Source organism: Paroedura picta, chromosome 1 (genome assembly GCF_049243985.1).
Source record: "Paroedura picta isolate Pp20150507F chromosome 1, Ppicta_v3.0, whole genome shotgun sequence".
In the NCBI taxonomy this organism is placed as follows: Eukaryota; Metazoa; Chordata; class Lepidosauria; order Squamata; family Gekkonidae; genus Paroedura; species Paroedura picta.
In genome coordinates this window covers 37,994,213-38,066,301 of record NC_135369.1, presented here as the reverse complement: position 1 = coordinate 38,066,301, position 72,089 = coordinate 37,994,213, and the positions used below count along the sequence as shown (strand labels likewise).

The 72,089-nt window shown below is 43.3% G+C and overlaps 1 long non-coding RNA gene across 1 annotated transcript; it reads right to left on the bottom strand.

Moving 5' to 3' along the window:
• Window positions 1-60,254: 60,254 nt before the first annotated feature.
• LOC143835595 (uncharacterized) lies at window positions 60,255-71,774 on the bottom strand. Its single transcript, XR_013230262.1, has 3 exons — window positions 71,253-71,774; window positions 62,611-62,854; window positions 60,255-61,681 (listed from the first exon to the last, which is right to left on the bottom strand). It is a non-coding gene; the product is annotated as an uncharacterized LOC143835595 (long non-coding RNA).
• Between the last annotated feature and the right edge of the window lie 315 nt (window positions 71,775-72,089).

Below are 72,089 nucleotides of genomic sequence, written 5' to 3'. Positions count from 1 at the left end.
GATTTGATTGATTTATTGGACTTATTGCCTGCCACTCCCAGCAAGCCAGCCTGTGGTGGGTTACAAGACAATTCCAGTACATAAAATCCCATCAAAGCCCCATTAAAGCCCCATTAAAAAGCACAAGCAGCACAAACAAACATGGCAGTAAAAATAAAACCCCATCCTATAGAGGTATGCCTGCCAGATGGACATATGTAACTCATCAGCTGGCCGCCACCGATGATATACAAATTGTGGTGAGTGTCTTCCATGGGGGGGGGGGCATCTGATCTATACCTTGCACTGATCTCATCCAGAGACCTGGCAGAAGATGTCCATCCTATTCTCGGCAGATGTTTTACTGAAATTCACGGCTGGGCATTGATTTCAAGGCAGGTGGTATTGGAATTTTACAATATTCTTACAATATTCCATTTTACTGACTTTGCAATTGATTTTTTTTCTTCTTTTGTTTATTGCTCATTGATATGGCCACTGTGTGAACCTTGTGGGTAAGAGTGTGGAGTATAAATTAATTAAAGAAGTGGATGCATGAATTCACTTTCACCTTTTATGACATTGCCACCCTTCTTCTATGTGTATAAATTGGCCTGATGGATTTTTATTCCACTTCAACTAATTAAGTGAATGCTGACACATGAAATTGTATGCTGGTATTTGGGTTGCCAGATCCAGACTGAGTAATGCCTGGAGAGTTGACAATGGAGCCTAGTGAGTACAGGGATCTCAGTGGGGTAGAATGCTACAGAGTCCACCCATTTCCTCCAGAGGAATTGATCTCTGTAGTCTGAAGGTGAGTTGTCATTCCAGGTGACAAGGAAGAGGAGGAGGAAAAGGAAGAGGAAGTAGAGTTGGTTCATATATGCCACTTTTTTCTACCTGAAGGAGTCTCAAAGCAGCTTACATTCTCCTTCCCTTTCTTCTCCCCACAACAGACACCTGAGGCTGAGAGAGCCCTGATATTCCTGCTCGGTCAGAACAGTTTTCTCAGTGCTGTAGGTGACCCAGCTGGTTGCATGTGTGGGAGTGCAGAATCAAACCCAGCTCACCAGATTAGAAGTCCGCACTCCTAACCACTATGCCAAGCTGTCTCCTAACCACTACACCAGGTCCAACCTGGATGCTGTCATCCCTAGCTGCAATAAATTTTGTTGGTCTTTAAGGTGCTACTAAACTTTACTGTTATTCCACTTAGAATATCTGCATGATATGTAAAGGAATCTAGAAGAGCTAAATGAATCCCACCACCACCAATTCTCAATTTTTTATATTGATAGCAGAAAAGCATGGCATATCATATACGGTGGCGTTCCACTAGCTGTTCAAGAATATTGGGCCACTCAAATGCAGTAGCACTTAACAATGAACAGAAACTGATGACCGAGAGTCAACCGTCAACAGCATCTGACAGCTAATCTACAGCAGGACTTGCTGTTTGACAATATCTGACAAAATAGATTTTCAGGTTATATTTATCACATGCCAACCTGCATCAGTCATTATGTGTCTGAACCTTTGACATATAATAAGTCCATTTTGACAATATCTGACAGGTAATTTGCAAAAGAGTTCATTAAATTCCATATTAAATCCATTAATTTAACAAATCACAAAATATCTCCTGGAATATGCAATGAAGTACAAAGCAAAAGTCAAATTTCAGGTTCAAACCCCAAATGTCAGCTAAACAAATCTGTCTTTGTTTTTTTTTTAATCTGTATTACAAAATTTGATATTTTGCTGAATTTCAATTTTTCAAAATTTTATTCCCACTCTGGATTTTAGAGAAAACATGTGCCACCTCTCCATAGACCTATAGCCAGAGTGGTATAGTGGTTAAGAGCAGCAGCATCAAATCTGGCAAGCCAGTTTGAAGCCACTGCTCTTACACATGCAGCCAGATGGGTGGCTCATTGCAGCCCTGATAGTGCTGTTGTGTCAGAGCTCTCTCAGCCTCACCTACCACACAGTGTTGCCTATGGTACCAGACTCCTGGATTGTTACCCCTGACAACAGACCTCATTGGACTGGAAATGCACCCCGTTTGAGCCAGTTTGGGAGAGCCAGTTTGGTGTAGTGGTTAGGAGTCCAGACTTCAAATCTGGCATGCCGGGTTCGATTCTGCGCTCCCCCAGCTGGGTGACCTTGGGCTCGCTGCGGTACTGATAAAACTGTTCGGACTGGCAAGTGATATCAGGGCTCTCTCAGCCTCACCCACCTCCCAGGGAGTCTGTTGTGGGGAGAGGAAAGGGAAGGCGACTGTAAGCCACTTTGAGACTCCTTCGGGAAGAGAAAAGCGGTATATAAGAACCAACTCTTCTTCTTCTTCTGTGTCTCTGCAATCAAGATTTTGAACATTCGCTTTGGCCTAGGCAAAGCAAAGTCAGGCCACGCAAAGAGAGCAACAGTGGATGTGACATGATGAACTGGCCTCTCTCTCATGAAAGCTGCATCCTTACATCTACTAGGAAGTATTGCCTTCATCTTCAAAGAAGCATCCTCCTTCCTGGCATTCCCATAAAGCAACCTTTGTATTGTTAACATGGGACCCAGCACATTTTCAGATGTTGCTTTCTCACCCCAGAAATCCGCTTCCTGTCCCCAATATCATGCCAGCCCGCTAAAAGCTTATTGCTCTGTTTGCCCAGATATTAGTCTATCAAACCAGGTCCAAAGTTTCCCAGAGCCCCTTCTTTGATCACTTTGATCCTTGCCACTTTAGAGCAATCAAATCTTTTGGTCATCACATCAAAAGGGCATCCGCACCTTTTGTTTACAGCCCACCTCAGCCTACGTGACATTTTACCACGCACATGGCAACAAATAGGGTATAAAAACCCTTCATTTGGGCTCCCCAATCTCCTTTCTGGTGACCAGCCTCCCTGATACAGATCCCCACCAGAAGTCCAACTCAGATACCTGCTTGTTCATGTTGCTCTGACTCTCCTTCATCTATGCATAACCCTTGCTGCCTTGCCTTTTCCCTGAAACGTAGCTATTGCCTGCCTTATTTCCCTATGCTGCATGTGTTAGGGTGATTGCATAGTGTTTGTCTTGTGTCTTAATCCTTAAGAAAGCAACATTACTAAATTTTAAAATACCAGTTGACTGTCTTGGATTCCTAAAAGTGCTTAATCACCTTGTAAACACTGAGCTTCTTGTGGCGCAGAGTGGTAAGGCAGCCGTCTGAAAGCTTTGCCCATGAGGCTGGGAGTTCGATCCCAGCAGCCGGCTCAAGGTTGACTCAGCCTTCCATCCTTCCGAGGTCGGTAAAATGAGTACCCAGCTTGCTGGGGGGTAAATGGTAATGACTGGGGAAGGCACTGGCAAACCACCCCGTATTGAGTCTGCCATGAAAACGCTGGAGGGCGTCACCCCAAGGGTCAGATATGACTCGGTGCTTGCACAGGGGATACCTTTACCTTTTTAAACACTGCAAAAGATCTTTACTAGTTACCACCCTGTTGCATAGTCAATTCTCCATACTTGTATCGAACAATTGGGGTAACACGAAGATGCCTGTTGTGGGAAGAGGAAGGGAAGGTGATTGTAAGCTGCTTTGCAATTCCTTCAGACAGTGAAAAGCAGGGTATAAAAACTGACTCTTCTGCATCTAAATGATTTTGTTACTGTACATGCAATGTCCTCCTTAACTGCAAGTTCTCTATCAATTTCTCCACAACCACATTATATTACAGAATGTGCAATTACATTAAACAACCACAAACCCCAAAGTGTAACCAGGACAAGAAATTGATCAGGTATTTTCCCATATCTCTCTAGAAATGTATGGAGGGGATTTACACTTGGGCATGTCATCAGCTGTAAATTGCTTTAATGACTTGTTTGTTAAACTGACAGCATACTTCATTAATTTGCACATTTATTAGCATATAAACATCAAAGCTATTAGAAAGCTTGGGAGAATGTTGTGCACTATGGCACTTAAAAAGAAGATACTATAATGGTGTCTACATTCTGCTGAACAGAAAGCTGGTAGATTATTCAGTTTGGATAGAAAGGGATATAATTTTGTTCCTTATTGCTGCATGAGATTGGCATGTGATAGGATTGCAAAATCAGCACCCCAGACTTTCGGCTTTGCTTTCAAAGCTTGGTGTGCCAGTGAATTTGTAAAGTGTTGTGATTACTGACTCACAACCAAAGGGGGGTAGAATTTGTCTGTTATCAGTAGGCATTTAGAGAAGCAGGGTAAAGTCTGGGACACCACTGTGCCCAGTGAGGGTATCTACCTCAATATTACCTTGAATGCTGTTAAATAACATAAAGGTGAGATATAATTTCTTTAAAATGGGAACTACTTGGGGAACTACCTATGTGAGGCAGATGGAAGGAGAAGCTGGGGGCAAATTATCCCTTAAGAGTCATTCAGAGCAAGTTTGGAGCTAATTCAAGTTGACTGGAAGGATGGCCTTACTTCATGTATATGAGGTTCAGCTCACACCACACACCCAGGAAAGTAAAATACGAAAACATGAATCCACCTTATATCAACCTACATCATGGGTCCATGTACCCATTGTTGTCCATTCTGATTGGCATTAGATCTCCTAGATAGAAAGAGGTCTATCTTGGCCCTGACATCCATTAGCTAGAGATGCTGGACAGTGAATTTGGGACCTACTGTTCCTTATTTCAGTTTATTGTCCTTGATTGCTCTGTGAATAGTTCATGTTAAAAGATGCTGACTTGTTCAAATGAGCTCCACAGCTGAGCTGTCATGGAATGTGGATCTCTCACAAAAGTACTGCAGATATATTGATACAGAGGATGAGGTTTGGAACTGACCAAAGGCCATCTTGAGGTTTACTCTTTTCCCCCTCAGGCTTGCACTAAACTCTTTAGCACCTGTTGACTGATTGCTACTGTACATAAGTTCTCTAGTCCAAAATTGTGTTGTGACCCTCCTACATCCCAACAATGTGATATATTATCTACAATAGTCAGCACAAAAGGAATCAGAATTTATTTTTCTTCATCTCTTCTTTTTGTTAGGTATTAGCCCAGAAGCCAGGACAACAGATTGTTACCAAAATCAAAAAAGAAACGGAGAGTTAAACTTGCTAAAACATTGGGAGATCCGTCAAAAACTCTCCCCTGTATTTTCTAAATGAAACCATGAGGGAAAGAAATTATGAACAGGGCTTTGGCATGGAGGGGAATATTTGTCTGTACATAACAGTAGACAACAAAAAATTGACTCCTAACTAGCATGGTTTCTCTGATCATAAAACAATAATTGGGGGCTTGTTATTTACTCTGTAGGGAGAAAGAGAGACAGACAAAGAGAGGTGCCTGGGTTTTTTACCCCTTCTAGGGATTATAACAGCATGAAAGAAAGAATTTGGGTTGTATCCTTGCACAGCTGATGCCATCACCAAAATTAACACCACATCATTTATTTGTTATTAGATGAAAACCAGCCCAGGATGGGCTAAAGTTACACTAGTCATGCTGAATATCATGCCACAATTCTTAATAGTTTTTCTGTTATTTATAGTAACTCAAGTCTTGGTGTGGTATGTGTGCACAACTCATCAACGTAATTCCTTTAAATTGTAATGCCCCAGTTATCACATTATAACTGCAGCAAGTTTGCTAATGAAAAACTGCTATTTTAATATTTGACAGAACTGAATATCCAGCACTTACATTATTTCATTTTTGACTGGTGGCTCTAGCATGCAACAGAATTTAACATTTGACTGTACATTACACTTGACAACAATATTGTTTAAAATCTGACAATCTTTGATAGCTGGCATGCCATGGAATATGTTGAATTTGATGACCGAAAGCTGAAAAGATTTCATATTTGACTACTGCTCAAATGAAAATAATCAAGAGATGTCAAAAAAACCATCGTTCACAAATTTCAATCGGCATGGATGAATTTTCACATCTAAAATTCAAAAACTGATAAAACTTGAAATGTTTACAAAGCATAAGCATATTGGAAAATACTCAGGTAACCCTTTCAGCTTGGCTCAATGGTGGAACAGGTCAAGGAAAGGAGGTTTTGTCCCTGAGGAGAAGGAGAAAAATGAGGAAAAGAACAGAGATTTCTAGAAAGAAGGGGAAAAGAAAACCATTTAAGAAAAATAAGTGTTTCCTATCAGGGAGCAGAGCTATAGCCTCTGGAGAGTTCCAGCACCACAGAGAGACAGACAAATTGCAGAAAGAATCTAAGGTCATAGTTAAAAAAAAACAATCATTTTTCTAGATTGCTCACCAGTTATGTTGCCAACATTTGAGCATTTATACATGTTTTCCTGCTTTGATGTTCCACTTCTTTTGGCTGAAGGATAACAGATGATCTGAGGATCTGTGGGTGTCTTTTGAAATGGTGTTTTCCTTTTGTTTCTCTAGTGATATTTCACCCCTTGTTAGGAGCAGGGGGAGCTGATGGGCTGGAGGCTTTGCTGCTTTCTCCTTCTCAACCCATAACTGGCCCAGGCCCCATCATTTTGTCCCTCAGCTGGTTAAGAAACTGGAGGTAGACTTATAGCAGCTCAACATCATAGTGTCAGCCCATTGATCAGTCTTATATCCAGACATTTTGATTTAAATAGATTGTTAACAGAACTATTTGAAATGTACTCATTCGTTGGTTGGTAACTGGTGTAGCTCAGCGTTTAAGAGTAAATGGTGACTGGTGTGAACAGTGAGATTGCCCATATTATCTCAGCCATAGAATTCATTGTGAAGAAGAAGAGTTGGTTTTTATACTCTGCTCTTCACCACCCAGAGGAGCCTCAAAGTGGCTTACAATTGCCTTCCCTTCCTCTCCCCACAACAGGCACCCTGTGAGGTAGCTTGGGCTGAGAGACCTCTAAGAGAACTATTCTGCAAGAACTGCTCTAGTAGGACTGTGACTAGCCCAGGGTCACCCAGATGGCTGCATATGGAGGAGGAACAGGGAATCAAACACAGCTCTCTAGATTACAGGCTGCCACTCTTAACCATTCTACCACACTAGCAGGCCACTTTCTCCAGAAGAGTCAATATAGTATAGAGTGTTGAACTGGGAAGTCTGTGCCAAATCTCACCTCAGTCAGAAAAATCACTGAGTGTTCTGGGGCCACTCATTCTGTCTCAGCTAAACTTATTTCACAGAGTTGTTGTAAGCATAGACCAAGGAAGTAAGAACAATGTAAGATATCCTGAGATCCTTGGACAAAGAATAGGCTAAAAATATACAAAATCAATCAGCAGTTCTTTGGCTCTCAGTTCCACCATCTGCAATTTGGGGTAAGAATGCTGCATTAATTACATTGTTTCAAGAATGACAATGATAATTACATGCAGTGCTTTGAATACTTTGAACACTGAAAGCACTAGCAAATGTTAAGTATTCCTAGTTGTAAGTATCTGTTCCACGTAATATATTTCTGGTAAGGGCTTGGAGGAGTAGTGTATCTCATGGCTTAAGTGTCATTCAGCACTTACCACCCACTCAAGGCCTTACCACCCCTGAGTGCCTCCTCCTCCAAACTGCTTGCCTGTCAGACCAGCAGCCAGCCAATCACCTTCCGTCCCCGACCCCTGACCAGACCCTCCTCCTTCCACTTTCCTCTGAGGATTGGAGGCTGCAGAACTCTGCTGCATGAAAGCTGCCCCTGCCGATGAGTTCCCTAATGCCTTCCTGCAGCCTTTCCAGGTCCTGGGGGGAGGGGGAGGACATCCACAGAGTTCTTCCACCCCATCCCACCCACAATCTAGCTCCTGTTGTATTCCTGAATGCAACAGGCTTGGCCTGTAGTCAAGGGATTGTACCTGGGACTTCTTCAGTTCAGGAACTTTTTCTCAACTTGAACTGGGCCAGAATGACCTCTACAATGAAAACTGAATGTGAATAACATGATACGGTCTTTATTCATATTTCCTTTGTAAAAGAAATTTTTCTGTTAAAGCACATTCTCAGGGCTGATGGTTTTCACAAGTGGAATTTTTCTTTCTTTGAATCCTTAGTTGCTCTTATATGTAACACTCTCCAGACTTAACTCTGTTCCGTTCATCAATCTCTTGGTATTATGTACAAAACAAAAAGGCTAAATGAAGAAATTGTCAGCAGAGACAAAACTGTAATCTTCCCTTTCCTCTCCCCACTACAGACACCCTGTGAGGTAGGTGAGGCTGAGAGAACCCTGATATTACTATTCGGTCAGAACAGCTTTACCAGTGCTGTGGTGAGCCAAAGGTCACCTAGCTGTTTGCATATGGGAGAGCATGGAATCAAACACAGCTCGCCAGATTAGAAGTCTGTGCTCGTAACCACTACATTTCCAAGCTGCATGGAAATACAATAATCCAAGGGGCCACGTATTTTGCCCCCACATTACTAAACTGCTGGTCCATGAAAATGATGGCTCTGCATTGCAAACTCTGTCCATTCCTAAAATGTTGATTTCAGCTAACACATGAAACAGCTAACACATTAAACTGCCTCATGACAAATCTGGAAACGTCAGAGTTGGAACTTTGGGCTTTCTGCATGCAACATGGATGCTCTACTGCAGTGGTCCCCCACCTTTTTATCACCGGGGACTGGTCAACGCTTGACAATTTTACTGAGGCCTGGGGGGGGGGATAGTCTTTTGCCGAGGGACATTTTGCCGCCACCTGAGCCCCTATTCCACTTGCTTTCCTGCTGCCACCCCTGCCTTCCCTACTGGGGGGCACTGCCAGCAGCAGGTGTGCAATGCCACACCGAGGGGGAGCCCCAGCCATGGCAGCCACCAGAGATCACCAAAGGTGAGCCGGTGGCAGAGTGGCAGGGCAGCCCCGAGGCAGCAGCAGGGAGGAGGACAAGGAGGAGCCGCAGCCCGGTACCGACTGATTCATGGACCGGTACAGGTCCCCGGACCAGGGGTTGGGGACAACTGCTCTACTGCACAGCCACTGGCTCCTGGTGCCACTTCGTTTTGCAAAAGCAGCAAAGGAGACTGTGATTAGATGCTCAACAAATGCCTTGTATTTTATTTTGGGTGCAATGAATGATGTCTCTTCTCTTTCTCTTTCTTTCCTGCTGAAGAGTGTCTGGTCAGTCACATGTTTAATAATGTCCCTGTCATGATCCTTTACCCATTTCATGGTCTCTGGCCACTCCCAAGCTTAGTAACATCTGCAGTTACCTGTTGCCATGCTTCTCGTGCATTTGGTCTCTGTTCCACATTTTTAAGACAATGAATAAAATTAATATGACAAACATAAGATGGCAGTCCACATTTAAACAATACATGGCAACATAATTATATGCCTAGCAATTAAATGACAATCACATCAATTTTATTTAACATTCTTTGCAGATAAGGTCAACATCCATCGATGGATTTTGTGCTTCTAATTGGAGGATTGTGTTTTTATTTTTAGAAATACAGCAATTATCTTTTTTTTATAAAGAGATTTGTGCGGCTATTTCTTGCAATCTATCAAAATAAATATGTAAATAGTTCTAGAGCTGGTAGGAGGATGTTCACTTTTCTCTCTCCCCGCCCTTGCTGTATAGCTAGGTGAAATGGGATCAGGGCTGTCCGTCAGTTTACTGATAGAGAATTTATTTTCTTAACGGGAATTGAATATGAACGTATTTGCTAGCCACACTCATAAAAATCTATAGGAATGGGAATGAAGAAAAAAAACATGGTTTAGTTCACTTTGTGGTTCATGGTGTGACTGGTATGTGACTGCCATGAACTTTTAAGGGCTAGGCAAACTTTCAGCTTGTGGGGTTTCTGATGTGGTAGAATGACACCCAGCATACTAAAAACACCAAACTCACAGAGGACTTCTGGATGACTCTCCTCTACCTGTCTTCCAAGTTTGGTGAGGATTGAATTTGCAGGGTTCAAGTTGCAGCCACCACAAAAAAAGAAGGGTCCCCCAGGAAATGGCAGTTTCAGGTCCAGGAGTGTATAGAATGGACTTTGTGGAAGCTAGAGGTGTCAAAGTCTTAGGGGACATTCCTCTGATGCGTTTCTACATACCTCTCAATTTATGTGCAGATTGGATTTAGGGAGTCTGAGCTATGCCCCATCCCCACCCCCCGGATATGCCCCCAGGAAAAAATGTCAAGCACAGGCTCAAAGGTGTATAGAATGCAAACCACACACAACAAATGTGCAAGAAAACTTAGTCTGCCACCCGCACCTCTACAATTTCTCCCAGTTGGAACCAGATTACATTTCTGGGATCCCAATTATGGGCTGCCGCCCCCCTCCCCCCAAAAAAGGTCTCCCTAGTGTAGTTACAGGAGACTATGGAATGGCTCAGGAACAAGCCAGTGACACCAAACTATCAGGGAAACTTCACATGGGCAGACCCCTGCCCTGACACAGGAAGTAAGGCAAGCATCCATATATGCTAGCAGCACCTCCCCCCAAGTCTCCAAAGACAAGTTCTGAATGCCAGAAAGGCATCCATCTCCCAGAGTTGTGACAGGGTCTCCCCATAGTAACCCTACGACAGCCTGGCAGCTTGGCAGGCACTCTAAGACCACATGAGTAAGGGAAGCCGAGGACTGGCTTTGGAAACAAGCTCTCAGGATTGCTCCCTATACTACAAAATATAGTTCATGCATTATGAACAACACCTCTGTGTAACATGTGGATGAAAATGACTGCAAAGGGTGCTTTGCATGAGGGGAAGAAATCTTCCACCCCTTGCTTATCTCAGACCCCCATCCCTGGGCACCAGAGGATGAGGGGAGCTCACAGTTTGGAAACATTTCCTCACCCTCCCCAGTGGCCCCTGTATGGCAGAGTGGAGGTGCACAAACCCACCCCAATACTTTTTCTCCTTTGTCCTCTGCAGGCATTTCAACAGGGTACATCAGACTATGTTGTTGTTGTTGTTGGGGGGGGGGGGGAATGGAGGCCAGTAGAAGTAAGGCGAGGCTGATTCTCTCTCAGCCAAGTAGGAGCAGGAGGACCCACCCCAAAAGGCTCCCTGCATTTGGGTTTTCATGGGTGGGACATCAAGGTAGGCCATACTCCAAGATGTTTATAGTCTACATTCATCAGAGAAATAGGTCTTTAAGACTATAGTAGCTTTGTGTATTAGTGTTATATATGCCTCTTGCCATGTCCAAGGTATTTATTTTTTCCTTTTATCTCATTCATAGCTTTTTGTAATGGTATTATTAATACTTCTTCAAGATGTTTATAAAACATTGTTGTCAACCTGCCTGATCCTGATGCTGTATCCTTCTCCATGTTCTTTACTCCTTAAGATATTTCTTGAATTCTTACTGTTTAATTAAATGTTTTTCTGTGTTCTGATGTAAACTTTGCAATGAGGATGTCTGTTAAATATTATCTTATTCTTTCTTCTGAAACAAACTTCTTTTTATATAATCCTGACAGAATACTGATAAATCGTATCTATATTTCTTTTTTCTGTATATGTAATTTGAGCTCCTTTCTTTACACCTGCTAAGACTCTTTTTTCTCTTTCCTTCCTGACACATTTTGCCAGATATCTGCTGGGTTTATTCACATGTTCAAAATACCTTTGATTTAGAAATTTTAAGTTTTTCTGTACTTCTAATGACAGCATATCTAATCATTTTTTGTGTAATCTCTGCTAACGCTTTTATGTTTTTGTTCCAATCTGATTTTTAATCATCTTAGTTTGTTCTAATCTTCCTCCCTTTTTTGCAGCAGCTGCTAGTAGAGTTCTTCTGATAAATGCTTTACTTGTTTCCCACACTGTAGCCAAAGACATCCTTTCTATGTTGTTTATCTTTAAAAACTCTACCAGATCTGTTTTACACTTATTTACTACATCATGTACACTAGCATTTAATTTCCATCTTCTTCATTCTCTATTCCATTGCAAGACTACTTCCATGGGATTATGGTTTACAAATACCTTTGGTGGAATCTCTGCTTTTTTCAAAATTCATTGACAAACTTTTTAATATCCAGAAGATGCCTATTTTTGAATATATTTGATATCTGTCCAAAAAGAAGGTAACATCTCTGCTCTTTGGATATTTGATCCTCCAGGAATCTTCTAATTCAGCATTCCCATGAACAAAAATATATATTTTAGGTAATTTCCCACCTTTAATATTCCTTGATCTGTCTTTTGGGGGATCAAGGGGCTTTTCGCACACCTTCAAAATCGCACAATGGTTGCCAATTAAAAACGCTACTGATTTGCCATTATGCACAATGTCGTTGACAATCTGCCACACACCTGAATCCGATCCGCAAAAAGCGCTTCCTTGTAGCGCTTTCAGGGAAATCCCCAAAAGTGGATTCACCCTCCGGAAAGCGCTACACTCCTGCAACCAATCTGCAACACTAGCGGGAAAGTTCTGTGCGTTACCATTGTTGTGGTTTCTACAAAGTCCCTCCCCCTGGCTCTCTCCTCTGATCTTCCGGCGAAGCGATCGCCATTTTTTTTTCTCCGAGCGAGCGAAGTTCAACCCACCAGCAAGCCTGTTTAGAGGCTTCCCCGGCTTCAGTCCCTCCCCAGAGCTGTTTAGTCACTAAGCACAAACAATAGACAAGCCCGTTTGCTGATGTATTTTCCCTTTATTTTTTATACTGTTTTTGGCCGAAAATCGGGCCCGTGAGGGGGGGGATTTTTTTTTTCACTTGGGGGGAGCGTGGCGACGATGAAACGACAGCTCAAACACACCTGCCAGCTGGATGGGTCTCTCCGTTGCAACGAATCAACACAGATTCGTTGCAATGGGTGTTTTTTTTTTTAAACCTTTCTTAAAGGGAAAGGGGCTGTTTGGGAGCATGCTAACGGCTGCCCATTGGCTGCTTGACGGCCAGGGGCGGGACGAGCTTGGCAATAGCGCTTCCTGTCTAGCGATTTTTGCTGAGACCGGAAGCTTGTGGGAAATGATAGAAACGCAACTGGATTCCACTACAAAGTCAGGTATGCATAATGACGAATTGCACTATTTTAAATGGTGATTTTTCGTTCAGCAAACAATTTGCTACAAGGATCCCAGTGCGGAAAGCCCCCAAGTATTTCATTCATATCTCCAAGAATCATTATTTCCTCATACTGGAAGTCTAGCATAATTGAGAAGAAGGGAAAATCTCAAAAAACATATATTTTAGCCTCATTTGGTATACATATTGTTTCTTTCATGGATATTTTACCTTCTGGGGCACTCATTTTTAAAATTAAGATTTAAAATCTTCCATCTATGTCTCTTAATTCTTCTAATATTTCTAATTGTGGGTTGTTTATATAAATGGCTACTCCACATTTTTTTGTTTTGGGCTGAAACAAGATCTGTTCTGCCTAATTTTTTACTGTTTAAAATTCATTTGTATTTCTTCTTGTAGACATAATATTTCATTATTTTGGGTTTGTTTGGGGTTTTTTTTGATAGGTTGAAGGGTTTCGTTCATTTTGAAGTATTTAGTCCATTGATATTTAATATATCCATTTTGCCCTAATATTGTTGCCATAGCCAACTTATCCATTTCTATGCTTGTTTTTTCTTTGGAGCTTTTCATCTGTGAACTTTACTTTGGGCTACTAGTAAATTGTTTTGAGTTACTAGGAGATTCTCCTTCTGTTCCTCTGTGTAAGTCAAACAACATAAAAGAAGGGAAACCAAAAACACAACCTGAAAAACAGGTGAGAACAGACCTTCCCTGGGTGGAGGTAGATTGAACTGTGTACAAGAGAAGTAACTAGAGGTGATATACTTCTATTACAGGTGTTATATAGTTATAGAGTGAGAGCAGATGATGGAATCATCTGTGGGAAGCTGCATTCTTCAGACTGCCAAGTCATGCTGAGAAAGAGAGGGGGAAGGGGCAAGGCCACCAAAATTACTATTTTAACACTACAGGATACATACAGGGAAAAACAGTTTCTATATAGAGAAAAAGACTTTCTTCAGGTAGTCCTTATAGACACATCCAATCTATTTCTGAGTTCAAACCATCCAGTGTTAAAGTTCTCAGTTTGAAAATCTAAAAGGCTTCTCCCTTAATTGTCTCAGGAGTTGTCCCTCTGGGGCATGGATATTTTCGGTAACCCAGAACTGATGGTCTTTCTTTGTATGGCTGGAAGACAGCCAATGCTCCAGGCCAGTCTGCTTCTGGATCAAGTTCAAGGTTTGGATTTTAACCTTTAAGACTATATGTGGCCTGGGTCCTACCTGTCTGAGGGACTGCTTATCTGCCTATGCAGGGCTCTCTGTTCTACGGGTAGGAATCTGTTGGTTGTCCCTCGCCCCCACAGTATCCACCTGACCTTGACCAGGGCCCCAACCTGGTGGAATGAGCTCCCAGAAGTGCTAAGGACCCTGATGGAAGTGACTAGGTTTCACAGGGTCTGCGAGATGGAGCTCTTCCACCAGGTGTTTGGTTGAGGCCGAGGGTGGTTGACTGGAGTTTTGACCGGACCCTATCAAAGAATCCCAGGATTTTTAATTAAGATAATAAATAATATGGTTTGGCAGGGATCAGCAGAGTTGGGTTGGGGAGATTATTATTACCACCATTTTATGACTGTGGGATATGGGGTTTATGCTGTTGCTGTTTTAAATGGGATCTTATGGGATATATTGTTTTTATGATTTTATTCTGTAAGCTGCCTTGAGGCTACATTCTTGTGAGAGGCGCGGTATAAATTCATAAATAAATAAATAAAGGAGTTCTGTATATTATTTTTTTTTCTTTTTTTGTTTTGTTTTGTTTTTTTTATCTCAGGTAAAAAATGTCTGCCAATTGTAGGGGAGGAGTCAGCTATAAAATGGTTGCCATGTGTCAGCTACAAAATGTCTGCCATAGAAAGGGGAGGAGCCAGCTACAAAATGGCTGGCTAGGGAAGGGGAGGAGTCAGCTACAAAATGGCTGCCTAGGGAAGGGGAGGAGTCAGCTACAAAATGGCTGCCTAGGGATGGGGAGGAGTCACCTACAAAATGGTTGCCATGTGTGAGCTACAAAATGTCTGCCATAGAAAGGGGAGGAGTCAGCTACAAAATGGCTGCCTTGGGAAGGGGAGGTGTCTGCCAATTGTAGGGGAGGAGTCAGCTACAAAATGGTTGCCATGTGTCAGCTACAAAATGTCTGCCATAGAAAGGGGAGGAGTCAGCTACAAAATGGCTGCCTAGGGAAGGGGAAGTGTCAGCTACAAAATGGCTGCCTAGGGAAGGGGAGGAGTCAGCTACAAAATGGCTGCCTAGGGAAGGGGAGGTGTCATCTGCAAAATGGCTGCCATACAAAGGGGAGTAGTCTGCTACAAAATGGCTGCCATGAGAAGGGGAGGATTCAGCTACAAAATGTCTGACATAGAAAGGGGAGGAGTCAACTAAGTCAGCTACAAAATGGCTGCCATGAGTCATCTGCAAAATGGTTGGTATGAGAAGAGGAGTCAGCTATAAAATGGTTGCCATGTGTCAGCTACAAAATGTCTGCCATAGAAAGGGGAGGAGTCAGCTACAAAATGGCTGGCTAGGGAAGGGGAGGAGTTAGCTACAAAATGGCTGCCTAGAGAAGGGGAGGTCAGCTACAAAATGGCTGATACAAAATGGCTGCCATGAGAAGGAATCTGATACAAAATGGCTGCCATGAGAAGGGGAAGAGTAATTTACAAAATGTCTGCCATAGAAAGGGGAGGAGTCAACTGTCAGCTACAAAATGGATGCCATGATAAAGGGAGGAGTCAGCTACAAAATGGCTGCCATAGGAAAGGGAGTAGTCAGCTCCAAAATGGCTGCCATAGAAAGGGGAGGAGTCAGCTACAAAATGGCTGCCTAGGGAAGGGGAGGAATCAGCTACAATATGGCTGCCTAGGGAAGGGGAGGAGTCAGCTACAAAATGGCTGCCTAGGGAAGGGGAGGAGTCATCTACAAAATGGCTGCCATACAAAGGGGAGGAGTCTGCTACAAAATGGCTGCCATGAGGTCGGGAGGATTTAGCTACAAAATGTCTGCCATAGAAAGGGGAGGAGTCAACTAAGTCAGCTACAAAATGGCTGCCATGAGTCATCTGCAAAATGGCTGCTATGAGAAGAGGAGGAGTCAGCTACAAAATGGCTGCCATGAGAAGGGGAGGAGTCAGCTACAAAATGGCTGCCATGAGAAGGGGAGGAGTCATTTACAAAATGTCTGCCATAGAAAGGGGAGGAGTCAACTAAGACAGTTACAAAATGGCTGCCATGAGAAAGGGAGGAGTCAGCTACATAATGGCTGCCAAAGGAAAGGGAGGAGTCAGCTCCAAAATGGCTTCCTAGAGAAGGAGAGGAGTCAGCAACAAAATGGTTGCCTAGGGAAGGGGAGGCGTCAGCTACAAAATGGCTGGCTAAGGAAGGGGAGGAGTCAGCTACAAAATGGCTGCTATGAGAAGAGGAGGGGTCAGCTACAAAATGGCTGCCATGAGAAGGGTGAGCTACAAAATGGCTGCCATAGGAAAATGAGGAGTGAGCTTCAAAATGGCTGACATAGAAAGGGGAGGAGTCAGCTACAAAATGGCTGCCTAGGGAAGGGGAGGAGTCATCTACAAAATCTGTATATTATTATTAAATCTATAAAAGGGGAGGTTGTACATTTAGAAGGTATTAGATTAGATTCCAGACAGATGCCTGTTAAATAATAGTCCTGGCATACAACAACCCATAATAACAAATTGCAGACCCAGGAAATGCCATGGCATTCTAATTAAGTAAGGAGTTACCTAATAGATTTTTAATAGAATTGTGGGTAAATTATTGTACTGATTTTGTAATATTTTTGTTACCCATAGGGTTGTTTGTTTTAATCTATGGTTGAAGAAAGATTTTTTAGAATCATTGTATTTATAATTGTGTGCTACTATATTGACCTCTGATTAAGATCTTTTTGATCAAAATGCATTAGGTCAAAGTTTTATTGACATATGTGATCAATGTTTTTAAAATACCTTCAGCTCTGTTAATTTAATATAGATTTTGATACGTTTCTATCCTTCGACCTCTTTGGTTCTCTTCTGTGTAAGTCCTCTGCTTGCAGTTCTTCAGCCAATAGCTGTTTCTCCACTGCAATTATTCTTCTTCCCTTTAGTAAATATACCTCTATTGCAAATGGTATTTTCCAATAATATTTTTTTTATTTTGTAAAATCTGTCTGAAAAAAATGAAGTATTTTCTTTTCTTTAACATACCATACTTGTTAGTAAATCATGAAAGATCTGCACTTCTTTTGCAACCCTGAGGGGTGATTCCCTTTGGTTCTTTAGTATTACATCTCATGTTTTCTTATAGGTGAATCAAATCAGTATATCTTGAATGAAAATCTTGAATTCACTCTCAAAATCTGGTCAATGTCTGGAAAGTCTTCTACTTTCAAACAATTCTGAAGTATTTCACAAAAGGTTTTTCCCCCAAATTTGGCCTCCCAAAGTCCTCTGGAATTCCTCTAAATTGCAGGTTATTAATGCTTCACTGAGTTTCCAGGATTTCAGTTCTTTATTCTGCCTTCTCAGTCTGAAGATCCCATCTTTCCAAAATGATTTTCATTTGGTGACCAAATCTTAAAAGACCAGGTAAGTTTCAAGGTGGGCATTTCATAATCAGGACACTTCCAGAAGTAGAAGGTAGACAGACAGGTTACATAGGGACAAGATGGCCCTTCTCCCATATCAACATGCCTACCATCTGAAGCTATCTTATAATGCTGCCACATGTCGATCCAGTCCAGTACTATATACTTGGATTAGGATTCCAAATTCTAAGGCTAAGATCTTTCTTAAACAAAATGCCAAGTTTTTGTTTTTTATATATACCACCCTCTCCAAAGGCTGGAAACATGACTGGGATAGGTCAAGGACCAAAGCTTCTTCCAAGTATGCTGACAGTTGGTCCATGACAGCCTTTTCAAGCTTTTCCCCCAGAAATGCTAAGTGTGAGACTGGGTGGTAGCTGGAAGGCTGTTGCAGGTCCAGAGACAGGTTTTTGAGCAGTGGGCAAACCACTGCCTCTTTTAACCCCCCTGGGAATTCTCCTGTTGAAAGGGAGAGGTTCATTATCTCTCGGGAGGGGGCACTACTCTTCTATCTGTTGTTTTTAGCAGCCATGATGGGCATGGGTCTAAGGAGCAAGTGTTTGGCTTCGCTGCCTTTAACATCTTGTCCACTTCGGTCATCTGAAGTTATTCAATATACCCTCCAAAGATGGCTAAGGGAGAGATCATGAGGGAGTGTCAAGGTTTTGTCTGCAAAGCAACTCACAAATCCCACACAGCTGATATCTGATTGGTTATTATTTTGGCGCCCTTCCTCTAAGGCAGTAAGTAATTGAACTATCCTAAATAGTTCATGCTGAGTGTGAGTTAGCAGACGCTATTTCAGTCAAGTAAAATTTGTTTTACTAACTTCACTGCCATCTCATAGGATTTTAACTGCAATCTTTAAGATGTTCTCACAACTTTGTCATGATTCTTCCTCCAGCCTCGCTCTAGTCATCTCAGTTCCCATTTCTTTTCATGGAGCTCCTCAGTGTACCAAGGGGCCTGCTTGAGATGGGGTGGAGAAGATATTGGGCACTATCTTGTCAATGGCAGACATCATTCTGTCATGCCAGTCACTGACCAACCCATTTAGAGGAGTGCGAGGAGGCATTGAGTCCCACAAAGTGTTCAGGAATCCAATCGAATCCAAAAGTCTCCGTGGGCAAGCTAAAATCTGCTTGGCGCCCAACTGAGGAGGGGGCAGCAACCTTATCTGGGCCTTCAGGGTATAGTGTTCTGGCCATGGCACAGGCTCAGCCAAAACCAGATCCACATTCAAACCCACACTGAAAATGAGGTCCAGGGTATGTCCTGCCTGGAGGGTAGTACCAATAACAAATTGCAAGAGCCCTAGTGTTGCCATAGCTGACACCAGGTCCAGCCCAATTCTAGAGGGTGGCAGTTCAGCATGGACATTAAAGTTCCCCAGAATTATGAGTCTAGGACACTGTAGCATCCAGGCCACAACCTCCTCTAGTAGGGCTGGCAGGGTGTCTGGAGGTGAATTGGCTGCACGGTATACCAACCAGATGGCCACACTCTCGGTTGAGTCCCACCAAAGATCTACACATTCAATTCCTGGGATTGATAGCACGGGAAGAGCCCTGAGGAAGAAATTCTCTCAGATTAGGATTGCCTAATCTTTAAAATAGAGATCATTTTATTAATCTGGGTACTGACTGGTTGATGTTGCATGGTATTTTGCAGAGAAATGATCAAAAGACCAGGAAGTAGTTATAGGGATTTAAGAAAGATGGAGGTAAAAATAAAGAGGGAAAGAATATGCATTGAGCTTATCTGATATACCAACACTAAGTAAGGGACAAGGATGAAGAGACTTCATGGGAGGGGTGATTGTTAAAGGAGAATAATTGGGACGTATTGGCAAAAGGGGAGCACAAAATATTAGGCCAGCTCAGAATGGTAGCACAGAGATCATAGGCAGGGGCATATTGGAATATGGGGGGAAGGAACATAGGCAGAGGCAAAGCTGTACAGTATTTGGCGGTTAAGGACTATGAGGTTTAGAAAACTGAACCCAGAATGGAAGCATATGCACTGCCATTCAATTATTAGTCTTCCCTGTATCAGAAGGGTGTCTGTTCCCATCTGAAATAAAATTAAAACACAAATCAGCATTCTTAGGAATGACTTGTGTGGTGGTCAAGTTTTTAGATGGTGTAAATGCAAGCAAATAGTGAAGAGCTTCAAGAGGATTTATCCAGAGTGGGTGAGATGTGGCAAATGAAGTTGAACGTAGGTGCACACAAGGTAATGCACAATAAAGCAAAAACAAACAACTTAGCTTTATATATGTGTGGATGGAGTCTTGCTTGATTGGAAGCATAGGGTCTCTTGCCTTTCTAAAATGTTTTTACAGAATCCATGGGAAGTTTTTGGTGGGTGGGAGTTTAGAAATTTAGGACAATCATTGGTGGAACCTTCTGTACATACACAGAAGGACCTCCTGCAGCACCCTGGAGTCCATCCAGTCAAATTTTAGCATAAAACCATCAAGCTTCTTAAAGGTTTTGAATTAACTCCAGTCAGATCTGTTCTAGTGACCATTATCCAAGTATGGTCTTTCTTCCTCAAAAACATCTGCTCTTCCAGACTGACAGATGGTTTTAATAAGCAACAGTGAAAAGTATTTTTACAGTTCTGGCTGTGCAGGAAGAAATATGATGCTAACAGAAGCGGATAGAGGTCACACCTCAGTGAAGTCTGAATGTTCCTTGTGCAACATGCATATAAATAAGGAGATTAGCTTTGTTTTCTTCCCTTTCTCCTTTTGTTTACCTAATGTCTATCTGTCATGAACTATATCAACAAAGAACATTGATAATTTCCCCCTTTAGATCTTTCATATTTATGACAATTATTGTGATATCAAACATCCATTGTCACCTTTAACCATAAAAATAATGGAACTATGCCAATCATTCCAGTTAATATTAGGCACACACTTTTATGACATATATGCATGTATTACATTGTTTAAATATATTTCTAGGAACAACTTTTGCAAATAATTCAATCCTGTATAATGTTTACCATTAACAATGTAATCTTAAAAGCATTACCTTATAACACAAGGGAGAGGAGACCATCTAGGATGCAGAAGGCTTCAGTCCTCAGTATCTCCATGTTAAAGTTATTGGAATATGCAAGATCTGTAGTGTGCATGATTCAAAAGCATCTGAAGAATACCCTACATTGGGCATTGGAGGAGACATGCCTTTAGCATAGTTGGAACAGAAACTGCCTTTTTTTCAAACAATCCTCTCCAGCATCCTGATTGGCTCAGTTGGAGACTTCCTGCTGCTTTGAGCATACTTCCTCCCTGCTTGCCTCCAGAACAGACAGAATGAATGCAAAACAACAGTTAGACAGACAATTACGTTTCTCACTCTCCCTCTCCCTCTCTCCTTTCTATACAAAGTTTGTTTCTGTTCTTAATAAAACTATTTTATTCTTTTAAACAACCTGGTCTTTGCATAATTGAACAGTACCAACAAAAGGTTCAGGTAGTAGGTGATGAGAAAGAGGTCCCAGAGAACAGCTGTTGTCTGAGCCAATGGTCTGAAAAAGTATTAGGTAATTTCATGTATTCACAGTTTGAGTCTTACTGAAACAAATGAAAGGTCCATCCAACATTCTCTCTCAAACTGACTAGCCAGATTTCTGGGAAATTCACAATCAGGGAACCCATTTGATTACCATCCAGAATTTAATCACCAGAACTAGGACATAGCCACAGGGAAGCCTGTGGAGGCTTATGTCTCCATGAGCGATAGTTTATGTCCCTTTTACCCACCCCACAGGGTGTCTGTTGTGGGGGGAGGAATGGGAAGGCGACTGTAAGCCGCTTTGAGCCTCCTTCGGGTAGGGAAAAGCGGCATATAAGAACCAACTCTTCTTCTTCTTCTTCTTCTTCTTTTCTGAATAGTCAGCTTTCATTTTTGACAAATTAGTACTGCTGGAGATTCAAAGAAAGGAAGCATGCAGGGAGCACTCTGCACAAGGGCTCAGGAAGAAACCAATTTATTCCAGTTTTCCAACATCCTGATCAGTTAGTGCAAAGGCACTAAGATAATTTAGTGCTCTAGATCAGTGGTCCCCAACCTGTTTATCACCGGGGACTGGTCAATGCCTGAAAATTTTACTGAGGCCTTGGGGGGGGGGTAGTCTTTTGCCGAGGGACACCTCTGCCGCCTGAGCCCCTGCTCCACTTGCTTTCCCGCCAGCGCCCCTGACTTCCCACCACCCGCTGGGGGGCGCTGCCAGCAGCAGCTGCACAGTGCCATGCCAAAGGGGAGCCCCAGCTATAGCAGCTGCCAGACAGCACCAAGGGTGTGCCGGCAGCAGAGTGGCAGGGCAGCCCCCAAGACAGCAGCCGGGGAGGAGGACGAGGAGGAGCTACGGCCCGGTACCAACTGATCTACGGACCAGTACAGGTCCCTGGACCGGGGGTTGGGGACCGCTGCTCTAGATATTTACATTTAATCCTTACTGTTCTTCACGAAATACAATCTGCCTGGATGAGACAAAAGGTCCATTTAATCCAGCATACTGTGTCCGCTAATAACAAACCAAATGCTGGTGGACTTGCCAGAAGGAAGGGATAAGGCTTTTAGAACAGGAGTCCACAGGTTGGTGGTGAATCACAGGGGGACTTCCAACTATCAGCCACTCCCTTAATTGCCACCCCATACTCCATGTCCCTTCCTTCCCTCACATTCCACCCTGTCTGCTATTCTCCTGTAGGACAGTGGGGGCACAAGGCTCTCCAACTACCCTACTAATTGTCCACCAAAACTGCAGAACCACCTAATTATTATATATTTATTTATTTTTTAAATTTATTATATTTATATACCGCCCTCCCCGGGGGCTCAGGGCTACTTTACACACACATATACACATACACACAGGGAGTGAAAGAGGCACTGGAAGGTTTGGGTAGGAAGAAATGGAGGAAGGCTGGGAGCAGAGTGTAGAATTAGGGTGGCACCATCATCCGTCAGCATCAGCAACCAGAAAGGTGAGAAAAATAAAATAGTGGCATGCAGTGCAAGTAGCTGGGAAGGCAATGGAGTATGCAGGAGCAGTAGGGTAATCAGAGAGCGAAGGACAGAGACAGAAGTACACTGCCTAGTATCATTCCTCACAACCTGGGCAGGGGGGGAGAAATGGCAGTGCTACCCTGCCCAGCAAAGACCCTTGCTGCACAGACAGGGAAATGGCACTTTCCATGAAGTCCCATGTGGATCATTGGTCAAGCAGGCTGGGGGCCAGGGCAGTAATCTCCAGAATGATTCTAAGGTCCCATCCTTGGCTTCTGCCTAGGCCTCAGAATCACTAAGACTGCCCCTACAACCTACCTCCAGTAATATCTTGATGGTGGGAAGTGCTGTCAAGATTGGGTCCCTCCCCTTTGTACTCCTTGTACCCCTTTTTGTTGTAGTTCCTCCAGGCCAAACATCACCTGCGGTCATCTAACAGTGCACCAGCGACTGCTACTCAGAAGGGCTGAGGGTTCGAATGGGAAAGTAGACTGTGAATTATTGCCACCATCGATTGTATTGCAATTATATCTGGGGTTTTATGCTGTTTTTATGTAAACCGCTACAAGCCGGTTGTGCCAGGAGTGGCAGTCTATAAATATAAATAAAATAAATAATAAACCTGCAGCCAACTTAAGGTGACCCCACAGGGTTTTCAAGGCCAGAGATGAACAGAGGTGGATAGCCATTGCCTGCCTCTACATAGTGACCCTGTACTTCCTTGGTGGTCTCCCATCCAAGTACCACCCATCACCAACCCTGCTTAGTTTCTAAGATTTGACAAGATCAAGCCAGTGTGGACCATCCAGGTCAGGGCAGTGATATTGAAGGAGATGACAGTCAGAGATCCCTGTTCCTGAACATGTAGGTTCCATTTAATCATCATTGTTGATACCTATCAACAGACCTACCTTACAAGAATTTATCTAGTCTCCTTTTAAATCCATCTAAACTGCTGGCCATATCTGCATCTTACGGCAGTAAGTCCCACACAGATTGGTTCCTCCAGTTAGTTCAGTGTTTCTTATACTCATTCACCACAATGTGTGTATGAAGCAGATTCTTATACAGAATCATAGGCCCATCTCACTCAGTACTGCCTATCGTGACTGGCAATAGCTATCCAGGTCTCAGGCGGAGGAAAGCCTTTCCCAAAATCTGAGACTAGAAATGCCTGAAACTAGAAAGGACTTTTTAATATGCAGAGCATGATGTGTGCTGTGTCTGAACCATGACCCCTTCTAGAGAGTCTCTGCCATGGAGCATGCTCCCTCTTGCGCTAGCAATTCCATCGGTGCAAGATTACGTAGTGGTTTCCACTTACACAAACAGAAGTGCTAGAACCCAGGAAGCATGTTCTATGGAAGAGGCTTTCTAGCATTCTCAGAACATGTTGAAAGGCTCTGAACTATACTTTTAGGTTTCAAATCAAGTATCATGTTGAGGTCAAGAAACAAACCCAAGAAAAAAAAGGCTCTGGAGTCTTGAACATTTCACTGACACTAGACTGTTACTTTGGAATGCCTGCTATTGTACATAGTTTCCGAGATAAAAATCACAGACATATTAATCTTCAGGGGGAAACAAAGTGGATCCCCACAAACTATATTTTTAATGTGCCAATACATACACAAAGTGAACCCATTTTCCTGAGCTGCGTATCTACTGTTTAAGTATCACTTTGGTGACAAATGCTTCAGATATAGCTCTATTTCTTTTGATCACAATCTAATCCAGAATTTGAACATTTTTCCTACGAAAGCCGCATGCTTACAGATTTTATCCAGTGCTATAAATTTGCCAGGATGGATAGGGCTTTTTAGATGCAACAAAGCTCAATGGCACTTTGCAAAATTCATGGCACGCCATCCTGAAAGGATATTGCTAGCTGCTGGTTAACAACTGTGCTATAAGATGACCTCATTTATAATAACTCTCCATTGGAATGGTGGCATCGATATATGCTGATCTCGGGGAGACATAATGGACAAAATAGAAAACAAAGGTTACCCTAAAGGGCAGATTTAGTGGAGGCGAGAATCAGCTAAAATCAGAAAATAATAAAGTTAAAACAATAGTAAATGGAAAGCTCTCTGTACTGCCTACTGAGGGGAAAGGGCAGTGCTAAATAAAATGTAGCTTCATACATAGTGACATTATGGTGCTGCAAAACATAGAGGACAAAGAAAATATGGGCATGCTCTCTTGGAAAAATATAAGAGAGGCCCAGATATCAATTCAATATGGATCAGATACAAACCTTGCTGTTGTCTCCTTGTTACATATATTAACTGCTTGAAAGTTATTTGTTTGAGCAAACTTTCAGCACCCTCAGGAAGGTAATTGCAGCCCTTGCTGTAGAATTCACTAAAATATTTTGACTCGATGAATGGAATTCAGGAACCTGACATATTTATTTGGATTGTTTCACAGAATTTCTACCCGTCTTTCTGCCATCACAAGGGCCAATGCAGCATCTAACAAAATAAAACATACGTAATAAAATCACATTTTAAAATCATTAAAAGCAACCACCATCCCAACAAAAAAATAAAACAAGGGCTAAAATGCATGCACATAGATAACGCAACAACAATAATAAAAACACTGGGCAAGAAGGAGGGATTACTGAGGGAATGGCAAACAAAACAATCGTCTGCACCTTTTGGCAGAAGGTGGCAACTGGAGGGGATAAGAGAGGGTCCTCAGGAAGACAGTTGCAGAGTTCTGGCACCACACTGGTCAGTAAAAGATCCATCAATAAACCTTTAATAGCATGAATTATGAAAAACAGGGTAACAGTTGGTCAAAATAAAATAGCATATTGAAAAAATGAAATTAGATAATCATCATACTAATAAGATATATACACATTTAAAAAGATATACGGGAATCATCCAGTTTGGTGGTGGACGAGGGCTTTACATAGAAAACCAGCTACAGCTTCTGAAATCAATGAGTCTTTGTCTTCTATGAGAAAGTGCACCTGAACTTTGTCACCATGGACCAATCTTCTGCTCAAGCATGGTGTAAGGTAATATACCCAGTGGAATATTGTTCTCAGTAACCAAAGATTTTTCAACACTGGAGACATCCAATATCTTTAACATACCCCAGAAGTGTGTGTTCAACCCAAGGAAGTTGCTATTTCATTAACCATCTCCAGGTTCTTTTTCCTTTTATTAGCTACTCAAAACCCTGGAGGTCCCTTCCAACTCTGTATGATTCTAAGTGCACTCAAATCATTAATTTGCATTCTATCCCATTTAAAGAGCTATCTTGCCACACCTCAACTTTTGTGTCTATGCAGTTATTGCTCACTTCAACCTATTTGAAGTGTGCTAATCACGTTGCCTCACTTTGTGCCCATGAAGATCTTGCTCACAATAGCCTAATCAGGGTATCTTCCCCACTTTTTGTTCCAAAGTCTGGCAGCATGTAAACCAGAAAGTGAGATTCAAAAATTTTATTGTGACCCATCTCAAAGCCAGGATGGCCAAATTCTACCTACCCTGGTCTTCTGTCCATAAATGAGGGACTCGATGTCATAGTAAATGGTTCCTCGGATCCCTGGTCCAGATCTTTGCTGGTCAGAACTCTAATTTCTTCCTGAGAACACTGCTGCACTTTGCAAGCTTTTTCTCCTTGCATAGCTGGCTCGTTGCTACACTCCTTGGACCTCTGCTGAATTTGCCCTGAAACTCTCCATACCTTTATCTTTCCTCCCTTCTAGCTTTCATAAGTGTGCCTTCTAGATGGGGTGGGCATGCATGTTTGAGGAATTAGTTCTCAGAATTATTATTTTTTTTATTTTATTTCATATACAATCAAGCTATTTGTGTCTACCGTCACTCTCTCACTCTTATTATGGGGTACCCCTACCAAGATCCACCCTGGTATACACAGACTAACAAGGTCCTGCATTATTCCTTTCTAGAACTCTTTTTAAAGTTAATTTCCACTTCTCTGTGTCCAGTTTGGGTAACACATCTAGTTTGACCCTGAGACCATTTCTAGTAGAACTCTGTTCTGTATGAAGATCAGCCTGTGACAGCAGTTCAGAGAAAGGCTGCATCACACCAAACAGCTCCCTGTCTTAGGCCATTCTTGCAGTCTGCTTCCTCATTCTGAGGGAAGTCTCAGCAACCCACACAGGGATCTGCTCAACAATGCAGGATGAGAAATTGTGCTTTGTCCATTGACTGACTATTGAGAAAAGAGAAAGGCCCAAAGAGAAACTTATAAATTGAGTTATTATTGGGGGGGGGCACAGTGACACCAACCCTCAAAGTGCCCAGTTGCTCTTTAAAGAATAGTCTATATTATGTCAGGTATGAAACACATAATACAATATCATGCATCAAGCTGCTGGTGATAACAGGCATTCCCCCAGGCAACTCCTGACACCCTCTAATAGTTATTAACAAGTATTATGATCTCTCCTTCTAGGAACCAGTAATAAGGTTGGGGACAAGGCTCAGTAGTATAAATGCTGTAGGTCTTCAGGCCAGATTAAAATAGCATTTAAAAATCTACTTCTTAATTAAAAGCCTGGGTGATCAGAAATGTTTTGAGCTAACACATAAAACAAAGTAACAAGGGCTCCAGGTAACTCTCCGGGGGAAGGACATTCCACAACTGAGTAGTCACTGTCTCTGGTTGCCACCTGCACCACTTCTGGAGATGGGAGCAAAGGGCTTGTGAGGCAGATCTGAATTGGTAGGCTGGACAATGTGGGAGGAGCCAGTCTTTCAAGTACCTTGGTCCCAAGGCATTTAGGGCTTGAAAGTTGTACAAACCAGTACTTTAAACTGTGTCCCAAAACAAATGGACAGTCAGGGCCAACCTATCACTATTGGGGTGATACAACCTCTGTATTCCAACCCTGACCATGGCCTGGTTGCTTGCTGCATTAGGGACAAGAGACAACACTTGTATCCATGTGGTTCAACAGTGCCGATCAAATAAAACAAAGCTCCAGGAAGGTTCTGCCTGGTCCTATAAAGCTGCTGACACAGCTCTCTCTCCTTAGTTGTAGAAACTTATTCCTCAGACACAGTGTCGTTCTTGAACCAGGGTTGCCAACTTCCAAATAGAGCCTGGAGCTCTCCAGGAATTATTATTGATTCCTAGACAAGGAGGATAGAATCATAAAATCATAGAATCATAGAGTTGTTCCCCTGGAGAAAGTGACTACTTCCCCAGGTTCCACATGCAAATCTCAAGCCATTTCCCAACCTGGAACTGGCAGCCATATTGTGAACATTGCCCACCTTGTTCATGCCAAACCATCAGCACTGACATCCATACAGCACTCTCAAAAACCTCTGCAGTGACCACAATGCCCAGTGCTCATGCCAGCAGAGGCCACTCTGCCCCAGATAGACATCACATTTGGCCTTCCATTTTAGACAACGCTGAAAGGTGGCTTTCTAAGCCGGAAGCAAAAATCAACCATCTGCAGGACTCCTGTGAAGTCGTTTCCTTCTTCTGAAATACAGTTTTTTCACGTAAGGCACCCTGGTGCTGTTGCACACATCCCAAATTCATCACGCTGATATAGGAGACCTCCCCCAAGACGGTTGTCTCAATTATTGCTTAGAAGATTTTACTGTCATTTGTTTTGTTGCTTTTATTATAAACGGCATCCATCCTTGCTGACACATCACACCAAGCATGAATTACAAGGAAGCTGTCGGTGAAAAAAACGGTCTCAGCCTCAAGTGGGGGAAAAAAAAGAAGCAGCCAACGTTCAAAATAAGTCTGCCGCCAGAGAGAGGCTGTCTGGTGCTAAATATAAATGTACCAGCATTCACCGCACGACGTTGCTTGGCTGAGAACTGAAGCATCCTCCTGTTTGCCATTTTCCTTGCTAATAGATGCAGAGCATAATTCTTATGCACAGTGACAGCTTGGGCTGTCTAATAAAGGAATTCCCCATGGAACGTGCTATTGATCCAATCGGAGGTGCGCAAATTAATATATTGTTTTGTTGGAGGGTGATGAAGGGGAGGGGGAGTCACTGAAAGGATCTGGCTAATTTAAAAGCAAAAGGCATCGCCGGCATCTCTCGTTTTTAATTATTCAGAAGCTATTTCAGGGGGAAAAATCAAAAGTTGTAGCCTGCAAAACCAAATCAGCTTGGGTTAATGCACAGGACACCTTTTAAAATGCTGTGAGAGAGCGCATGCAGTCTTGAGGACGCTGGAAGAATATAGAAAGGGGGCTGGGTAAGATTTTATAACTGGATTAACTATTGCATGAAGAATACCACCAATTGAGACCAAATGCATATGGAAGTGATGCTGCTAAAATTGGCAAGTAGGTGCAAAGCTTGTGATGGTGAAGCCAAGAGGTGTCCCCTACCCCACCGATCTGCTCCTGATGAGCTCATACCCATGAAATGGGCATGAAGGCACCAGAGGCTGCAAATCCCCAGAATCCCAGCAAGGAAAACAGGTCTCAAGGAGGAGACATACTTATTTTTTTATTTTTATAAAAAGGATTTTTACCCCATCCTTCTCCAGTAGGCTTGAGGCAGCTTACAACAAGATTAAAAATATAATAATTAAATATATCAGTTTTAGTGTTCAATTATTTAAAAACTCATGGCCTCCTCTTCTTGTATAAGCAATTAAACTGGATTATTGACTGGGGCCATGTGGAGTGCTTAGAGAAGTGCCTTTGAACAAGGTGTCATTATGGTGTCATCTTGATGTTCTATCTGGCCTCAACCACAGGCCTGGCAGAACAGCTCTGTATTGCAGGCCCTGTAGAACTGATTAAGCTCCTGCAGGCCCCTGATCTCATTAGGCAAAGCATTCCACCAAGCTGAGGCCAGGATTGAGGCCCTGCCCCTGATTAGGCCAGTTTCACCTCTTTGGACAAATGTTGCTCATTAGCACTCAATTACCAGTCTTTGTTCAATTAGTGCTCTTTGCAGGGGGTGTAACTTAAGTCCAGAAGATACAAGGGTCCCAGGAACCTTTAGGATGCTAGGGCTTGCTTTAGGATGCTAGGGCTTGCTTTAGGATGCTAGGGCTAATCCTGCGTTGAGCAGGGAGTTGGACTAGATGGCCTGTATGGCCCATTCCAACTCTATGATTCTATGATTCTATGATTCTAACCTGATCCAGTCTCCAATCTGGAGACTGGAGGTCCATACCAGGCCCATGACCTCATTGTCATGAGCCTCAATTCATGCCTGCTTAGTTTCGCTTTCTGAAGCCTGGCAAGGTCGAGGGTTGTAAACCTGTAAATCTGTCCTCAGGCTCCAAGACTCCCATACTTTCCCAGCGGGAGTTTTCTTCCGTTGCTTTATCAATCTCCTCCAGCAACCTTGCACAGACAGTCTAGTCTCAACAGAGATTAGATTCCGGCCATCTGGCAAGCCTGTGAACCTTAGCAACTTTGGTGCTCCCTGCTCTCCCGCCGAAATGCCTTTTTACCCCTCCCTTATTGAGAGAACCCTATATCCGTTCTGAACTGACTATCAAGTTCTTTGCTTAGGAGATCTTGACCTGCTTTAGCTGTATGTAGACTCTGTTTAATAAAGTTCTTCCTTGGATTTTCAACTACCTGTTGGATCTCGGATGTGTCTTTATCACGGACTCTGCTAGCTGGGTTCAGCTTGATTCCTGACACTCATGAGCCCACACCTCTGGAAAGTTTATTTTGTTTGAGAACAGAGGACTCACCGGGAGAGCTTCCTGAGGAACACCAATATTCCAAGCTTTCTTTGACATTTGCTCTGAGGAAAACATTAATGACTACTAAGTCCCAGGAAGGCGTGAGGAACTAAACTATCCCCTTACCCCTGCAAAAAAGGAACCAAGGAAAACGCCATTACACTTATAATGATATCAATGGGAGCACAAAGGGATTCAATTATGGTTGCCAACTCTGCCGTGGAAAAAGTCCTGGATATCAGGGAACTGGAAATGTCTCTTAGCTTTTATGTTGTGTAAGGTTTTCAATCCCAACTTGTAGAAATTCCTGAAGATGTAGAGGCAGAAGCTGGATAAGGTAGAGTTGGGGGGGGGGGAGGGAGCTCAGCAGGGATGTGATGCCATACAGTTGGCCATTTTTTTCTGGTGGAACTGATCAATCTAGACTAAGGTGACCAGATATAATTCTGGGAGAACTCTAGACCCCTCCCTAAATTCAATCCCTCCCCCAAGCCACCTGGTACTCCTCCTGCTGCTCTGTCAGCTACAACAGAAGAAGAAGGACCTGTCGCTCTCTGCTCCTCCTTCCATCCTCTCCAGATCCAGCCCATTTCCGCACAAGAGCAAACACATACACACATACCCGCATCGGCATTCTTGAAGTATCAAATAATGCAAAACTTTCCATGCACACAATGTTTTGCCTCATCATGAATAAATCCAAATTTCACACCCCCTTACCTCACATTTTCCAAATCCTCCCTTAGACCGTTTATGCACTGGGAACTTCACTGCTGCAGCTCCCGTGCAGGTGCACAAATCGGGGATGGATGAGGCACACCGGGCCAAATGCTCCCCCATGTGGGTACAGGAAGAGGTGGGGCAACCTGTTGCAACTAAAATTCCAAACAGAGAGAAACAGACCTATCCACTGGCAATATAATAAATATATTCATAAAAGAAAGAAAATTTTTGTAGTTTTCCTTGTTTCTTTATTCTGTAGGACTTCTGTCAAAACGGAATCCAGGTAATATCCGTTTTCAGTGAGATTCAGGGAGCCAAGCCATAGGATTAAAGCTTTCAAGCCACCTCTTCAAGGCCAACCAGGAGGTGGGGTATGACATCAGGTAGTTGTGAATTTCCTGCATTCTGCAGGGGGTTGGACTAGATGACACAAGATCTCCCTTCCAACTCTATGATTCTATGTGCATTATTACTGAGGGATAGCAGTTATCCTCAATCAATCAATAGCTCACTGTGCATCTTCAACAAATTCTACACACACATAAAGAAATCTTTTGTACTACAATATGGTTCCTCAGGAGACCCACTGATAAAGTCAGAATTCCCTTCAGAGAGAAAGACCACTGGGTCTGCTTCAGTATAAGATTGTACAGATTTGTTTTATGATGTTATAGTAACTATGTATCTTCCTAAAGCTTTAATAATTCATAACTAATCATACAAATAGATGGCATATCCGAAAATGCTTCAAAAGAAAGGGAAACATATGTCAGCTGAATTTGCTGGTGCCGATTTTACAATGTTTTTAAAAGAATGGAAAACTTCTTGCTCTTTAATTAAACTGTCTGAAATGCTGCATTTACTCAAGAAAGAATTCTTTAAGTATTAGAAACCTTTTCCAGGAAGTACAAGTTGGTTCTGCTAATTTCCAAATCAATATTCAACAGTAGACTTAAGAAGATGCTGATGGTGATGTTTAACAGGGATGCCACATTTTACTCCATTTGAACAAAAATTCATATTATATGCTCCTCAGTTTGTAACAATATGTCCATAATACAGACAGTCTCATTGGTGAGGTGGTTTGCATGGAAATAAAAGAAAAACTAATTTTGACAACAGACAAAATCACAGGATGGTCCAAACTTGATGTATTTATGTATGTCATTTTTTGGACTCCTTGTGGAACAAATATTTGAAGAACACAAATCTCCTTGATTCTTGGCATCCATTGAGATTGCTACTGTACCAATACAATCAAAGAAAGCCAATGTACTTGAAGAAGAAGAAGAAGAAGAAGAAGAAGAAGAAGAAGAAGAAGAAGAAGAAGAAGAAGAAGAAGAAGAAGAGTTGGTTCTTATACGTTGCTTTTCCCCTATCAGGAGTCTCGAAGTGACTTACAATCACCTTCCCTTTCCTCTCTCCACAACACACACTCTGTGAGGCCGAGAGAGCCCTGATATTACTGTTCAGTCAGAACAGCTTTATCAGCGCTACGGTGAGCCCAAGGTCACGCAACTGGCTGCATGTGGAGGAGTGGGGAATCAGAAGTCTGCACTCCTAACCACTACACCAAGCTGGCTCTAAAAAAGTTACTCCCTTCTAAGTCTATGAAGTCAATCGGTTTAGAAGAACATAACTGTTTATGATTGCACTGTTTGATGAGGGAAATCTCATTGAAATCTCTGTCTAGCCATGGAACTCATTGGGTAATCTTGAGCTAAAGGCCATTTCTCAGGCAACACTACCTAATCTGTCTCTTGAGAGATCATAATGAAAAACCCTGGATACTTTGTGAGCAAATAATAAAAACCTGAGCACTTTGAAAAAAGGACAGAAAGAAATTAATAATTACACTGGTTTATTCCATAGCAATTCTATACAACTTGCACCCCACAAGTTATGATCGCCCATACCTACAAGTTGCACTCTTGGCAGGCAGTGAAAATGGAGGCTTGTCAAGTTCCTTGTGCTGCTGGTGGGCTGCATTCACCTTGGTAGATCAAACCACACAAGCCTATTCTACAACTTCAGAATAACTCTGGCCACAGTGACTATTTATTAGTAGCATTATTCTTATCTTCAAATTTTCGATTTAAGCAAACAAGACAGTGACTTGTCAAATACCACCTAGAGAGTTAATGGTGCCAACAAGATTCAGATCTGATTCTAACTAGTAGCTGAGCCATCACTCCCACACACCTAATTTGCTTGCAAGTTGCTTCACACGCAGGTGGGAAAATAGAGGAAGCAAGAGAAGTCAATGGAAAATCAGAGTGCCACCAAGGGATTACTAGCCTCATTTAATTTTCAGCAGGCTAAGTTGCAAGGCCTTCTGCTGTCTGAACAGGTCACTACAGTGGAATGTTCTTCATCCTGTACACTTTTGCATTGGAAAACAACAGTAAAATTTCATGGGAATAACCTGCTGGATCAGACCTATGGTTGATCAAGTCCACCATCTTGTTTCATACAGGAATGAACCACTTGCCCTAGAGAGCAAACAAAGCATAGAGACTGAGGACCTCCCCTGCTGCTGCCTGCTATCTCTGTTATGTAGAGTTCTGCTGTCTCTAGATATCGAGGTTCCCTCAATCACCATGCCTAGTAACTATTGATAACATTTTCTTCCATTTACTATTTTTTCTTGCAAAAGGTAGAGATTGGTGTGTATCTGTGATCTAAAAGTTAGTACAGACTTTTGGAGGTGTGTATTTGCTGTTCTTGGCTTGTAGTCCAACCACCTGATTAATGGCGGGCAGAATGTAATTCTTTTTGGATTAATTACTTGTAACAATCAGAAAAACTACCAGTGTGGTATAATGTTTGGAATGGAAAGAGAAAGATGAAGAAATGTGAAAGCTGACAAATAGTAGAAAGGAAGGGGTGTCAGAGTGAAGGAGGACAAAGGGAAGAAGGGACCTTGAAGGCCTCTGATTGGCTGGGATAGTTCAGGTGATTGGCTGGCAATCAGGAAAATGTATGAAGGGAAAAGGGAATTTATTTATAACACAGTATTCTTTTTTAAAAGATATTATGTGGAATCAGCTCTGAATATGTAAATAGGAAGAGGTTTTAAACAGATATGAGATTAATATTCTTTAGATTAATTGTTTTGGTCAACAATAGCCTTAATGGAATAAATATTCATATCTAGGGCCATTCCGCACAACTTAAATGTAGCCAAAGTCTTACCTTTTGTAAACGCTATTAATTTAACGTTCTGCATGACATCATAAACAAACCACAAAACTCCTGCCAAACTCCAGCAACAGTCAGAATTTTATAGCACTTAGGGGGAAATCCAGAAAAAAAAACACTACACTTCTGAGCACAAGCCGCAACACATCAGCGAAAGACATGTGCATTCTCAAAATAGCGGTAGAAAGAATGTCCCTCCTTAGCTCTTGCGCCCGATCTTCCAGAGACGCGATCGCCATTTTTTCCCCTTAAACCAGTGAAAGCAACGAATAAGCAAGGCTTCTTTGGCTGAAGTCCCTCCACAGAAGTGCTTAACAGTAAAACAAAGCTCCCTTCTGCCATTGTCTTTAAAGTTTCCGAGCACAATACAGCCCCCTGGTCAACACTGCCCGTAATTTTGGACAGAAATTGCACCCATGGGGGGGGTTACTTGAAGAGGGTGTAAACGATTAAGCGCCAACTCCTATGTCAGTGAAAAAGGCCTTTCTGAGAAACTGAATGAACAAATATTCGTTTCTACTGGTGCTTTCAGGTTTTTAAAAAACAGTTTTTAAAGGGAAAGGGGCTTTTCGGGAGCATGAACACAACAGTTAATTGGCTGTTCTGTTTGATTGACAGCCAGGGGCAGGAAGAAGCACGGAAAAATATCACCTCCTGTGAGACTGGAAACCTGTGGGGAATGAATAGACCGCTACTGAGACTTCAATATTCTGCTAGAATTGAAGGTGTGCAGAATGACAAAATTCCACTATTAAATATAGCATTTCTGCATACTGCAAACATTTAGCAACATTGGTCCTTGTGCGGAATGGCCCCTAGTTTTATTCATCATCATTGATTTCTTTTCCCTTCATACACTTTCCTGCTGCCTTCCACTTATACCACAAAAGGGCTCTGCCAATGCTCAGACAGGATTTGAGGGACAAACAGCAGGCTCTTAGAGAGAAGAAGGGCAGCCCAGAACCTCTACATGCCAGACCACATTGTTAGAAGTATCTGGGAATCTCTCCTGATCTGTAGCAGCTCCCAGACATTGCTATTGCCAAAGCTGAATCTGGAGCCACATCTGGATAAGCAACAGGAGGGCTACTATGGACCCGGAGCAGCTTCCTGACAACATAGCTACCATGGCTGGTAAAGTAAGGAGGGCGAAAGAAAGAAAGACAGGGGAATATTGAAAAGAAGATATAGGAAAAATAGAAATGGGGGACCCAGAGAAAGGGAGGGGTAGATTGTTGGAGAAGGGATGGAGGGAAAAGGAGAGGCGTAGCTTGACAGATAACAAACAGAAGAGAAAGAGAAAGGGGGAAGATCAAGAGAAAAAGGGAGAGGTAACTGGAGATATCTGAAGGTAACGGGAGCCATCTATTCCAACTCCAATTGTGGGCATGATGGAACAGCATGAACAAAGAGAAACCAAGCAGATAAACTGAGGAAATAATTTTAGATGATTCATGTCTGTGTGTCATATAATAACCAGGAACCAATTACTGGGTGAAAATAATAAAAATAGTCTTTGGAATGGATGGGTTTTGTTCAGAATTACTGATATATCAAATGAAAAAGAACTTTTTCTCCAACTAGCTAACAGCCAAGGTAAGTAGAGAGACAAAAGAAATGTACCTTCTTCCCTGGTTTGGTGCCAATTTGGAAGACTTCACATTTCAAAAACAATAATGTCCTGCCTCAACCTAGCTATGTGTATTCAAGAGTAAGAGCCTCTGCACCCTTCTTTCTATGCATTGGATAGTAGTTATTATATACATACAGGTTTTCACCAAAGTCAGCACACTCACCCTTTTAAATTGTCATATTTTAAACAGTCATATACTTACATGTAAATGTCAAAATCCACCAAATTTCAGACCTTTGATATAAAATATGGTCAATAAAAGACCCTGGATATATTCAAGAATTACTAGGTACATCTGAAAAATACTGGAGAGACTGGAGCACATTGCTCCCACCTCTCAGCTGTGTGCCAGTTTTAAAGAGACTGCAGAAGACCACCCAAAGATCAGCTGTGTTTCTTTTATATGCATTGCTTACATACATGTTAAAATATATATCCAAAAGATGGTTAATGTTAACATTCTTCCTAGTAATCTAGACAATCCTGTATGATTTTTCTGACTTTCTAAAAATAGCTATTTCTCCAGTGACAGTTCACCATCACCTGAATTCACTGGCATATTTTTGATTTTTCAGACATTCAGAGTATTTGCATGAAACTGACATTTTTCACATTGGGAAAATACAGCACATTTCCCCTGTAATCATGGATTGCATTGGTTACCAATGCATTTTTAACCATATGGTTTTAACTAATTTGGCTTTAATTTGGGACCAGGTATCTAAAGGACCTTGTCCCAAATGGACTCCAGGATATGGTAGAGGACAGGAAGGCTGGAGGATCATTGTCCATGGGGTCACGATGGGTCGGACACGACTTCGCACCTAACAACAACAACAATCTAAAGGACTATCTTCTCCCATACAAATGTCCCTACCACTGCTCTAGGTGTCCTTGCCTTCAGCAGACAGGTCCCAGAAGACTACAGACAAGTCCTTTTCTATGGCGATGTCCTAACTTTGGCATGCCATCCCCAGAGAAGACCCATCAATAGTGCCATTGTGGCAAGAGTCTTTGCTTGTACAGAAAAGTGGGACAAAAATGTTTTAAATACCTATATGTGAATGTCAAAATCCACCAAATTTCAGACCTTTGATATAAAATATGGTCAATAAAAGACCCCTGGCTAATATGCAGCCCACCTAATTACTGGGGGACAAAGCTATATTCTTTCCCCATTACCTCCAATGTAATTCCAACAGTGAGGGGGGGTTGTAATTATTTCTTCTACTTTCAATATGTAGCTCCATTTTTTTTTAATTAGACAAGCACCTCTGCTCAGGTGGGATTTGAAATCGAGCAGTGTTGAGATCATTATTAAAAAGCGTAGAACGATGTAGTTGCAGAAACAGGCCTTAAGTTATCGTGAAGAGAGCAAAGGGACGCATGGCCTTCATCAAAAGCTTCATTAAATAATCAGAAGTTGTTTTTGTGGTATTTCAGGTACCCTTTCCCAAATTCCCACTTCTGCTTACAACAGCAGCCTTTCAAGGCTCTGGAGCATACTAGGAAACTAGGTTAATCCACAACCTGCACGTCAAGGGCCGAACTGATATTTCAGTTCCTTGGGCGGGCAAAGAAATGTGTAATTCATGGCAAATGGAAATTAGCCAGGTGTTGGACTGAAGGGGGAACTGGAAGGGAGGAGCAGGACTTTGAAAATGGAAAGCAACAGAGACCTATTGCCAGGCAGAGAGGAGGTTCAGCCATCATACACTGCGGCTGTAAATAATTCATCTATTTGAACTCAGCAGCTCTTAGCACAACTCTCACTACCAAAGGTTGTAGCTGCAATCTCAGCTGGGGGCAATGAAGCTCATTTCATACAAATGCAGGGGGCAGTCACCCACTGGCCCTCTTCTTGCTGCAGAATCTTTTGGTAAGGATGTCATCAGGAGGGGAATAGCTGTAGGGAGTCACGAAGTGTTTCAACCTTTCCCGACCCGCAGGTTCCACACTCCCACCGTTACTGGGTGTTGTGCTATATTTGCTATTGTATCCGTCATTTCTAAGTGGATTTTCCTGTGTGAACAAGACAGGCCAGAAGGCAAAACCTCCTTCTAGCACAACAATACTACAAGATCCAAGGATGTGTGATAGCAGCAGTTCCCATTCTCCTGTGGTTTTCATATGTGCATTTCACAGGATTCAGTTTCCTCCAATGTGCATAATCAAGAGTTTATCCCTTAGATCATGAACTACAAATTATATTTAGTGTTAAAAGATGAATATGCACACTTGCTTTTTTAGTTTCATGCACACTGGAGGGCCATTGAATTCAGTGGAGTATAGTGACTGAAGTATAGGATTAAGATCTGGGAGACTCATGTTCAAATCTTTATTTGTTTCACAGGGCCAATCATTGTTCCTCAGCCAAATAGACAATTTTAGTACCTTTCAGTGAAGATATATGAGAGAAGAGGAAAATAATGTTGGGATCTGCCTTGGCTCCTCTTGGGAATAAAAATGGGATATAAATAAATGGTAATAGGCTACATTCAATTTTCTCCAAATGCACTTTTGGGGTAAAGCAGTCCCCCAAATGTTTGCCCCTAACTTTTTCATGGCTGTTTTTTGCCACTTTTTCTTCCTTTGCAGCTGATTTGACACAAACTTTTCTCAAATTCATTCTTCTTATAAAATAGGAGACCTAGGACCTTAAAGACTATCAAAGCTTATTACAGCATAAGTGCAGGGTAATAAACTTATATTTAATCCTGAAAAGACAGAAATGCTACTGATGGAAAGAAGACCTGGCCTGGGATTTAAGGTATCACATATTTTAGATGGTATTGCTCTCCCCATGAAAGAAGGGGTCCATAGTCTGGGGGATCCTCTTGAACACAAGCCTCCTGCTAGATAAGCAGGTAGCAGCTGTGACCAGGAGTGTATTTTACCAGCTTTGAATGGCTAGCCAGCTGCATCCTTTCATGGGCAGAAAAGATCTGACCACTGTGTGCATCCTCTGGTTCTTTATGGATTAGATTGTTGCAATTCACTCTCATGGGTCTCCCCTTGAAATCTGTTTGGCAACTTTAATTGGTGCAAAATGCTTCAACCAGGATGTTGACTGGAATGGGACCATATCATTCCAGTCTTAGCCCATTTGCACCATCTCAGAGTTTGTTTCTGAACATAATGCAAATTGCTGACATCAATCTTTAAAGTCTTATGTGTTTTGGGACCTGCATACCTGAATGACCACCTACTCCCTTATGAACAAACATGACTGCTATAATCATCTTCCAAAGCCTTCTTCAGATACCCTCCCCTTCTGATTTTGAGCAGGTAGCAACTCAAGAGAGGGTCTTCTTGATTTTGGCACTCTGGATTTCTCTCCCTGGTGAAACTCACCTGTCCCCATCTGTTGCTGTCTACCACCTGCAGTTTAAGACTTTTAAAAAAATTCAACTTGCATTCTCTCAGTGATCCCACTTTCCTGCCTTGTGTTTTAACTGTTTTTTATTTATGTGCATTTTATTGTACTATATGTGCATTCTAGCATGCTTCTGAATCTTGAATTCATTGGACTTGGAAGGGTACAGTTCTCATAAAGATGGTATTGTAAAAGTATTCAACCATCTTTTCCACTCAGTCTCACCCAATGGCCCACATAACTACAGCCCCTATCACGTAGGGCTTTCGCCCATACACATTGAATGATCTTTGGCATAACCTCTTTTGGAGATCAAAGGGGATCCTTCTTTTTTCACTACTGGCAGAAAAGAAGACAGGATCCAACCCATAGTCTGATTGCATAGCATTATTTACCTCCCATTTCAGGACACTTGCTATGCTTACCATTGTTCTCCTTAATATTTGTGAAATGCCCCTCTGGGTGGCACGCTGTCTGGGACCACATCCGATGACCGGACTGCACTTCTGCCCACACGGGTCACTTATGTTCAGACCGGATTGGGCCAGCCCCTGGAGCGCCCGCCTCCAGAAGCTGGCCACGAGGCACTCTGGCAGCCTCACACCCAGAGCCTGCCTAGCAGCTGAGGAGGACACTCCTGCCCTACCTCGGCTGCTGATCAACATGACCCCCGGGCAAAAACACCTCCCACCTTCAGTTTCTACTGCAAAGGTTCACTGGGACTTTGATTCTGTTCTGCACTTGCTTTTTTGGTATTTTTGTCCCTCCAGTGGAAACAATGGAGGATGGGGTCATCTTATTGGGGGTAGGCGAAGAACTCAGACCCCATAAATTCAAACCTCACCAAATTTGGAAGGCAGGTAGAGGAGCATCACCTGGAGATTGCCTCTAGCAAGCCTGGGGGAATATACTACCACATGACTAACCTCATGAGCCAAACCAGTTTGCTTAGCTCCTAAATGTTTATGACAGTTCGTGAATCAGGCATACCATGAACCGAACTGCATTTTCTTGTTTCATGTCCAGCCCCGCTGTAGACATACTGAATTCAATATTAGAGCCTTGATATGAAGGCATGTGGTACCTAATTTCATTTAAGGAACAGGAGATCTCTTGGTTCATTCAATATTTTATTTTCTAAGAGTATCATGCAACAAAAAGCAACCCTGATTTTTTTTTAAATAGCTCAGTAATTAAAAGTAAAAAATTAAAATAACACAGTAAGGATTCTCCTGTGGCAGTCACAGTATAAATATCAGGGCCATATACTTATTAAATTAGCATGTCTACTTTGAAAATGTCATTTGCTGAAGAAGGATTTAAGGGCTTCCTCCCACAATGAATCAATGTGCTAGATTTTCCAGTGGATTGTCATATTGAAACACTAGAGATCCTTGTCTCCAGAAGAAGTTTAATTACAGCTCTGTTTTATATTCATGAGGAATACTATAGTTTAGGTGGGGTGGACACAGATGTAGCCTTGGAGATCGTGCGAAGCTCATACTCAGAGAGATACTCTCATGGGAGTGTCAGACTTGGGAACAAAATTTGTTCTTAATCCAGATACCATTGAATATCTAATATTGGGAGGACAAATCTGCTAGAAGCAAATAAATATACTTTATATTGTACAGACTTCCATATGCAGCTACTGTGTGCTGGCAGCAGGACCCAAGGAGCAAGCTTGTAATCATAAGAGTTAGCACTTTCTAAAACCTTTGGCTTCAATTAATTTAGAAGGATTTAACTCCATTTAGGATTACGCTTTGAAGCAACTTTGACTACAAGGAATTCCCAGACTTTTAGAGGAATTCAAGAGGGGAAACATTTTGTATAGATACTAAAATTGAGCTGAGTAATAAAAAAAATAAGGAGGCACTTAAGGCTGATAACCTCCAGGCTGGGACCTCCTGGAATTTCCACTGATCTCTACACGACAGAGATTAGTTTCCCAGAAGAAACGGGTTGCTTTCAAGGGTAAGCTTTGCATAGGAGTGCTAGATAAACTTGGGCCCATTCCGCACCAGGATCGATGTGGCAAAATGATTACGGAAAGAAAAAATGCAATTTTAAATAGTGGAATTCGGCATAACACATACCTGCCTTTGTAGTGGAATCCAGTTGCGTTTCAGTCGTTTCCCACAGGTTTCCGGTCTCGGCAAAAATTGCTAGAAAGGAAGCGATATTTGCCGTGCTTTGTCGCGCCCCTGGCCGTCAATCAAACGAGCAGCCAATGAGTGGCTGTTACCATGCTCCATAAAAGCCGCTTTGCCTTTAAGAACATGTTTAAAAAAAAAGAAAAACACACGTTGCAACGAATATGCCTTGATTCCTTGCTTCCTCCTAACATAGAGACCCATCTAGAAGAAGAAGAGTTGGTTCTTATATGCCGCTTTTCCCTACCCGAAGGAGGCTCAAAGCAGCTTACAGTCGCCTTCCCATTCCTCTCCCACAACAGACACCCTGTGAGGTGGGTGAGGCTGAGAGAGCCCTGATATCACTGCCCGGTCAGAACAGTTTTATCAGTGCCATGGCGAGCCCAAGGTCACCCAGCTGGTTGCATGTGGGGGAGCGCAGAATCAAACCCGGCATGCCAGATTAGAAGTCCGCACTCCTAACCACTACACCAAACTGGCTCTCTAGCTGGCAGCTGGCCTGTGAACTGCCGATTCATCATTGCCACGCTCCCCCAAGTGAAAAAAAATCCCCCCCCTGTGCACGGGCGCAGTTTTCGGCCGAAAATAAAGGGAACTTGCAAACGGGGCTGTGTTGTGCTTGGTGACTTGAGGCGAGCTTTAAAGCAGCTCTGTGGAGGGACTGCAGCTGGAGAAGCCTCGCTGGGTGAATGAAGGCTTGCCGGTTCGTTGCTCTCCGCTCGCTCCAAGAAAAAAAAATGGTGATCGCTTCGCCGGAAGTTCAGAGGAGAGAGCCAGGGGGAGGGACTTTGCTGAAACCGCAACAATGGTAATGCACAGAACTTTTCGCTAGTGTTGCAGATTGGTTGCAAGAGTGTAGCGCTTTCCAAAGGGTGAATCCACTTTTTGGGATTTCCCTGGAAGCGCTACAACAAAGCGCTTCTAGTGGGACTGTTTCAGGAGTGTGGCAGATTGTGTACAATGTTGTGCATAACTGCATTTTAGTAGCGATTACAATTTGCCACACTCCTGCTACATTAAACCTGTGCAGAATGGACCTTGGAATTGACATCATGCTTCTCTAGAAATCCTATAGTGTTCCTAGCAATTCCTAGAGAAGATTGATATTGCTTCCAGATTTCCCCTGGAAGTGACATCACACCATCAACACAAATGCCATTTTTAAATTTATATTTTGGAGGAAATGGGAGCCAGGGGCTGGAATCCGCTGCCCCCACCAAAGGGCTAGAGTATGTGCATAATATCCGATTGAAATCTCTCCTCTCCCACAAAATTTGTCCTCCCTAAGGTCTTCCCCCACAGAGCTGTGATTTCTAAGACTCAGCATAGGTTTCACAAGAGCAAGTCATGTCAGACCAACCTTACTTCTTTTTTCCAGAAAGTGACTACCTTGCTGGATCAGAGGAATGCTGTGGACATAGTTTATCTGGATTTTAGTAAAGTGTTTTATAAGGCTCCACATGACATTCTTGCTGTCAAGTTGGTAAAATACAGTATGGATCCTAATTCTGTCAGGTGGATCGATAACTGATTGAAAGATTGTACCCAAAGGGTACTTGTAAATGGTTCAGCATGCTCTTGGAGAAGAGTGACAAGTGGAGTGCCCCAGGGATCTGTCCTGGGGCCTGTGTTGTTCAACATATTTATAAATGATTTGGATGAGGGATTAGAGGGGGTACTTATTAAATTTGCAGATGACACTAAACTGGGAGGGGTAGCAAACACAACAAAAGACCGAATCAGAATACAGGATGATCTTGATAGCTCAAGAAGTGGGCTGAACTTAATAAAATGAAATTCAATAGGGACAAATGTAAAGTTCTGCATTTAGGTAGGAAAAACCATTTACAGCTATATTGGATAGGGGAGACTTGTCTTAGCAGTAGCATGTACAAAAAAGGATCAAGGAGTCTTAGTAGACTATACATTGAACATGAGTCAGCAGTGTGACTCGGTGGCTAAAAAGGTAAATGGGATTTTGGACTGTATCAAACAGAATATCATGTCCAGATCACAGGAGGTGATGGTACCGCTTTACTCTGCTCAGGTTCAGCCTTACTTGGAGTACTGTGTTGTGGGCTGATCCAGTGACCCCTTGCCATGTCAGAGACTCCAGGGCTGGCCTGGGGACTTCAGTGGTTGTCCTGGAGAAAGAATGAAGGGTAGGGAATTATAACATTGGTCCGGATCATGTTTCCAGCCCCCTTAGGTAAAGGTACAGAGCCCAATGTAACCTATTGCCCCGGGCACAAGTTTTCCAGGACAATTTGTCCCCTGTGTCTGCTTTTTGACTTGCTGCAGCTAAAATAAAAGCATAAAAACGTTTTCCAGTCTGGCATGTTTTGTAATAACATCAAGCTAGGCCAAAGGGACCTTGCTTGGCTCTAGGCTCAACAACTGTAACTTCCATTTAAATATATCTGAAGCTTATATCTTGAATATTATTTTATGGAGCTTTTGTAAGAGTTACTAAAATAATATATGTGATGTGGCTTGAGATTTTTTTTCTGTTTTGATAATGTATGTTTTTTTTTTTTCCTTCTTGGTCATTCATTGGCTCAGCGTCTATGCAGGGACTCTGAGGGTCAAACGAGATATAATGGTGGAAGCCTTTTTCCTTCATCCATGTGTCTTTTTTATTCCTTTATAAAGCAAAGTTGGAATCTGAATTTACAGCAAAGGGGACAAGTGTCCTCTACTTTTCATCACCATGCTTCATTACTATACTTGGACTGCCAAAATTGGGAATGCACTGTGAGACTGTGATCAAGTGGTACCTTACATGTACCAGAACATTACCAAGATGATATTAGAATACATCATCTTCACAGTGTAGTCAGTGTAAGTTCTTATGGTGCTTTTCCCAGAGTATTTCTATAACCAAGTTCTCAGTTTGGTTCTAATACAAGTTCTCAGATTGGTTAAGTATTTATAGAGTTTATAGTGAGATCTCCGCCTCCATGCATAATTTACACTGTATATAAATCACACATTCCTACACCCAGGACATCTTATTTAATTAGTTTACATTGAATACTCAATAGCTCTTAACTATTGTTTTGATACTGGTTTTGTGGCTTCCAATTAACCTACAAGGTACATTTCCTGATTATGTTTTTACTTTGACAGGATGACCCTACAGGCATCAGAATAGCTTGCCATTTGTCCTCCTGCAAGAAATAAACCAAACCCTTAGGTCTCGCTCCCCAATCTCAATTTTGTCCTCATCCTTTTGGAAGTGAAGCTTCCAAAACTGCACATAGTACTCCAAATGCAGTCTGACCAATGCAGTATACAGTGGGACTATGACATCTTGTGGTTAGCATTTGATGCCTCTGTTGATACAGCCCAACACTACATTCACCTTTCTCAAAATCAGTTTGGTGTAGTGGTTAGGAGTGCGGACTTCTAATCTGGTGAGCCAAGTTTGATTCAGGGGAACGTGTCAATACAGACCGGTATTCCCATACCTATGTGAGCCTGTGGCCAGTATTATACTATTAATATATATAAGGACTTGTCACTGATGAAAGAATCTCACTGAAACTGGATATTACCTGGATTCCATTTTGACAGAAGTCCTACAGAATAAAGAAACAAGGAAAACTACAAAAATAGGACACTTTTCTTTCTTTTATGAATATATTTATTATATTGCCAGTGGATAGGTCTGTTTCTCTTTGTTTTGTTATAATAATCTTACAAGTTATTGCAACAGAAAAGCTTATCACTAAACATAATAAAGCTCAAGTTGACAACTCACTCCCTACCAGACTGGCCCTCCATGAGGGTGTCGAGAACAACTAGTTTGGGCAGTGTGGGGGGTCTGGAGAAGGAGCGTGTGGACAGGAGCGGAAACCTAAGAAAGGGAGATACAGAGGAAGAGATCCCGACAGACCCTCTTTGGATACATCAAGTGATGTGGGGAATCAGTTCACCAGGGGTGGGGGAAATGGTAGCATGGGGGCAGTCAGTACCAGCGGGGAGAGCAAGGGAGAAACCCAGGGCGGGGAGAGACGCGGAGTCCCGGAAGGGCGAGGTCCGCCGGAGAAGCCCGGAGGGTGGAGACAGGGGCTAGAGAGGCTACTTAAGGAAGCGTCAATGAGGAGATGGGGTTGGAGGCGTAGTGAAGGAACTACCCTGAACCCAGGAGCAGGAGAGAGAAAACCGACTCCATTCTGAGATGCTGTTTCCTAACGATAAAGCCGTCTAGTCCCGGGTCTCCCTCACCGAACAACGTGGCGGACCCGAAGCGTGGCAAAGACCTGGCGGACCCTGACAGAGGGTATGTCACCAACAGAGAGAGAAAGAGAGAGAGAGAGAGAGAGAGAGAGAGAGAGCACTCTGCCAATGAGGGCCACCTCCCCCCAAAAGATTCCCCCAATAGGAGATGGCTCTCAGCCAGGAATGGTTCACACTGGTAGTTTAGCCAATCAGGAGTCAGCTCTCTACCTCTAACTTTCTGCCACTTTTAGAGGTTTGCTGGGTGGAAGAGGAGCCAGACTGAGAGTATGCAAATCGCCCTGGCCTCCTGGCCTCTTTCAACTTGGAGGACATGGGGAGTGGGGAAAATGTGCCAAATTGTGTACAAATTGCCATTGCATTAAAGAGATGTAACTAGAGCACATACAGAAGCAGCTGTTGCAGGAGGAGGATGTAAATCTTTCTTGACTTGCTCATTGACTGTTATGAGATTATTTTCATTTACATTTGGATCTTCTGGCCAATGGCTACTCAGAGTAATCCAAGCAGGGAGACACTTAGGTATTTCTTTTATGAAGAGGTGATTATGTGGTTAATAAGGTTTGCAATTGGAGAAGGCAGGAATGCTTTTGTCTTCTGTGCTCTGCATGTGCGTGTATGTCTGTGTGTAGAATGGAGTGCTACACAGCCCTCCATCCATGTCCCAAGCAGCTCTTTACTCCAAAAGAAGAAATCTTTGTAGTCTAGAGAGGAACTTTCATTCTGGGGGTTCTCCAGGTCCCACCTGGAGGCTGGCATTCCTGCACAGTGCCACAGAGAATCCCCTCCCAAGGCACCTTTTCATCCAGGGAAACTGATCTCTGCAGTCTGGAGAGGAGCTTTCATTCTGGAGGATGGCATCCCTGAACAGTGGCAGGAATGCTAGCTTTCATATGGGAACTAAAGATTCCATCTCCAGGGTTTCTGGAAGCCTGAAGAATATTTCAGGGGTTTCTCAATGGTAAAAAAGTTGAGAAAAGCTGACATGGAGGCAATCATTGAGAAAAACTGTGTGAGTCCTTTGCCAACCAATGTTTTTTTTATTTTAACATACAACTGTTATTGATTTACTTTGATAGTGAACTGAACTGAAGAACATTTCAGTTCTTCAAGCAAATTTTGCAATCAATTAAATATTTTAATTGAAGGAAGAAACTGTGACAAATTTATGAATTACTTGATGATGGTATTGTTATTAGCAATTGCTGCCACAGCCTTTCTCTTTGTTTCCCACTTGGAGCCTGGCATCCCTGAACCTCCATGGGATCCAAAGCCAGAGAGTCCCCCCTCCCAAGTAGCACACTTTGTTCAATTAAATATTCTTTTATTTCTGGCATTGCCTACACACGTGTCCGTCTATTCATTGCTCCAGGAAGTTCACCATTTTTTTAAAGTAATTCTCGGCCCCAGGAACAAGGGAGAAGAGATGGGAGGGAGGGCAGGATGCTGCAGATAACTTTAGTGTGTTCGAGCCTCCATACCTTCCTTCTGCTGGTTGCTCTCCAGGCACTAGAGCTTTTTAGGGTAGTGAATCCACATTTTTGGATTCCCAGAAAAGTGCTTTAAAATGGAGGATGTAGCGAGCAGTCAGCAGGCCAGATGCTGGATGTGGGTGACGTCATGTAAAGGGGCCGGAATATTCTGCTTGCGTTTGACTGGCATGATGCTACATTAAATGGTGAGAAAATCTGCTCACTTTAGCTTTGGACTATGCTTTTGAGGCAATGGGGATGCTTTGGGGCTTCTAGTTGTAGTATCTACGGACTGTGCTCCTCCTGGAGCTGACACTATGTCCTCCCTCCGGAGAATATCATGGCCAATATTTGGGAGAGGAGCAAACATCCTGTATAGGGCAGAGAGTGGTGCAGGCTTCCAAAAACTCTTTCTTGATAAACTTCAGCTCATCTTCTGGCTGAGAAGAGCCTTCTGACATGCCGTTTGGGGCCTTAATGCCACAGATTGGCCGCAAGAGACTACTGCATTTCTCTTGCAATCTTTAGTTTAGAATTTCCATCACCACAAGGCTGCAGTCAGATTGAATACTTAAGTACAACACAAGATGGGAAAGAATGGAAAGTTTCCCGGCATAAAGCTCCAATTGACTCAGCATTCAAGGTTAATGGCTCAGGCAGGCAGGCATGGGACACAGTGGATGTTTGACTATCAAAACTGCAATACTTTATGTGGGGGGGAAGCAGATAACTGAGTGAATAAGAGGCAATCTTGACAAATGGTGATGAAAAAGCAGCCACTTTTATTCTTAGGGAAAGAGACCAATCTTTTAAAAAGCTAATAAATACATGACAAGGATAGCTCTCTCGGCATTGATAAATAGTGACAAGTCTGTCTGGCTACGAGAGAGAGAGAGCTGTCCAACATACAGACTTCGTCACGAGGACCACGGGCCAGGCATAACGCTCAATGGCAATGATCAAGGCAAAAGGACTCAGCGAGAAGAATCTGTTCTCCTTAAGCAGGAGGCCTTGGTCTCCCGTGGCTGCATTGTTGTTAATAGCACTGAATTGCAGCAAAAAAAAAAAAAAATAGAGATATTTTTAAAAGCAAACAATGTAAATAAGAAAGAGGTTCTATTTCATGAGCATTTGGTGTTCAAGGAGAAATCATTACTGACATTTTCTTTTTTAAAATGATGAACATCGAGGCCATTGTGAGTTTATTGATGTCTGGTTGAAAGACTGAGAGGTGGGGAACAAAGGACAGTGCCAGTCAGGAATGAGACCATATATAATGAGGGAGGGGAAAGGACATAATGCACCTAGATAGAGAAAGGTTCAGATCACTTAAAGTATAATAGATGAGAAGGACAGGTTGGTGCCGATAAATGTAAAGTGATTGTGACTTTGATGAATCCCTTTCGATCTGGCTGGTTCTCGTTGCCGCTGAGTTTATAGAAATGGAGGGGGGAGAGTTGGAAGGAGAGGTTTTAGGCTCTGTTAAGCGTGGTGTAGCAATTAAGAGCAGCAGCTTCTAATCTGGTGGGCTGGGTTTGATTCCCCACTCTTCCACATGCAGCCAGCTAGACTCTTCACAGCCCTGATAATGCTGTTCTCACACAACAGTCCTGTCAGAGGTCTCTCAGCCCCACCTACTTCACAGGGTGTCTCTTATGGGGAGAGGAAGGTAAGGGGATTATAAGCCACTTTGACACTCCTTTGGGTGCTGAAAAGGGAGGTATAAAAATGACTCTCCTTCTTCTTAATAAGAGAAGAAAAGGGAATAAATTGTACATGCTGCATAGCCAGGATAAGGAGACACGTGGTTAGGAGAGTGTTCGTGATCTCTAGATCCCCCTACCGATTTGCTATAGCAACTCTTTTCCCTTTAAATGAGCAGCTGAAAAAATAAACCACTGTGTGGAGTGTGACCTGCCCATGTCTTTTTGCCAAACCAATGTGTTAAACAAATCAAAAATGGAATAAGATGTGTAAACATAGCCCTCCTCATCTATCTACGTTGACTTCCCCCCCATGTTTCCAGATTCACAGGGTGCAAACTAACAGTGCCATCCTAAGCTATTGACAGTGGGCTTGTTGCTGTTAGGTGCGAAGTCATGTCTGACCCATCGTGACCCCATGGACCATGATCCTCCAGGTCTTCCTGTCCTCTACCATTCCTCGAAGTCCATTTAAGTTCGCACCTACTGCTTCAGTGACTCCATGCAGCCACCTCATTCTCTGTCGTCCCCGTCTTCTTTTGCCCTCAATCGCTCCCAGCATTAGGCTCTTCTCCAGGGAGTCCTTCCTTCTCATGAGGTAGCCAAAGTATTTCAGTTTCATCTTGAGGATCTGGCCTTCTAAGGAGCAGTCAGGGCTGATCTCCTCTAGGACTGACCAGTTTGTTCGCCTTGCAGTCCAAGGGATTCGCAAGAGTCTTCTCCAGCACCAGAGTTCAAAAGCCTCAATTCTTTGACGCTCGGCCTTCCTTATGGTCCAGCTTTCACAGCAACTGGGAAGACCATAGCCTTTCACATCCCTTCTCTCTTCAGCTATTTGTAAAGCTTCCTCAGTCAGCCATTTTGCTTTCTTGCATCTCTTTTTCTTTGGGATGGTTTTAGTTGCTACCTATTGTACAATGTTGCGAACCTCCGTCCATAGTTCTTCGGGCACTCTGTATATCAGATCTAATTCCTTAAATCTATTTGTCACCTTTACTGTATATTCATCAGAGATATGATTTAGTTCATACCTGACTGGCCTAGTGCTTTTCCCTACTTTCTTTAATTTAAGCCTTAATTTTGCAACAAGAAGCTCATGATATGAACCACAATCAGCTCCAGGTCTTGTTTTTACTGACTGTATAGAACTTGTCCATCTTTGGCTGCAGAGCACATAGTCAATCTGATTTCTGTATTGACCATCTGGTGTTGTTCATGTGTAGAGTCGTCTCTTGGGTTGTTGGAAAAGAGTGTTTGCTATGACCATTGTATTATCTTGACAAAATTCTACCAGCCTGTGCCCTGCTTCATTTTGTACTCCAAGGCCAAACTTGCCTGTTATCCCAGTTATCTTTTGGCTTCCTACTTTAGCAGTCCTTTAGCACTTTTTACAGTGGGCTCAGAAGGGTGCAAATCCGCTTAGCATGGCAGTACAGGGCTCTGCATGATGGTCACCCATTAATACATTGGCAGTGCACCTACATTATCAAGCTGACGGGTAAAGTGAAAATATCCAGATCCAGGATAGGTATCTAGGCTGATAACAGGCTGAAAAGGAATTATTCCTGAAAATAAGAGACATCATGCATTTTCATGATTATATTTATGTATTTATTATCTTATGTTATTTATAGCCCAGCTGTCTTACTGAGACTCAAGGTGGGTTATGTAGTGTAAGTCAAATACAATCAATATCCTATGAATAGTGCAGTAGGGTATGGAGTACAGAAATCTAAGAACAAGCAAAAGTATGAAATTGAAACAATTTCTAGTATGAAATTGAAACAAACCTCAAACAAAGAATAAGCCTTTAAATATGATGATTTAAATGATATAGAAGTGACATAGTCAAGGCCTATTTAAGTGATATGTTAAGTATGGCAGTACCCCTGCTTCACAGATTGGCATACTGTCTTCTGCAACCGTTGGCAACCCTCAATAGTCTAGACTTAAGCCAAAGCCAAGACACTGTTAAAGTCTGCCAAGCCAGGTCAGACTCCATCGTAAAGAGCTTGCTCTAAGCCACAGGTTCAGAATGGCAGCCTCTGCCACACACAGGTATCCCTGACGCAAATATTTATCTCCTCCTAATCCCCCCACCCATCCCATTGGATTGCTGATTCAGTGGCCGGGCTCAAACCTGTTTGCCCAGGGACTCCTGGGCAAACCTCTTTGTCTTTCATATGACTCATGCTTGGCCCCTGTGCCAGGAGAAATCTCTTTCCCAAACTCAACAGCAAGACCTATTGAGACACGATGGCTCCCTTTTCTTAGACTGATTAACACCTTTGTCTAAGCCCATCAACAGCCATCTCCAGGCTTGGCCAGGACCTTGGCCAGGACATTTGCTTAAGGATGCTTTGGGCTGATCCTGCATTGAGACTAGATGGCCTGTATGGTCCCTTCCAACTCTATGATTCTATGATTCTATGATTGCCCAACATCCTGACCCATGTGCTCACCTGGCCCACATCACTTGCCCCCCTCCCAAAAACCATATATAAACCATGGCTGTACACAGCCACCCTGAACATCGTCCAACTCAAGACCCATTGGAAATTAAAACAATTTCTACTGTGAAATTGAAATAAACCTCAAACAAAGAATAAGCCTTTAAATATGATGATTTAAATGATACAGAAGTGACATAGTCAAGGCCTATTCATGCTGGCTCATGTTGCTGATCTCTGACTCTCTACTCTACAGGAATTGTAGTAATACAGGTCCCTCTTTTTGCACCCTCTTCTTCTCTATACAACTGTTTGCTAGGTGTGTTTATATTTATGCTTTTATTATTTTCCTTGTAATAAAGATTGATATTATTTTTACAATATACCAACGTTGTCTGTCTTGAGTTCTTAGGGAGGCAATTACCTTGCAAAACACTTGCAAAATCGATGAATTTTCACTACATTACTGCCCTCTCGCTCTGCTAGTTCCCCACGGCTTAATAAACGTGTCACAGGACACGTGTAAGCACGATTTTGGTAACAGATATGAATCTTCTTGAGGTATCTTCTTGAGGTATCCCACCCCCTTTAGCAATGCACTGCAACATTCTGAACCATTACATTATAGTACAGGCCTCCCAAATTTGTTTTGCACAGTTTGCAAAAAGTCAGGAGAGTGGGAGATTTCCAAACTTCAATAGCCAGGCCATTCCATAAGGAGGGGGCCACAAAAGAAGACAGCAAACATATGAATGGTTACTGATTTTGCCTATTTGCAGGGTGTCACCCACAGAAGGCCCCACTAAAATGAGCAAAGTTGTCATGGTGAATCATAGGGAGAATCATAGAATCATAGGAGAAGTAAGGAAGGGAGGTATTCTGCCATGTTCTTTCTATGGATTTTATTTATGAATTTTATTTATTTATTTCCCTGCATATGAAAGGAAGGGCCACATGAGACAAACACTGGCATATCCCTTCCTACCCACCCACTCACAATCTGCCTCATAAAATCAGCATAAAATGAGCAGGGGATTGGACTAGATGGCCTGTATTGCCCCTTCCAACTCTATGATTCTATGATTTATTTCTATCAGATGACTATCTGGCCTCTACTTAGAAACTTCCAGAGAAGGAGAACCCACCACCTCCTGAGGAACCGCTCTGACTGTCAGGAACTTCTTCCAGATGTTTAGCCAAAAATTCTTTTGAATTAATTTCAACCCATTGGATTTGGTCCACCCCTCTAAGACAAAATTAAAACAATTCTGCTCCATCTTCTATATGACAGCCCTTCAAGTATTTGAAGATGGTGATCATATCACCTCTTAGTCGTCTTCTCCCCAGGCTAAACAGTCCAAGCTCCTGCAATCTTTCCTCATACAGTGTTCTCCAAACCCCTCACCATCTGCATAACCCTCTTCTGGACATGCTCCAGTTTCTCTACATCTTTCTTCAGTTGTGGTGCCTAATATAGGATCCATAGACAAGGAGTTATCCACTTCTGCTGAAATGAAATGATGGGAAAGATACCTCAAGAAGATACATCTGCTGGAAGCAGTCTAGCATTACTTTGGGGAGAATGAGGAAAGAGAGCCTGAAAATATGTTCTTCTGATATATAATTAAATTGTCCCTTTTATCACACCAAGAGTTTTCAAGCAGGGCTTGGCAACCTGTGACAGACCAGGAGGGCAGGGACATGGAGGCAGCCACTGGCAACAATGTGACATCACTTACAGGGAGAACTTGGAAGTGACATCATGCCATTCTTGGATCACCGGAAACTCTATAGGAAAACCAGTTTCCCCCAGAAGTGACATCATACCAACAGTCGGACAGACACATTGGTCTCCCACCACCATCTGGATCCATGGCAACAATCTGTGATTGTTTCAAATATTTTTAACAGACCAATAAAGTATTTGAAACACTTTTACTCTGGAATTCATCTTTGACTAAATTTTTGAGCAGTAACTGTGTTTCAGTATTTCACACACACCCCAGTAAGAGCTATACTACAATTCTGAAACTTTTACTGAATATGTACTTTTGTTTGAGAATGAGTGAGGTCCAAGTTTCTAATATACAGATGTGCCCTTGCACTATTCAGCCTACATCTGTATATTAATATACAAATATGCAATGCACCAATTCTTCCCATGTGCAATGGCTGAATTTCTATCCTCCCCAATCTTCACCTGTGTTCCACTAACTAGACTGCTTGGCTATCACTATAAAGCTTCCCATAGAAATATACTGCAGCATCTGTACACAAAGCAGAAACCCAACTGAAAAAGAAATATTTCAGGGGAAATGCCAGCAGAGGACTGAAACCGAGCAGCAGCCATTTTGAGTGTAGGTGTAGAAAGAATAGAGTTTGTTTGTTTCATATTTCATCCTCCTGTGGCATCATTTTGAAGTTACTATTGCAACAAGAACAGCATATCCAATGCTTTATCATGAATCTTCTCCTCTTACAGAAAACATGGGGAGCCTGAGTATTAGTGACTTGTATTGTACAGCAGCAAAGTGGGAAAGGGAGAATTATGTCTATTGTTTCCATATCACATGATATGAACACCTTAGTAATATTCTTTCACACAAGTAGTCCATGTTACTATGTTCATTATTCCCCATAATTTTTTTAGTAATAAAAACATTCAGGAATTTCTTTCTTTTTCCAGCATTTTGCTAATAACAGAGATAGAGAGTACATGTGGGTTGTGAGGGGGCTATTTTTTTAATCCTAATAGTATTGCTGCTGGGTCTGGAAATAGCAAAGTTGTCAGTACACACAGGAGGAAATTTTAAGAAAGCATTATGAGAGCACACGGAAAGTCAGCTTATTATTGTTTATTTATTTTATTTTATTTATGCTTGTATTTATTAGCAGCCACCCCTGGCACAGCCAGCTCATGGTGGCTTACAATAAAAATGATAAAACCTCATAAAACAACAAAAACAGCAATCTTCATGGCAGACAAAACTAACCTATTTCCCTCCCCACCAACCCTGTTCTCAGCCGATGACACCAGGCCATGCTAGTCCCCAATGGTCCACCATTATCCTCAGGAGAGGCTCCTTTGCCCAGCTAACCAAGGCCAATGCCTCTACAAGGCCTCTACAGGGGCCTAAGCCGGGAGGGACCCAATCTTCCTGGTCCAGCCTCAACCAAATGTCTGGTGGAAGAGCTGCATTTTACAGGCCATGCGGAATGTTGACAGCTCCATCCGGGGCCTCAGCTCTTCCAAGAGCTCATTCCACCAGGTCGGGGCCAGGACTGAAAAGGGCCTGAACCTGGTCAAGGCCAGGCATGCCTCACGATAACTGGAGATAACCAATAAATTTATACTGGCAGAGTGAAGAGCCCTGTGGGGGGCACAATGAGACAAGCAGTCCCTCAGATATGCAGGGCCCAGGCTGCGGATAGCCCTGAACCTGATATAGAAGCTAATTGGCAACCAATGCTGCTGCTTCAGCATAGGCTGGACATGGACCCTCCAAGATGATCCACATTTTGTTCCAACTGCAATTTCTGGGTCAGAGACAAGGAAAGGTCCACATAGACTGAGTTGCAGAAGTCTAATCTGGAAGTCACCATGGATCACCATGGCCAGGTGTTCTGAGGACATGTAGGGCACTAGTAGCCTAGCTTAGTGCAGATGGTAAAATGCCACTTGAGCTACCTTCGCAATCTGAGCCTCCATAGGCAGGGAGGCATCAAAGAACATCAAATCTGCATGGACGTTGAAGTCACTCAGGATTATAAGCCAGGAAAACTGCAGTGCCAAAGCAGCCACCACCTCCAGCAGGCCCAACAGGGCGTCTGGTGGTGCAGTGGGCCAACGGTACACTAACAAGATGGCCAAGTTCTCAACTGAGTCCCACCCTAAGGCAATGCATTCCACCCTAGGCCAACGCATTGTTGTCGTTGTTTGTTTGTTTAATTTCTCTACCACCAAGTCAGCTGAGTGTGGTGTACATCAAATACAAATCAAGATTTAAGATAGAATTATAAAACCAGTTAACATCTAAACAGTCAGTCAGCACGTAAGATTTTAAAACCAGTCAACATATAAATGATTAAATATCAACAACTCCAGTATTGGATCGTCATCAGATCATCCAGAACTAGTTTTCAGTTGTGAGGTATTTTCATTGGACTCAACCAAAAGCCTGATAGAAGAGTTCCATCTTACAGGCCCTGTGGAACTGTGCCAGATCCATCAGGGGCCAGATCTGCTCTGGGAGCTCATTCCACCAGGTGGGGCCAGGACAGAAAATGGTCCTGGTTGAGGCCAGACATACTTCCTTTGGACCAGGGATCACCAACTGATTGGTATTAGCAGAACAAAACACTCTCTGGTGGGTATAGACAGAGAGACAGTATCTTAGATATGTAGGGCCCAGACCATGAATGGCCTTATCCATCAGTACCAAAACCTTAAATTTGATCAGAAATTCAACTGGGAGCCAGTACAGTGCAGTTGCCAGAGCACAGGCCAGATATGGGCCCTCCAAGATGTTCCCATGAGGACTCTGGCTGCTGCATTCTGGACCAGTTGCAGTTTCCAGAGCAAGGATAAGGGCAGGCCCTCATAGAGTGAGTTAACAGAAGTCTAGCCTAGAGGTGACTGTTGCAAGGACAACTGTGGCTACGTACTCTGGGGCCAAGTAATGTGCCAGTAGTTTGACTTGGCAAAGATGGAAGAAGGTCTGCCATGCTTCTTTCATGATATATACCTCCATTGCTAAGGAGGCATCAAAGATCATGCCCAGATTTCTGGCTGAGTATGCAATCAACAGCTGCACCCCATCCAGACAGGGCAAGCTCACTTCCTTGATTGGTCCCTTCTTGTCTAGCCACATAACCTCCATCTTTGAAGGGTTCAGGCAACTCTGCTTGAGTCACCCCATCACTGGTTCCAAACATCAAGTCCCTTCTGGTGAATGGCAGAGGATGGGGAGGAGTGGGAGGGCGGTCCAGGCAAGATCATAGGTGATGCGTCTATGCCACTTCTGACATGTACAGCAGTGGTCCCCAACCCCCGGTCCGGGGACTGGTACCGGTCCGTGGATTAGTCGGTACCGGGCCGCAGCTCCTCCTCATCCTCCTCCCCAGCTGCTGCCTTGGGGGCTGCCCTGCCACTCTGCCGCTGGCTCACCTTTGGTGCTCTCCGGCAGCTGCCATGGCCGGGACTCCCCCTCAGCCTGGCACTGTGCAGCTGCTGCTAGCAGTGGCCCCCAGTGGGTGGCAGGAAGTCAGGGGCGCTGGTAGGAAAGTAAGCAGAGCAGGGGCTCAGGCGGTGGCGGCGACGTCCCTCGGCAAAAGACTACCCCCCCCCCCGGGCCTCAGTAAAATTGTCAAGCGTTGACTGGTCCCCGGTGATAAAAAGGTTGGGGACCACTGATGTACAGGATATTCACATCTTCATGTCACAGCACTGGAATGACACTAGTGCTTTAGCAAATACTTTATGGTCAAAATGGCTTTTACTATAAAGTTTTTGCCCCTGTACCAGAGGGTCATCCAGATGTCACCAAAGGGCCTCCTCCTCTTTCCCCTCACTAGCCAGCTGACTTGTGCTGGAGGCAGGGCCTGGAGTGTGGGAATCTCTACTTCCACTGGGGGTCTGACAACCCTAACAGGAAGTCAGAGGCCGAATCATTAAAATAAAAGAGATGGCTAAAACCAGATCTTGAGATCATATTGCAAAACATGGGGAAGTAAGTGTTAAAAGGCATGCACGCATGCACAAACCAACAACACTCTTCAAATTATGTCCCATTGAATCCTAGGGTTCTTCTGATATTTAAGCAGAGTTTCTGTATGAGAAGTTCACTAATGGAAAACAAGATTCTCTAAAATACAGTAAAATATACTTCCAATCTTCCCCTGTGATGCCCAAGGACAAGAGAGATTTCTAGATAACATTCTCTGTTCACATGGATCCTCACATTAACTGAGTGTGCCCTGCATGACCTAGAATCTCTACCAAAGTGCATCAGTTCTGCTATAAAGGCACAAAGGCTTCTGAACAGGCATATTTTCATTAGCTTGATTATGAACACTCCCAGGAATCTAAAGATTAAAAAACAGGAGAGTCACCAAAAGAGGAACAAAAGAGGGAAGCTGAAGTTACAAGTAGAGAAGGAAGCAGCAGGAGACAGCTGTGTTCCCCAAACACCAAAGGATAGTTGATGGGAAAACAGACTGAGGGGACATGCAAGGCAGATCAACTCATTATTGCTTTAATTAATGAGCCTCTTAGCCTGTAGACAAACATTTTGAATGCCTATTAAATTAACATGGAATCCCAGTACCATCAAGGAAATCACAAGCAAGGTTAGATGAAGAGGAGCAGTGGAACAACAATACTCTTTTCCGACATAGCTTGGGTGGTTTCATCTACATTTGAGGTATTCCAGTGTGAGATCACCAGCCTCCACTCTCCATCACACTGAGGAGACCTGGAGGTATTGTGCATGGAGCCAAATAAAACAGTTTAAAAAACAGCCAGTTTATACTGCTTTATTATATTACAATCGTTGTTCTGCATTGAATATAGTCTGTTGAAAAATTACGTTGCAATGCTCTCTGCATGAAACAATTCATAGCCCTGCTCCCTGTAGTTTTGCCAAATCCGCTTTCTTTTCTAATGCAGTCACTAATCTGCATAACTAAAGAACTTCTCTGCGTGGCTAATAGGTCATCTCAGGCAGGAAGGAGAGAAATGAATCAGTGAAAAGCATCTTTCAGAAATAATGCTTAAAAGACACCTAAAGCACCAAAGAGGCAGTTCACCAGTTTTGGCGAGTAAATTAACACTTCTGTGCAGAGATCAGAAAAACAACAATGTATTTAGTGAGTTTTCATCAGCTTATCCATCATGCAGAAGAGGAGCTGGCTAAAGCAATACAAATCAAGGAATTTCTATGTCTTCTATAAACATAATGCTCATATTCTGCCATTGCTATGTAAGAACTTGAAATGTCACAGACGTGATGGACTCCTAACACAATTTATCACCGAAAAGTGATCATATGAACTACGTGAAATATGCTTTATTCTTTTTTTTTAAGTTTATGCCTAGTAGTTACTGAGGGGACATCAAGCAACAAAGGAAACCAGTTGCTTTAATACTCTGCTAGTAGGAATCAGATCATTGTTCCATCTTGATCTGCGTTTTCTGACTGGCAGCAGATCTCCAGGGTGTCAGGTAGACAAAGCTGTTTCCCAGGAGCTGATGTCTGGAATCTTTTATCTGGAGATTCCAGGGCAGGGCCTTCAAAGTGGAACCTTCAGCATGTAAATACCGCTGATAGCCAAACTGAATGAGACTCCAGAAAAGAGAGAGAGAGTTGCCCTATATATTTTTATTATTATGATTTATTATTTATTCAATTTGTATGACCGTCGCTCTTGGAAGCTGGCTCACGGCGGTTCACAATGTTTCAGTCCAAATCAATACGTTAAAACCATTAAAAATTCTCCATTAAAACCCCATAAACAATGACTCAGTCACAATGATGGCGATTAAATAAAACTATTCCCATACAGGTCCACTGGATGGGCAGAAGGGAGCAGATGGATAATTGGGCATTGGGTGGAACAATCTGAGGAACCAGGCCAGTCTAATACTGGCCTCCCCCCCCCCCCGGGGAGAGGGGGCCGATCTTAGCCCCCAGGCCACCACCCGGCCTCAGATAAACGCCTGGCAGAAGAGCTCCATTTTGCAGGCCCTGCGGAACTCAGAGAGCTTCGACAGGGCCTGCAGCTCTTCAGGGAGCTCATTCCACCAGGTAGGAGCCAGGACCGAAAAGACCCTGGCCCTTGTCAAGCCCAGGCATGCCTCCCGGGGTCCTGGGATCATCAGCAGATTCTTACCCGCAGAGCCAATTGCCCTGTGGGAGGCATAAGGAGGTAGGTGGTCCCTCAAGTATTTTTGCTGTTCCTAGTGATGCTCCAAAAAAAGCAGGCAAGTTTGGAGAAAGGTAGCCTTTTCCCGAAGGCTCCCTAAGTGCTGCTGTGCATCTGATCTGTACAGCTTGCTTTGTTTTTCAGACGCCTTTGTGCTGTTCCCCCACCCGCAGCATACGGAACATATTTCTTCTGACATTTGCTGTCAGAGCCTTGTTATGCATCATAGACTTGTAAACACTCTTAATACCAATTTAAAAAGCTTCCTCATTTGGCTGGTGGATCACTTCCCCCTTGTCTGAATTATCCAACTCATTAGATTGAATTAGAGTGTTAATAAATGCCGGTTTCTTACCAGCATGGCAGCCATTTAGGATTCACTGTGCAATGCCAAGGTTTGGGCAAAGCACAGCCTAAGATGAATACATTGAAACATTTATTGATCTGGTTGTTTCCCCACTTTTAATTAGAAATTGACTTTTTAAAGTCATTTCACATTAAGCAACAAATTGAAAAGAGTGGCGATGCACCGATGTTCCATGTATCAAAAAGAGATGCTACCTGCACAATTGTATTTAGTAATATGACAGCAGACATTCCTGCCAAGAATATGCAATGCGGTGTATTGAGTGCATTCAGCTGTGAACATTCTATCAGCCATGCTGCGCTCTTTCAACTAAGCTAGTGCATCATTCTCAGGGCTGGCATCATTGAAATCTGAGGTGGGGCATCTCTTAAGGACCTGGGCTCTCATTGCTGCCAACCCCACCCCCAGCTACTCCCATGCCCTCCCCTCACCCACTCACTTTGTCACCAGCTGCCTGCAGTCCCAGCTGCCCATGCAGCCCAACTCCATTAGGGGAAGTGCAAATGGGTGATACACAGCCACAGTGATCCCAGCAACTGCAGTGGGTACACTGACAGCTGCACACAGTACTCAGTGCCATCAGGGAAAGGGCATGCAAACAATGTGCCTAGTTCAGAGCTTCATGAATAGCACATGATCCCAATAGTCACAGTTGTCAGGAGCTATATGTCAGGAATCAAGCTGAGCCCAGCCCGTAGAGTCCGTGGTAAAGAGACATCCAAGATTCAACAGGCAGTTGAAAGTCCAAGGAAGATCTTTATTAAACAGAAACTACAGAATCACTGGAAAACGCCAAGGCCTCCAGAGCAAAGATCTTGGCAGTTACAAAGACACAATTGATACCTCAGGATTATTATAGAGTACATTCGATAGGGGAGGGGGACATAGGCATTTAGGCGGGAGAGCACAGGGCACCAGAGGTGCAAGAATTCCCAGCCAGCCAGATGGCTCGGCTTTGATCCCAACAGTTACATTTCTGTTGAGTCTCCACTGTCTTTGCAAGGTCAAAGGAGCAGTTTGATAAGGCAGACAGATAGTGATGCCCCACTGGGAAAGCAGAGGAGTCATGGAGCCAGAGGACAGGCTGCAGGAAACAAAACAGGCATGAATCGGGGTTCATGACACTATACACTTGCTGCTGAGTCTACAGATCGTGCTATTGTTTATTGAACAGGACTGTATCATGCTCGGCTTTTTTTCTGATCACCGGCATCACCAGCTGTGAAACAATATGGTTGTGTCACCAGCCATACCAAACAAAGGAACATTTACACGGATTTCCTGCACCTTCAAATCCCTTGTAAGATCCATTAGTTCATCTATGGCAGAAGTGGCCAAACTATAGTTCTCCAGATGTCCATGATGCTAACTGTAGGATATAGACATTTTGAGAGCCACAGCCTGGCCACCTCTGATCTATGGATATGTGAGAGGCAAAATTGAAAGTTGCACGGGCTCCTGATATTCCGCCTCCCATCTTCCAGGGCTCTATTTGAATCAATATAGGAGATTATATTGCTTTTGACCCACAGTTAAACCAAATATTATCATTTATTTATTTATTTAAATTTATTTCTTGCCACTCCTGAGACCAGCTCATGGCAGGTTACAAATTTGTCCCTGCAGAGTTCTATTTTTCATCCTCAACAAAACTCTCCTGCTCAAGCAGCCTGTGCATACAACTACCTTTGGCCAACTTTCGGTGTGTTTTGAATCCAAATGAGGTTAGCCTAGGATCCTTTCTAATTAAAGGATTCTCCATCTGTTCACTGCCCACAGCCCTGCTGTATGGACTGATCAGCCCTGGGGAAGGGCTGACCAGCCCTCGCCACAGGTGTGATTTTGTACATATAAAGTGCATCCTCAAATCAGTGATGAAAAATCCAATAAGGGGATTGTAGGCCTAAAACAACAACAGTATCTGCTAAGCACTAATGTTATTCATGGATCTACAATGTCACGATGCTCTGCGCAGATAACAAAGCCATCATAGTCTGCCCGCAGTCCCCAGTATATGAATGAAAACCCTTTTGGCAGCATTAACAGCACAAGCTAAGCAGAGTGCAAACCTTGTCACAGTCCAAGATCATGGGCATTTAGCAAAGACTAGGAGGACAAAGAGAAGTGAAACATTTCCTTGCACGGTGATTGTATTCGCAGTACTCTTTTCCATCATCCTCAAGGGCTCTATGAAAAAAGGCAAGAGAGGTTTCCATCAATTCCTGGCACTGGCAGCATGGATGCTGTTGCATAGGCCCACTTTAATTTCATCATCTCTTTTGGATTGACCACAAACTGAACAAAGCCCATGCTTTGCTTGAATATTTACAAAAATAAATGCTTGTGGAACGACCAGAAGGATGGCAGACCAGTGAAATGATCTTCAAGAGACTTAGGGTAGGGGGACAATAAAATCAGACTCTGACCAACACTTCAGACCAACACGGCTACTCTATCTATCCTTAGGGGAGGGTGGTCTATGTGTGTTGCCCCCTCTTATACATCAGCTATTGAAACAAAGCAGAAATGAATTTTGCACACACACACACAAGCCTTAATGTTTTCCCCCCTAGGAGTTCCCTCCTACCAGGAGTTGATAAAAAATAATTAAAAAACAATTAATGACACTAAAATGTCACTTTTAGAAAATTATATAATAGCAAGCAGTGTGTAAGGATATCGCCACTTCCTGAAATGAAAGTAAAAACAGCAAAACTGTTACTGAAAATCTTCAAATGGCAATAGAACCAGCTGTGTCGTCAATAAATAATATTTCTTTGTTCGCGGTATTTGTAGGCTCCTTTTCTCCCTGAGATACCAAAACACACTGTCAGTGTAAAGAAATATCATGGGACGAGGTGTGGCGAGCCTAAGCACAAAGCTGGCCTCAGCTGCTCATCCTTCATTTGGGGGGGGGACGGGGGGTGTTTCTCCCCATGTCAACAGGATGAAGCATGCTGTTTGCCCTGGGAGGCAGCAATGCCAAGTCTCAGCACCCTTGTTTTAAGAATCTATCTGCCCTAGGAGCCACCCTGCTACCCACCTGCCATTGCCACCATCTCTGGGTTTTAAAAGAGCACACAGAAAATATTTTTAAATATCCGTTTGAGACTTACCAATTATTGCCTCTGTTCCCCTGTGTCTGTCTGCAAACCCAGCTGGTCTTGCAATCAGTTCCCGTGAAGACTTGTCGAACGCAAGCGGCTGGCTGCACAGGCCCAGAAAAATCAGCACTGGGATCTTGCTGCTGTTGCCTGCTCAAGGAACGCCTCTGATGGGAACGGGCCGAGAGGCGACAAGCGGCATCAGAGAGAAGTAGTGGAAATTAAGCAAATTGCACGGGATGTATTTTGATTGCGGCTGAAATGTTTTATGAGAAATTGATAAATAGCATGCCATTATGATTGGACAAAAACACATGCTGTTTCACGACAAAGCAATTTGTAAAATACAAGGCATGAAATAAAATGACTTTTTCTTCCCTGCTTATTTCAATTTCTTAGTTATACTTGCCTAATGATGACACATACCGATAAACACACACAAACACCAGCCATCGTTTTATCTGAAGCACGATGCTAAGCAGCAAATGGCACGGTCAAAAGAAATGGAAGAGATCAGCGGTGATGTCTTAGGGGAATATGTGGCATGGGAACATGGACACACAATCACACACACACAAACACCAGGGAGACATGGGTCTTTTCACAACCCAACCTCCATCAGATTTCATAGGCATGCATGAAATCCATCCATTTTTCATTTCAAATCAATCACTGCATCCAAGAAATGAGGGCAATGGCATATCTAGGGTAGGGCACATGCCCTGGGCACCGCTTGATGGGTGGTCGGCACAGGCCACCATCCTGCCCAGAGTGTAGCCCTGTCTCCAGGGCACCGCAGAGGTTGTCTCAGGACAGCTCCCCTCCTGCAGTGGTTGGGCCATGGTGCTTCAGCAGATCTGCGGGAGGAAGGTATGGTGGCTCGCTCAGTTACCCAGCCTAGCCTTCAGCACTCACCCAGGAGGAAGGGTGGGAAGGGGTAGGCCAGCCACACCCCATTTGGAAACAATCCTGCACCACCCACCCAGACAATGCCCTAAGTGGCTGCCACCACTACAACTTTTCACAGCATCCACATACACTCACTGACCCTCACAGCCCTGCCAGCCCCAGAGCAGAGCTGCCTGCCCCACTTGCTGGCTGACTGGAGCAGCAGTTACTGCAGCTGCATGAACCCTCTTGGGGCAGCTCAGGGCAAGGGCTGCACCACCATCTGGCCAGATGGCTGCGACTGCCAGAAAAGGATGCCCCTGCCCACCCTCCACATCACCAAGCCCTGCCCATCCCGGGAGCCAAATGCTGAGAAACAAGGGACCCAGACACAGCATGAATCAGCCATCTTAGACAGATAACTGCAGAGGTGCGTCCAGTTGGAGCCCCAATTGACTGGGCATCCACCCCATCGCAAAGGAGAAACAACAGCTTGCAGGTGGTACTAACTGAGGGCTTCATGACAGTCTTGCAGTCTCCTTTCCCCAATAAGATATCATTGCAAAAATCAAGCCAGCTTATCTCTCAGAAATGCCAAAGTGTGTCTGAACACCAGGGAAATTAAAAGGAAGGCCTGCGTACAAAAAATCGGGATGTATTGTATGGAGGCTGGCTTAGGCTCTTTGGTTAATCTTTTCTGTGGAGCTCGGGAAAGGGGATTAGCAGGCTGCTTTGCCTCTTCACTTGTGTGGGTGAGTTCTTAAAATAAGTGCGCATATATTGTTTTAATGGAAATCCTTCTGCAGAGTTCAGTCAGAACAAAGAAACTTTTGTGTTTGAAAGGGGGAACTTAGGCAGGCTGTCTCTGGCTGTTCCCCAGAAACTGTTACAAAAAGAGAGCTTCTTCTTCCTTGAGCTATCAACTATTTATGAAGATTCAATAAGAGAAACTGAAAATCGCCGAGGAATGTGTATGCTGAACTTTCTGCTGACCTGGGAAACTCTTGAAAACCCTTGAAAAGCAAACAAGACCCTTTTCCGACATTCAGTCTTTTTATTCACCTTTGTGCTGTTACAAAATTTCTTCAGGAAAACTATGCAGGTAACCCTCCATATGAGCTGTGGCATCTGACAAAACTACCAACTTAGCCCATGGAACTGGTGCAGCGAGCCCTATTCCCACCACCAGTGCCATATCGGACTATATGCCAGCAACTACCAATAGCTTCATAACGGGCATAGCAATGGAATCTGAATCCACTTCACTCCTTTTTGTTCTAGCTCTTTAAAACTTAAGTCATTCTGGATGGCTTAAATAGATCATTTGATTTGTCTCTTTCTTGTGCCCAGAATTCCAGACCTGCAAGTCACCCAATTGTTATGGATGTATGTGGGCAATCTGCACTATATGCAAATGATGGCTTGAAGTCCAACCAATCATAAACTGTACTAAACTAAATGGGCCAATCTGAGGGCCTGGTTAAGGACCAATCACAACTTGGCAGCTGCCTGAAATGTATATAAGTTGCCTTTGTGCCTGATGTTCCCTCTTAGGTTTGGCATAGGAGTTATTAATAAAGAGCTGTTGTTTTCGAAGAACTTGGAGTCTGTAGTCCATTCCGCACGACTAAAATGTAGCCGAAGTTTCATAGCTTGTAAATGCAATTATTTTGACGTTCCGCATGAAGTCATCCACAAACGGCAACATTTGGAATTTTATAGTGATTTGGGGGGAATCGCAAAAAGTCTATTCCCCCAGAAAAAATCGCTACACTTCTGAGCACAAGCTGCAACACATCAGCAAAAGACATGTGTGTTCTCAAAATAGTGGTAGAAAGAATGTCCCTCCCTCGCTCCCGCCCCGAGCTTCCGGGAGACAGGATCGCCATTTTTTTTCAATAGACCGCCGAAAGCAACAAATAAGCGAGCACATGGCTTCCTCGTACAAGTTCTCTTCTAAAGCAAATAACTGTAAAACAGTGCTTAACAGTCAAACAAACCTCCACTCTGTGTTGGTGTGCCCACAATACAGCCCCCCAATTTGCGAGTGCCCATTAGTTTGGACAGAAATCCAAGACAGTGGTCAGACCACTTCATGAACACGAGATCTCTCAACAGCCTGTGTGCACAGGTCTATCCCTTCTGCAGGCAGCATTACCATAGCAATTGAGGCCAACTACTCATCAGGACACAACCGTTACCTGAAACAGGTGACTAGTAAACTATAGGAATGGGCTGTGTTTCAGGGATTAAACATATACACATAAGGGCCCATGTTCGATCTCTGGCATCTTCAGTTTAAAAAAAAAATTCTGAAGGGCCTAATTACCCAATATGCTGTTTTGCAGACTGTTCTAGGCCCCATAAAACAGATAAGTATAGAGTGTTCTTAAGTGAAAATTAGTCTCAGGATTTTGGGGGGCATTTTGGACAATGTATTCTGCAGGTGGCTGAGAGCTAAACAACATCAACAGAATCTATCTCACCTTCTTCTCCAGCTAATTTCTCTCCATCCTTATCCGTAGTTCCTCTCTATATTTGTGAAACACCCTGGGGGGTGGAACGTGTCCGGCTGTTCAAGTTGGAATAGGGCCAATCAGGGTGCAAAGCTGGCTACACCCTGATTGGCCCTGCCCCTGCAGAGTGTTGACAATTCCATCAGGCCCTTAGCTTTTCCGGGAACTCATTCCACCAGGTTGGGGCCAGACCTGAAAAGGCCCTAGCCCTGGTCAAGGCCAGGCATGCCTCCCTGGGCCTGGGTAAAACCAGTACATTCCTACCTGCAGAGCAAAGGGCCCTGGGGGGGGGCATAAGGAGACAAGCAGTACCTCAGATAAATGGAACCCAAGCTGCAAAAGGCTTTAAAGGTAAGAACCAAAGCCTTGAACCTGATCTGGAAGCCAATTGGCAACCAATGCAGCTGTCTCAGCATAGGCTGGACATGACTTTCTGAGGACTCTGGCAGCCACATTTTGTACCAGCTCTAATTTCTGGGTCAGAGACAAGGGAAGGCCAGCATAGAGTGAGTTACAGAATATCTGTCAGGCATTAGGCTGAACCCAGCCTGCAGAGTCCATGATAAAGACCCATCTGAGATCCAACAGGCAGTGGAAATCAAAAGAGAGCTTTATTGAACAGAGTCTACAGAATGCTAAAGCGAGCCAAGATCTTCCTAAGCAAAGATCTTGATAATAACAAAGAGCAATAGTCAGTACAGAACAGATATAGGGTCCTCTCCATAAGGGAGGGGCAAGGCATTTTGGCGGGAGAGCGAGAGGGCACCAGAGGTGCTAGGGTTCACAGGATTGCCAGATGGCCAGGAATCTAATCTATACAGTTACAGCTTTGTTGAGACTAGGCTGTCTAAGCAAGGCCACTAAAGTGAGATTGATAAAGCAACGGAAGAAAACTCCCACTGGGAAAGAAGGGGAGTCTTGGAGCCTGAGGACAGATTTACAGGTTTACAACCCTCGACCTTGCCAACCTTCCAGAAACGAAACTAACAGGCATGAATCGAGGTTCATGACAATATCTCATGATTTGGAGTTCTGGGCACACTGCAATCAGAATTTCTGTTGAACTGCATGTGAGCAGTTTGAGCAATATATAGTGTGTTTAGTTCATTTTATCTCTTGGGAGAGCTATAATCTATGTTTTCTATTGTTCAATGCTTGCTATTTATTTCTCATTTTTCCCTGCCTCTTCTCTGTGTCTAAGTAAAGATATATCTGGAAGGTTTCTCTGCTACTGGAAAGCAGGCCTACAGTTTGTCAATATACTTGTTATTGTTGCAGTAAACAGAATACTACTGTATGTGTGAGACCAGATTATTTCCCCAGTTCTACTAACGTTTTTTGCACAAGCACACTCCCACAAATAAATTTCTTTGCATGAATGGAATTATCTCTCTATTTAAGGAAATGGTAATACCTACCAAGCAAGAGTGTTCCATGAATGCATTGTAGCACCTTTATCTACAAAGCACCACTGGATCAGATCTCATACACATGAAGACTAATGCTGTTGTGCACGTCAGCTTTGAGCTTGAAGGAGCAGAGTAGAGTATATAGCTGCTTCTAGGAAGTGCTGTCTGAAATGCAGACCTCCCTGGAACTAAACTCAGAATTGAGGTCATCTTTACAGCACCAGACAAGATGAGATGGACACTGAATCAGTCTTTCTGCAGGGACTTCTCGGAGCATTTCACAACCCTAAGCACCTTCCTACAAGGACAAACTGACTGGGTTCAAGGCGAGCTTCGGAGGGAGCATCTCAGTAGCCCACCTTAAACACAGGTCTGGGAACCAATGCAAACCACATCCACCACCTCTTCCCATGTTGTCATCTTCTATAGATTAATCCCCCCAATTACTGTTTGGGTCACAGGTGGGGCCTGGAGATCTCTTGGACTTATCGGTCTTCTCCAAACTATAAAGATAAGCTCTCCAGGCAGAAATGGCCACTTTGGAGGGTGGAGACTAGACTAGACAGGGTTGTTGTGCAAAAGAAATATTTGAGGCTTCCCACACTGATTATTGTAGAGATGAAACACTTGAGGCCTACTGAACAGGGTTGTTGTGCAGATGAAATAGGAGGCAAAAGAACCCCTGCAACAACATCCAGTTTCATCTGTACAACAACCTTGTGCAGTAGGCCTCAAATGTTCAGAGAGTGGTGGAGAAATGACACACATGGCTTGGCTGTGTCTTCCCTCTAGCAGTGAGGCCAGCCACAGCAGTATTTTAAGTGAGAAGGGGCTTTATTGTGCCCCCCTGTCAGCCAACGGTTAGGCAGAAGGGGAAAGCTTTCCCTCCTGAAAAGGAAAGCACGAGAGAGAGAGAGAGAGAGAGAGAGAGAGAGAGAGAGAGACTGGGATGGACAGCCTAAAGCTTTGAAAACATTTTTCCCTTTAATGCTTTAATGAACAAAGTCTTGGCCTGGCCAAAGGGTTCTTGAGCCCTGTCTTTTACCTTGTGGTCTTCTCTGTACCATGCTGATGAACCTATCCCTCGTTTGGGATGTCCTGGTGGCTCAAAAATTGTTTGAAGTATGGATGGGGTTACAGTTTAATTTTTATTTCATTTTTAAAAACTGCTTTGAGTGCTCAGTGGGGGGAAATAAATAAATAATGGAATTCTGATATTTATCTGCTACTGGAGATTATCTGTAATTTTAACAAAACTAATGATTATGTACAATGATTATTCATTTATTAATTATCAATGTTATTTTTAAGAGTCAAATAAGAGAAGGGCTCTTCACCAGAGAATTTTAAGCACTCTGTTTTTTGTTTTTTTTAATCTGGGCTTTTAGTAATAGGATAATCTGTTGTTCATGGTCAGTTTTTAACTAATATTTTGGAGTAACCACATTTGTTTTTCATAACTCTGAAGGGAGACTGCCTTAAACTACTATGGAAAAGCAGAATAAAACAAAATTAAACAAACAAGCTGTCTTGATTGTGTCATTATTGTGTGCCATGGAAAAAGAACGATGTATATGAGGCAAATGAAAGTCAACCTGGACAAAACTGGATGCCAGAAGCACATCATACCACTTCCCCAGAAACTATTAGCCAAATTACTCACACTCTGAGAGTCTCACTGATACATTCAACAAACCAGACCAAACTGTTTCTAGAAACCCAGAGAAGGAACTAGATTTTAGGCAGTTACCCAAACAGAATGAAATTTCCCGACCTTTCAAGGCTGACCCATCACCAACCGTGATAAATGGAAGCACCTTCTTAGCGACACAATACACAGGCTTGGTATTTTTCAGTGCATTGGTCAAAGTGGATAACTTATGGTCTCAATTTCCAATGTCTTGGGCAATAAAACATTCACTAAAAATTTTCCTGCCTCTAATATTTTTCAGTCTTTGGAGATGGCCCTGGTCATGACTAATGATGCAGCTCACTATCTGCAGAGAAGGGTGGTTTTAACTACTTCAGTATGAAGATTGTTTTTCTACTAAGAGATTTCCTACTATTGGACATGCCTGCACTCCCTCTTCAGAGCAGAAAAAGTGCCTTCCTGATTCAGGCCAGCCTCTCCCTTCCCCCAAAATTATGTTTCCAAAACTGTCTGCCCAGATTCCTCCAAAGGCCCACAAGGCATGATAGCAACAGACAATGCCTTCTAATTTCTTAATATTTTATTTAGATTAATTTTCATATGTAATCATAGATTTTATATCTGAGCATATAACTGATCTAAAACTCATCTAGGATTCCTTCTCGCGGCCACCGCCAAGTTAAATTAGAGGTGGATTTTGCCTGATATTCTGGCCTCTATGCCTTCAGCACCGATAAAGCAGAGAAGTAATATCAGGGCTCTCTCAGCCTCACATACATCACAGGGTGTCTGTTGTGGGGAGAGGAAAGGGAAAGAGATTGTAAGCTCCTTCAGGTAGAGAAAAACGGCATATAAGAACCAATTATTCTTCTTTTATTTCTAAGTCTTAAAGGATACCTTTCCAAATGACAAACCTTTTCCTATTCCAAACCACCATGGGAATAGTAAAAGCCTTGTAGCTCTCATTTCTTTGGGTTCTTCCCATCCAGGTAGGCATCTCTCTATCTTCTCTTTGTATATAGATAATTATGAGCTAAGTTTTACATTCCTGCCCAAATGAATACCTCTGAAGGCTTCCCAGAGAAACCAAATAAAGCCATCATGATTTATCATTTATCTCCTTCACTACCATCTCCTATTCCTCCCACCTTCTTCAGTAACCTTGTTCACTTAACATTACATGCACTGATTTCAACGCATGTAGAAGGAGACAGGGAATGAGTGCATATTGGACCCCAGCCTCTCACATTGTCCAGGTTAAAAGTATGTCATCTACATATGTACATGCATAGCTGGTTTATACATATACTGATGATTGATATGGCTATGCACAAGCTGACTGCTATCATGGCTTTCCAGTATTCTGAGAGTCTGTGTGTGTACAATTTGTTCACTTGTAGACAGCATGCTCAAAATCCAGGTGGAGGCTGGTGCTCTTGTTTGCACTTACTTTCTGTGTACATGGTAATCAACACACAAAACATTGAGTGAACTGGACTTCTGCTGACACAGACATAGGAAGCTTCCTCATACCATTATTGACTACTCTGGCTGGTAGCAGCTCTCCAGGTTCTCAGGTAGAAGTGTTTCACGCCATCTCCTACCTGATCCTTGTAACTGGAGATGCTGGGGATGGAACCTGGAACCTTCTGCAAGCCAATCAGATGCTCTATCATTGGGTGCCCAAGCTTCTTTACGAACAGCACAGCAGGCAATACCTGGTCTGCAGTGCTTCCTGGAACCTTGACAGATTCCTTCAACTTGATGGAGGAAATCTTGTAAGAATTTGGCAAGTTCTACAGGGCATGCACTACTTGGCATGCTGTTTTTAATGTGGGCTGGGGTGGAGGTCAAAGTGGATAATTTAGGGATGCCAGTCCTCAGGTGGGACCTGGAGACCCCCTGGTTTTACAGCTCATCTTCAGGTGACAGAGATCAGTTACCCTAGAGAAAATGGCTGTTTTGGAGGGTAGACTTCACAGCATTATTATGCTGCCCTAGCCAGCCACACCCTGTGGCCGCTGTGCCAGCGGAGCCGGGGCTGCAAATCCTCAACGGAGCAAGGTCAAGTCCAGTCCGTGTCGCCTGGAGGCAAATCAGCACAGTGCAGGGGCAATACAGGGAGTAGTCATAACAAGCCAAGGTCGGAGTCCAGTTATCAGATATTTACACAAAGCTAGTCCACTTTACCGAGTGGGTTGTCAGAATCCGGTGCCGGGGTCAGAGAAGCCGAGGAAAGCTAGTAATAGTCAGTCCGATGTCCAAGAAGAGTAGTCTGCCGGTGCCAGGGGTCTCAGGAGCCAGAGGAAGTCAAAACGAAGTTCAGGAATTCAGAGCCGGTCCAAAGGGTATCTGCATAAAATTGCTTCCACAAAGAAGCCTCTTGCCATTTCAGCTAAATGCAGCCCAGCTAATTCCCTGCACCTGGGGAATTACTCACTCCATCCTCCCCCGAAATGCTTTCAGCTGAGCCCTATCTAAGTTGACAGCTCGCCTGCAGCCGACGGCCCCTTCGGCGTTCTGCCAACCCCACCCTATGTTGTCGCCTGCGCCTTTTGGGCGAATCTTCAGAATCTGATCCAGCCTGCCGTTGCCGTGCCAGTGTCCTTGATCTCTCTGGCTGCCTGGAGCAGCCCTCCCCAGGGTCCTCGTCAGACTCCCCTGAGTCTTCAGCCTGATCTGGGTCAGCTGCTGGGTTTGGTTGCGCTGGCACCTCGGGAGGAGACAGCGGGGGTGTGACAATTATACTTGCTCCCCGCCCCAAATCCCACCCACTTCTGGCTCCATCCCGAAAGTCTCCAGGTATTTCCCAACCTAGAGCTGGCAACCCTAAGCAGATTTGCTGCTTCAGCTCCCAGGCAAAGGTAGAGGTGGTGGCAACCATGGGGAGAGCCAAGTGAGGTGAGAGAGAAGCAACAGCAGAGACATTGCTTGCCTCAAGCAGCACTACAGATAAAGCTGGCACTGGAACTTTGGGCCTAAGCACCACACAGATTAGGGCCCAGGGACTAAAGGCTATGAAAATAT